The sequence below is a fragment of the Synchiropus splendidus genome, chromosome 16 (genome assembly GCF_027744825.2).
Source record: "Synchiropus splendidus isolate RoL2022-P1 chromosome 16, RoL_Sspl_1.0, whole genome shotgun sequence".
NCBI classification, from domain to species: Eukaryota; Metazoa; Chordata; class Actinopteri; order Syngnathiformes; family Callionymidae; genus Synchiropus; species Synchiropus splendidus.
In genome coordinates, this window is record NC_071349.1 from 6,122,163 (window position 1) to 6,185,785 (window position 63,623).

Consider the following 63,623-nt stretch of genomic DNA (forward strand, 5'->3'; position numbering starts at 1 on the left):
TGTGGGAAGATGCTATAAGCATCCACACTAACAACTGTCACTGGAATCCAGGTGACAGTTACATGATACCCATGGACTAAGGTATATGTATGGTGAGGTATGTGTTTCCCAGTACGTCATTCTGCTGGATTGCTGTTGGGAGTCTCACTCACCTGAAGTTCGCCTTGGCTGTCCTGAACGCTGGTAATCTGACTCGAGCTGAAGTTCTGCTAACTTTTTCTAGCCTTCAATGCACCATGTACTATAAACTGGAACTCAAATAATATATACCTCGGTTTACTTTGTTCTGCCTTTTTTTTTGTGTACCATGTGATCACAAAAGCGTAGAAGTTGAGTTAATATCTAAACTAAAGTCCATTTATATTAATGAGTATCAAAGCAAGTATCTGTTCTTGCAAAGTATGCGTCAGTAACTGATTTACCTACAGCCACCTCAAGCCGCCTTGAACCTTTCCAGGGAGCCAGTGGGTCACAGCTGTTGGTTGTGTGTCCTCCTGTCAGAGTGAATCTTCTTCATTCGCTCTCCACCCACTCACGGTTGCTGGTGTTTACAAACAGCTTTGTGTCTCTTATACATTCCTCTGGTGGTGACCTGCATCTTGAATTTTCAGGAGGTGAAAGCAATTTGCCTCCAGACTTCTAAACTCACAGTAACTTGTTAACATCATGGTTGGATGTGTCATATAAGATATGAATTGGCATCAGAGCTGCAACTATACTGTGGATTAAACACGCTGAATGTTGGAGCGATCTAAATAAATGAGTCTGCTTGAAACATATTCAGCAACTAATAGCGCTCACTAACCTTTCTAACAATCGGGAAATGGACAAGGTCTCTGCTGTTGGAGTCAAAGTCAATGATTCATCCAGCTGCTCTTAAAAAAAAGGAATGTTTTGCTCAGGTAACAGTCGAGGTCTGTTCAGCCACCGCGGGACTGGTTTCTCATGTAATGTGGCTCCTACACTGATCAATTTAGTTATTTATTTTAGGCCATACGATTTTTTTTAAATGTTCTTTTCATTAGGAGAAGGGAGGAAATGTGAGCTGTAACCCGGCTCACGTCTCTGCAGATTCAACTCTCTTTCTAGTCACAGTGGATAGCAGAGTCAAGCTCCTTGACACACATGCTTGTTTAACTCAGACGGCTGCTGGTCACCTGCAGCACTTTAGACTTGACTGGACATAAATGCTGCCATTTAAGAAGAGCATGGTCAGCGTCTCCTGCAGAGGAACACAGCAGCTGTGTTTTGACATGTGCAACCAACCGTGTGTTCAGTCTGACATTACACAAATAGATGGAATCACATCAAATAGAATAAAACTTTCAGCTTGTTTGATCACAGTTCTGCATTTGATTCAGCTGAAAAGTTGCTGTTAATAATAATAATAATAATAATAATAATAATAGGAAATACTGGTGTAATATTGAATACATAGTTGTATACATAGTTCTATCATGGTGACTCTCTTCTTATATTAAGCTTATGTTGACTAATTGTTATTATTTCTACATTGACATTTCTTACTTTATTTTCTTTTTTAAGACTGAAAATATATTATACTTGCTTGTGTGTATTTGCTTTTGTCTGAGAGATAATATTCATAAAACTCTGGTCGGCTTTTCTGTGGAGCATTAATTCCAACCTCAAGTGGTGTCAGATAACTTCACTTTTTTCTTCACTGAATTTCTTGTGGGCAAAAAAAAAAAGAATGAGACATTGAACAAGCCATCTTGCAAAGATAAAACAGTCTGCAGTGTTTTTGCTTTGTTGTTTTTTGCTAGGTTCTGACAACTCCAGATCTTGAGGTGTGTTCCTGCAATTGAAAGCGATCCGAAAACAATTACAAATACAAATAATACAAATAATTAAGTCACATTGCAGGGTGGTCATCTTGTCCCTTTCCTTGTCACTGAGTCCTCTGGTCAGGCATCCTGTTTGTACATTTATCAGACAGTTTTGTATACTTGTTTGTTAGCAGCAAGTTGGACATATACTGTATTGATAAAGAATTATGAAGATGAAGATTGCATAGTTAGTGGGAAGCCCAGTTGACTGGAGAAGCAAGTAGATTTTGGTAATTTAGTGAATTTTTTTTTTGTATTGGCATCCAGGATGAAGTAGTGTGCACCCTCTGCTCCAATGTTTTAACCTTATTATTGCCACTTTTTCCACTTCCAGTTGCCTGACTACAAAATATACACTCAGCATCTCCTGTATTATAAAGAATTATTTTTATTAATTAGAATTAATCTCCACTTCTGATGGTTCTTAAAGTATTATCCTTCGCAAATGGACCTATATTATTTGATACCTTATTTAAATGTTTTATATTTATTAAACGGTAATATTTAAGAATAATAATTTCATGTACTCAGTGTGTTTTTTAATCGAATTTGAATCACTGAGAAGTTTGTTCAGTTACTTAACCAATGCGGTAGGAAACACATTTGATAATATCATGTTTGTGTGTTAAGTATACGGATATTTACATATCAAAGTCACTCATCAGCAGTGGTTCTCAAAATCATATTGCTCATGATAAGACAAAGCCTAACTTTGACTAATCCACATATATATATGCCAGCCAGATGATTTACATTTTTATATTTTTTGTGTGCTTTTTTTTTTTTGACACATTGGTATTAAGTAAAATTAAACACGACATGAAAGGTGTTTCCATATTTCTGTGTTTATTTGTTAACTTAAATACAGACTGATACAAAAACCATATGAATATTTATAAATATACTTACCAAGTTCATAGTCCAAAAGTTGACAGTACAAATAACCCTAGTGATATATTTATGGAGCCAACCTCAGTTTACAGAGCTGAGTTCTTCTGTCTCGACGCTGCCCACAATAACAAGGGGGCAGCAATAGAATAGAACAGCAAGCCTACAATTACGCTTGTTCATTGTAAATAGATGTGTGATTTTGCTTGTTTTCCTCCGTCGTCTTCACTGGGCTGGGGATCTTCTCATTCTTCTCGGTGTGAAACCACAGATGTGCGCTGATGTGAACCATGATCCCGCAGAATGAGAAGAACTGGATACATTCACGGACACTCTCACTGGTGTTGGGAATAATGGGTTGGCATCTCTTTAAGTCAAATTGAAAGCTTCTATTTTAGTCACTGCCTTTTATTTTGGTGCACGCGGATTTGTTACACGCTTTTTGTTGCATCTGTCTTTTCTCTCACCATGGCCTCATTAAATGATCAGATAAAGACTTGTCCTTGGCCCTCTTTGCGTCCTGACCAGCATCCCTCCAACCCCATGCTGCTGCTTCTTTCTAACCCAACGAGGCCCCCTACAGGTACAAAGCCACTGATGCTTAGCTGAGCAGGTGCACAAAGATGGTGGCCTTTTTTTTGACGTCATTTGACCCATTTTTCTGTCACATTCATGTAGACTTCTTCTTTATTTTTCTTTAAACAACGTATCAAGGTTTGCTACTTTTACATGCTTAACATAAATAATCTGCTTTGGTCGTGATTCGCAGAAGTGTGTGAGAACAACCAATAATAACACCATAACACCAATAATAAAGATTTATCCTTTTCAGAAGTCTCTGCTTTGTTGTGAGGGACTCCAACTGAGTTAAGACGTCCCTCACTTGAGCTCTTTTGTTCACTTGCACTGCAGTGAATTAATCTGCTGCAGGTTTGTCACCCTATCCTATTGCGCCACGCTGTGGAAACACCCTGCCTCACTCCCGCAGCCCTCCTCTCCTGAAACTGTGATAATTACAAACTTCTCACCTCCAACTCTGCTTTGTTTTCGAGAGCAGTGCGATTATACTCTCAGGGGGAAATCATGCACTTGGATGGGAGTGTTGCTAATCCGAAGGGAAAGGCGGATTAAGTTTCTTTGCGTCAGACTGTTGGTATTTTAGTTTCTCCAAGATGCGACTTTTGCGCACTTCGTGGTGACTTTCAAGGCAAAACTAACACCACATTGAAAAATTGACACGCACAACACAATCATAACATGGTTATTACTGACGTATTACGTACGTATTACGTATATATCTTGCGTTTCACAGGTGACCTCTTGTAACTGGGATGGAAGGTTGTACCATATATATATATATATGGGCCGTGGTTCACCTTGCTTTAACCTCGTTTGAAAGAGAGCGGCACTAAATGTAACTTTTATTATTCGGTGTTTAAAACAGCCCCTCGCCGGAATCTAATACACGCCTCTATTCAATCCCATGGATGAGCTGGTGTCGTCTGTAATAATCCTGCCGAGTCCTGCGAGCATCAACCAAAGGGCTTTGCTGTCATCTTGTGGCCACTGCGCGCAACTCCTCCTCATCCTCCCCCTCTCCCTCCCTCGCTGCCTTCATCATTCATCACTCCCTAGTCATTTAATATCAGCAGCACTGTGGCGAATCTAATCTGGATCTGCTTTAAGGCAATAAAACCCAGATAGCTTCCTTTAAATGAAAAGCGCCGCTTATTATGGCTCTGAAATCCTCGTTTATTTTGCGATGGTGCGCGATAGAGGGAGAAGAAATGATTCATGTCGAGGTTCAAATGGGCAGGATGACTGAGATCCACTGTGTCCCCCAAGTGCACATTTCCTCCGGTATTGTATTCCCAGCTATATAATAGTGTTATCCACGCAGGTTGAACCGCCACGATGCTTTTTTTTAAAGTCTTTCGCAGAATCCAAATGCAATTTCCGATAAATCTGACCCCGCTGCGGAGCTGTTAGTGGGAGTGTTGTCGTTTTTCTGGTTCGTTAATGACCATGCAGCGCATATAAAACTTTATCATTGCAACCTTATACGTTTTGGTGAGTCATAGGTGCTTTGGTTTTGACCTCGTATTAGCTTCCAACTGTCGGACACAAATGGAAGATTCTCGTATGTGGTTTATATCAGGTGTTAGACGCTAAATAATATGGCAATATTAGCGCGCCATCGACTTCGCTATAGTTAGCCCGAATTAAATGCTATTAATAAACAGTAGAATTAATGCACCTGTAATTGGAAATAATGAAAAGCCATGTTTAATAGTGAAATAGAAATAGTGTTTATGGTAATATAAGTTAACGGAAGCGACAGAAAAAAATAATGTTGATCTATTTTTATGGATGAGAACACGAACTAAGTAGTTTTTATAACTTTTTTACGCGTGACCTATTTAACAAGGGCGCTATTAAATTCTAATTTTCGATAACTTTCCGCTCAGATTTAAACCCATTTATAGCATCCGGATTGAAAGCAAACAAGGAAGAGACTGAAATAGTTTTTGCGCAGTAATGGAAGACTTTTTTTTGGGACAGACAATAATCAGCCTTTGACTTTAGAGAAGTGGAAAAAGGGGTGAGGGGGGCACAGAGAAATGAGAAGGCTAGTGTTGGCACAGCTCTATCAAGAAAGAAGGACTCCCTGTTATCTGTGAATGGTGCTGCTTCTTCTGAACCAGAATAGATACAGCCCGAATTTTTAATTCGTTTTTCTTTCAGCGACAACAATGCGTTATTTGACGGCCTGATACAATTTAGGGTTTTGTTCGGGCTTCTTTTCTCCTTGTCGGAGAACCAGCTGCCCATATGGGAGACAACGTGTGCAGCAAAGATCACAATGGCACCGAGTGACAGGCGGCACAAAAAAACCCCACGGATGCATCTCCGTGACTCTGAGCAGCACCGAGCAACTCTCTATTTACACAGCCTGCATCCTCACACACACACACCGTTTCTGTATAGTTGCCATGCAGCCCGGCCTCGGTCCCCCTGCGTCAATGGCGCTGCAAAACACAGCTCCTTTGGAGCTACTCGATTTACGCCTTCGCTTTCATCTTCTATGAAACCATTAAATGGTAAGAATTAGGCAGATAAAAATACAAATATTTTAAAAGTAGCCTGCAAAACATAGTAGTGGCGTCATGATAAACACACACGCCACAGATGGTGTTAAAATAAAAAAGCAAACAATTACATTTAGCCCTTCCAATAGGTATAAACGGCCATGCTTCGTTCCTTGTTACTTTTCATCCTTGCACTATTTTTCCAATGTTTTTCTTGTGCCATCTGCCCGACGTTACATTTAAGGCTTTGTGAGACACTGACACATTAGCTCCAACTTAAACAGGTCTCTTTGTGTTTACGCCAAGCGCCGATTTAACCTTAGCTGCTCAAACACTGAGGTGATTAGACGTTATTCCAATGCGTAAATAAGTTTTTGACACGGCAGTTTCCCCACGACGCATGCGCGTTTGTCAACCACCAACTCGCGCGATCGCATTTTACGCTTGCATCTGATAAACTCGGTTCAGTTTGGATTATTTTGACACATTTTCCTATGTGAGGGTTCGACACAGAGGGACCTTTCACGACAGCCACCGGTGGGACACAAAACCATCTCTGTCCAAATGGGTCCACAAAAGCAGTAGTCCCCTCTGAGACTGGGCTCTGTAAATAATTAGCAAATCTGCCCAATTTAGCTGTTTGTTCAGTGATGATAGGGGCGACTCTGACATCTGTTTGTGTCCAAGAACAAACAGACAAAGATTTTCTCTTATCATATTTGGCCAAGGTATTGACTTGCAGGTTGATACTCCACCTTGCAGATTCAGTAAAACTGCGCTCGCATGTTTCCGTGTTGCTTCTGTATGTGTCGATTTTTATTAACAAACTGATCGATTTTCCCTGCTTTGTTTGCAGTTCAACAGATATATTTCCCCCCTCCACCACTTTACTACCAAGAGCGAGGGAGATGTTGACAAACCCGAGAGCTTTTGACTCAAAAGCTTCTTGTGTGGAGAAGCCCTCTCAGACTAAGTGAATGGGTTTTAGTCCCATTTCCACGAGTGACTTCGGGCTCTTTATTAGTGAGGTTTTCACACGCGGAGAAAATATTCCGCAGCTTAAATTTGCTTAAAAGGTATGAGACTCGAGGGCTCTCTTGTGTGAGCTCCATTGTGCGCTGCCTTGTGCGTTATTTTAAGTCAAATATTGGGCCATTATTAAACCAAACCATGATTATGGAAAAGCACTTGTGGCTGGGAGATCGGATTTACTTCTGGAAAATAAACCAAAATCATTCCGATAATCATCATAACACTGTTAAATAACTGCTCCATTCGACGGCTATTTACACGTCGCGCCGTTATTTCATTTTAAAAGTCAGGTTTACCAAATATTAAACCCAAGATCGGTTTCGGAATTACATTTTATTATTATTATTATTTAAAAAAAAAGCATCTTAAGAAAATTATTGACTGGTCCCTGTGCCGGTTTTTACAGTGGTGATTTGTGATCAACTCTTAAAAAAAAAAAGTACATATATCTAAAATAACACGCCGGATCATCCTGCCAACACTTTCACCGAATAAGAAAACAAAAAGCTGAAAAGTTGCCAGTGTTTATTCGTGGCCATAAATATTTTTTCCGGTCCATAAAAGAAGCATGAAATTAAAATCTCCTATAATTATAAAGTGGTTCGTATACGTGCTGATAACACGAGGGGACAAAAGAAAGCATCTCTACAACCAACACACAACAAACTTTACAAAAAATGTTCACAAGATTTACATTCTCAATAGATTCTATACGGGAGATGTTTTGGACCCCGACTTAAAATGCTGCCAAAAATGTCTTTCGTGTGTTTGTGTGTGTGTGTGTGAGTGTATGTTTGCCTTCTTCCTACTTCCGAGTCTGTCGTTTCTCTCACCAAGTCCACTGTTGCGTCAAGTGGTGCGCCGTGGGGAACTGTGGTGTGGCTGCGGCGCTGTACTGGGCGTTGTACTGCATGTGGTGCTGAAGGGACTGAGCACTGTACGCCGAGAAGGGGATCCCGGCCTGGAAAGTGGCCGCCAAGTCCTGAGCTTTAAGCGTGTGGCACGGCTTTCCATCCCGGACCAGAACCGGCACCGCCACTCGCCTGGGTGAAGGAAGATGCGTCACCTCCATACCTTTTTCTGCCCGGGCCCGCTTCATCTTATACCGGTGGTTCTGGAACCAGATCTTCACTTGGGTTGGGGTGAGTCGGATGAGACTGGCCAGGTGTTCCCTCTCAGGCGCGGACAGGTACCTCTGCTGCCGGAACCGACGCTCCAGCTCGTAGGTCTGCGCTTTGGAAAACAACACCCTCCTCTTGCGCTTCTTGCCGGAGTCGCTGCCGCCGCTGCTGGACGTCTCCTTGTCGTTGTCCGGCGACTCGTCGTCCGCGGACGGTTCCGGAGACTTGGCCGAATCCTGGGAGCTGGCGGAGAGTCCGTGTACTGCAGCAAGAAACGGGAGAAACACTGTCAAAATGTTATGTCAAGTTCAGGAAAGGGTTGATCACAAAAAGTTTCACACGATTAAAAACATGCTTATGTCGTCACATTGGTGAATCCACCTCATTCGTCCTGGTATAATTCTGCTCATCAACAAACACCTCATCTGGACGCACTCTTACAATAAACTCAAAAAATGCGGCCACGCTCAGTTGTGTCGAACACCTGAGTCTAGAATAAATGAAAATACATCATTTATAGGAACCAAATATGAATTTTTCGTCACATTTCCAACACACATCCTCTCTTTTCCTTTCATACAGGTACGCTTCTAATCCTCAGTCAAAACTCTATGTTTGATTTATTTTCATTTTTATCTGTCGTGTGTCCTCTTTCGACATTTAGGATAGTCACCAGGGTAAATGATTTAATCAAGGAGTGACTGTTATAACAGGCAGATTTCACAACTGTTAGATTTTCTGAATCTAAAACAAGAAGCGATCTAATGCAAAGACGTGAAGTGCGCTTTTATTCTACTGATAGGCTATAAATTGTATCACATTTACTGGCATTTTTGAAGCACCAAAACATATATGAATCAAAATAAAATGTTTTATATTTGCAGACAAACTAGAATACCAATATGCATTTTGGACACCTGAAGAGGGTTTTGTTCACCATTTTTATTTCCATAAAAAAAAATTGAATGGATCGTTATCATTCGCGGGGCTGTTCCCATGAACTCTTAGATGTTTTATACTATGCAACAATAACCATATAATAACATATCGTAGTCAATAACTATTTGTGTCTGTATATCAAATGTACACCTTCTCCATTCTGAATTTATTCGTCACCACAAAGTGAAATCTTATGTTCGATCGATGTTCCTGGACAATATTATAGTTAATCCTGATCGCCTTTTCAATGCGTCACCCTATCTGAGATTTGACTGGAGGTCTCCTATTAAGAACGACCCCTCGAATTCAAGATGGCAACAGCGGAGGGCTATTCAAGAAATAACGGTCTGATGAAACTCTAGTCATGATCGTGCGTCGATATATTCGTGAATCTAGCTCCTTTCTTTACGCGTTTGCACCGAAACGTGCGTCGTCGCGGTCGACGAGGCGTCCAAACGCGTCCCGTCTATCCCACACAAGATACCCGGCGATCATTCACCCACTTGCTGGACTCTAAGCAAGGCGTTAAGGGGCTCTACTTACATGAGTACTGGATACTGTCCGTGGTCGCGAGCCATCGCGTGTAAGGATTGTCACTAGTGTCATAAAAGGGGTTCTTTAAAGGCAGATTTTGAACGTTCTCCAGCGGACTTTTCACCAAAACTCCAGCGCCTTTCGTCGTGGAGGTGGTGTCCGATCCCTCCGTGTCCTCCTCCGCGCCGGTGATAGATCCCTCTTCGTCGTTGGTGTCAGGAAGGTCCAAAATGTCCTTTACAGAGAAGCCCGTCTTTGTGTTGGTCAACGACATGTTCGGGTGGGGGGGAAACACGCAGGGAAAAGTTGCGGCACCAGCTTTTCGGGCAATCCGCTGTTTGGAGAGAAGGAAATAGAGCAGAGGAGCAGGAATGAGAGGAGGAAGTCTAGGCTGGAGTGCGCTGGAGGCAGCCAGCGTGGATGACCATAGCAGGGTGGATTCAAGTCCAGAGAAAAGGGGGATGCCAAAAGTGGCTCAAGTGCTGTTATGCGTGGCTCATGGGTTCTGTGCGGCTGCAGGAGGGAAATAAGCCATTACCTTGTCTGGATCAGTCCATATAAGGTTGGTGCGCACACATGAACCTGCAGTGACAAAGCAGTCAAAAACCAGAAAGGTTGGCCACGTGTGGGCGGGTCTTAGGAGTCAAGTGGATGAAGACAGTGTTTGCAGATGTGAAATTGTGGGTTTTGGGGGAGATTCGAGCCTCTACCATTGGTGCTTCAGAGCATGATGAGTGGTATAACGTGTCAATTAATTACAAAGACGGGGAGGGCCTTTACAACGCCCTATTTACATACAAAGAACTTTCATAAAACGCTCGTATTCCGAGCTGCCGCTTTCACTTTTCACATGTTGTTTTGAGGTAATTTATGGAAACCTTTTGAGTCAATATTGTGGCCGCAGCTTAAAAGAGGAGAGGATTCAGAGCAGGAGATGATGGATTGTTTGCGAAAAAGCTGAGCCGGTACAAATTATTCAAATGTGATACTGATAATGGATCGATAAATAAACACACCCGCGAGCTCTCCGGTGTCATTCTCGACAATTAAATGGTGCACATCATCACCGTAGACTGAGAAACATTTAACCTCGTATTCTGTTCGTCAGAATGTATCATTCTATACACGTTACCATAAATACTAGAGCTGGTACTACAAATGCCCTGCTAGTACTACTGTCAATATTTGATCCGCTCTACACGACATGCCTCTACTTAAATCACTGTTAGTCGTAATACCGTTATTAAAATGGCGTAACAATACCACTACGACGAGTACTCCCAGATCACCACCTCGGATACTAGCACTGACATTAGCATTCCTTTCAAAAACTACTTCTTCACGTACAATCGTTTTGCTTGGTGGTACCACTCCACTAATACGCTATCAATACCAAATACATCGCCCACTATTAGTAAGAAAAACTATGAAAATATAGATTACTACCACACCTTAATGCTAAAATAGATTCCTTTTCATTCCAGTATATTTTTAAAATGAATATTTGAACGACCAGTAATATTCATGAAATATATTCAAGATTTGTATATTATACAAATGTATACATGAAATAACTCGATTTTTTGAGTTGTGCGACTGTTTTGTCCACCTGCACGGCGCGTACAAGATTGTTGGTGTTTTCTTCTCCTGATTATTCATGCGGCTTTAATTCCTGCGCCTGGTGCCACTTTCCTCTCGGCTGTTTGTTTTTGTGCGGATCCTTGACAAAGTTCTCGCTCCAGCGCAACTCTCTCGCTCCCACTCCTCTATGTGATGTGGGTGACAATGTTCGGAGGGTCCTCGGCGCATCCTGGGTGGTCGCACTGGGCCAAACACAAATACTAACCGATTGCTAAGCTGCAGACAATAGGGGAAATGTAGACAAATGTCCGGCTCCCGTTGGAAGCTTTTGTGCCACCGCAGTTTTTGCATTTATTTCAGGAGCCCTAAATAATGGATGATTGACGCCCCGCGCACAAAGCGCCCTAACTGTTGGGAATAAATCTGAGCTTGTTCCGAGTTGTCATGGCATTCAAGCGCTTTCAATGGACTATCTCTTCATTCAATTCATCCTGACACAATATTAAGCAAAAGTCCTTCATCTGCGCGCGCACGCACACATGCATGCACCCTTCTCCTTTTACTCCCAAGAAAAAAAAGAAAGAAAAACACTTTTGCAGAAGATAATTTTTTAGACCGGGCCTTTTTAATGCACCTGTAAAATACGTCTGTAATCTCGATCTACAGCGCATATTTATTGCTCAACATACGATATCTCGTGTACGAACACATTTAATTTCATTGACTTTGTTTTCGTTTATTATATACACATATATCCATATTCAGACATTATTTATTGAAATGCATTATTATACTATGACGTATATTTATGAATATAATGAATGCAGTTATTAGGGATATTGTATTTTATCACGATAGTTTATCACGAAATTTATGATGATAAAATTATTATTATTATGATTGTTATTATGGACAAGAAATGGACAAGAATGGGCAAGAAAAATGTTAATTTAAATGAACAATTGTGGCACAAGATATATTTCTATGAGGAAATAATTGGTTATAATAATTGCTGCACATTTACCTTTTATGTAGTGTATATTTTCGTTCTATTACTAATAATTAAGGTTTTATGACTCTACTATTTCATGAAATATTTTGCAACAAAAAAATGCAAATCCACAATGAGTGGGTCAATGAAAGTAAATGTCGCATTCTCACACTAAAATACGTGATAATTCCCCCCATATTCCCCTTTTTTAATTGGCAACGTAGCTGTGACGCGTGACCCCCAAGGGTGGCGCTATAGTTATGTTCTTCGCAGTCATCATTTTCATACGTGGACGTTTATTTTTTTAATAACGGAACTGGGCAAATACCCTTCGTAGTGATAAACAGAGCGATGAGTTTGATGATATCGATGGTTGTCAGCTGCTGACCTGCAGCTCGGATGTAAATATTCCCCCAGACCTGCAGACTTAATCGCCCATTCCCCACAAAAGCTCCATTCAGCTGCAGACCGGACTATGCGGATCTAGGCAGGAGGAGAGCGGGGTGACTGACCTGATCCACCCAAAAACTTAAATCCGACATGTGAGAAGGGAGGGGGGTACAACACGGGCAGACCACCGCGAACCCCAAATGTCAGGAGACCACACGGGTTTAGAGACGAAGGGGGTTCACGGTGCGTTTCACTGGATCAGCTCGGTTCTTCTCCTGCTAGACTCACAAGTGGACACTCCACTTCTGAGAGTGTTTACCTGTTTACTCTCACAGGTCGTTCAAACAGGCCGCTCGTCGCTCTTCCTTCACACACACCGGCGGAGAGTGATGCGAATTACGTGCGCACCATCATCACGACGACTCTCAAGATCGTTCTGCCCTTTGAAAATAAGCATTTTTGTTTTAGAGAACAACCGGAATGGCATATGTTTGTGATGCATTCAATGAAGACAACTTCATTCAAATAAGCACCTGTATGTAGGAAGCATAGGGAGAGCGTCACAGCAACCAACTTCAAATGAAAATAAATAAATCCAAATTATAACAGACTAGACTCACTGTAAAAACCGATATACTGGTATATTTACAAGTTTTGTAGCCAGTTGTTATGACTTATCTTTCCACAGTCCACCAGCATATATCAGAAAACATTATCAACAGGTTTTAGGCAACAGAACACGAGTCTGTTTCCAAATTGTGAGTCCACCATGTTATAGCCTGATAATATAACAACCATGCAGCCGTTATACACTTGTTATTACCTGAATTTTCACGGCAACAAATGTAATTACAAATGCTTTTCAGAAAGAAACGGCCCACAATAATAATGTGTTTGCCACGTGTTACTGCGTTGATGTTTTTTTTTTTTTGACTGTTATAGTATGAAAATCTGTTTATCTCGAGTCAACTGACATGTAATAAATGACTTGAGATCTTCACAGAATACACAAATAACTATGTTATTATCAGTGGGTTATGCGAAGATGGCTTCAGTCTTTATTTAGAAAATAGCTAATTTAATACACGCGCTTTGAAAATGTACTTATATAACGCAGTTTAAACATTTATATATTCAAATTTTGAAAGGTGACACAACATTATTCTATTATGTTATTATTATTATTCATAATGACATGCTATTTGGTGATGTATAAAATCTATGATGGAAACATTACACTGCCCAATGTTAAAGAGTGAACTATTATCCAACATATAACGTTACGTCTTGTTAATAAATATATGGACGCATTATTTCGCAAGTGATTAATATGCTTCCTATGAATAAATAAAGTCCTTTATTTGATGTCGCGACATCAATATTTTCAAGCAAATATAATGACAAAATGGAGTAAAATAGTATAAAAAATTAAATAAATATACAATGCTAGATTTTGTGACTAAAACTTTCTCCTTTAAGTTATTCCAAACCATTAATCTTCGATTTATGACATCATCTTTTATCTCCAAAGTGAGCGCTGCAATTACATTACCGCTAACACAATAAACACCAGAGCTGCCATTAAACCCTCATTCTTTTTCTGGCCCCAAATTCGCAATCACACGCTGCGACTTATCCAAAACAATTAATTTTTCGGATACAAAAAAAAAAAAAACCCGTCTGATTAATTCCCTCGCCGAAATTCATGCCCACGATTGTCCCTAAATAAGTGAAGAAAAGAGAGAGCCCGTCTTGATTAAATAAATCTTTGGATTAACTGGAGGAAAAATAGAAATGCCGGAGGAGCATCCATAATAATGTTGATCCTCTTTTTTTAATCGCTGCTTTTCAGCGTGTCCCTGCGCCTGGGGCGTGGACGCGCGCTTTGATAAAGGTGACCCGCGCCGCCTCGGGGGCTCCGTGATAAATGTCCGCGGTGACAAGACCTATTTCCTCCCGCTATGATTAAAAGACTATAAATAATATGCAGGTGTAGTCTGCGGGTTTATTTGTGGGGGATAATCCGTGGCCTCGGGGCTCCACGCTTCAGGGCTGGGGAGAGAATTTTGGATCAAATTTACGGTTCCTCCAGGACGCACCGCAAAAAAAAAAGAAGCCTGGTGAGAATTAAACACGGGCAGCCTGGAGCCCCGAGGATCTGCCCTCTTCTGTACAGCACCAGTCCATTTGTAACGCTGAATTTCACGCCACTTTTGTGCCTAAACAAATCACTTTTGTTATTAATCACTTCCGAGTGCGAGATTAAAACACCTCACGGATTATAATCCACACACCACCGGTACATTTGGTGACAAGCGTGTCCTCTCCCTCCTGCAGCAGAACAGCTGTTGACATCTGTAGACCTCTAGCGGTCTCTACCGGCTAAATTAAGAAACAACAGGGGGCGACCGCCTGCTCAATTAGGCGACACCACTCAGCTGCTTCCAAATATGTATTTGATGTAGGAGTTCAAAATGCACATTAAGTTTGTCATCACTGAACATCTGACAGTTCAATGAGTCAAATCTGAACCTTGAAAGAAGATATCATTCAATTATCAACCAAATCATAACCATTTAGGATCGATCTAAACGAATCATATTTAACACTTCACAGTCAAGTCAAGATAATATATTAATAACTTGATGTTTCACCTCATTATAGAAGTTTTCCCATGGCTTAATGCTGACATAAGCAAGTCCATCGATACAATTCTCAATAAATTTTTTCCACACAGAGCGAGGAAACTAAATATGAAAAACACTGGTGTAACTTTGTTATGGCATGCGCTTCCTAATCCTTTATTAACTTATTAGATAAGGAGCATGGTGACCTTGAAATTCGCTGCACCTAGCAGGGACGGGATCTTAAGTGGATGCCAATGACTGAAAGATTAGTGGTTATTACCACAGCATTTGTGAAGCCAACATTCCCTTGCTACATAATAAGACTCCTCAAGGCACTGCCGTCGCAAATTTTGGCTCACTATTAGCTATAAGTCGTCTGTCATGTAGCAGGTGAATATTAGTAATAATACAAGTAGATAGCTGTTAACACATAAAAAAAGTATTTTTTTTCTTGGTCATGAATGTCATTGACAAGTGTGCTTGTGTTGTCTCCTTCAGAAGCAAATGTGAGACAACTACATCCTTTTCCAAAATAGTGGTCCTCATACTCCAGGTACTCTGGGACTTGCGTAGGATAATACCAGCATACCTGGATGGAACCAGTGATCTGATTGTCAGAATAGAGAACCAAACTCCCCACCAATACATTTCAATAGAAATAACTGAACCACAGGCAGAAACAATGTGCCAACTCAGAGGAAACACTTATCCGAGTGGGTGTCAGGGCCTGAACAATTTTCAAAACGTCTAACTCCAGGTTACTCTATGTGGTTACGCTCAAGTGTTTCAATGAGTGAATTCATGCAGGAAAACTGTGCTAGCAAAACCACAAGCTCACCTTGTTTACTATTGGACAGTTAGTGTGGGTTGGAAGTAGAAAGGTTCCTCAGGACCGCTATTGTGCAACACAGTACAAGTGGTACGCACCCTAAATGACTTCAAAAATAGAGTTTCATTTTTCTCCTAGTACTAGTCATCCTGCTAATGTTAGAAGTTGCTGGTTCGATTCACATCATTGCAGACTGTGAAGTGCCCTTGAGCCACCCTGATGATTTCAGTACCGATTTCTGCGCTTCCTCAAATGGATGAAACCACAAGAACAGGAACTATAGTCATAAACTGCAACTTGTGCCCAAAAGCAAGGCAGCAAATGCCAAATGTGCACACATATTTAGTCAAACCTGAAATAAACTAATGGTGATTTTTATTTGCTCATGTCATATATTCATATTTTTCTGACAAGCCATTACACATTTCAAAGAGGTTGCAGGTTCTACTGTATTCCCGCGTACCTTTTTTATTGACAGAATAAGAAATCCATTAAGCCATGTTGCTTAACTGGAAGCAGAAGGGATGCTGGCTTAACTATATGCCGTGTGGTAGAGCAAGCTGTTTTTTAAGAGTTGCATTTCCTATTCCCCAAAAACCTATAGCTTTTTTCTACTATTAGGAAGTTATTTTGCAAAGATAGTTTGGGTCACTGTGTTCGCATGGTTTAATTCTCCTTGAGCAAGGAAGTTATGGAATGAAAGTCTCCCTCTGGATGGATGAAGGACAATGCAGTTAAAACTGGAGTAGAGAACAGAATCAGGTGGTGCCTGCTCACATTTTGAGGGCAGCAATTGAGTCTTCGAGCAAGGTGCCAAAGCTTCAACACCTGCACCAGTCTTGGGGTTTTGCTCTCCAACTGGGGGGAGTCCTTGGCTTGCAGATGGAAGAGGTAGCAGGTATGACACTATCTGGATGCAGGGGTGAATCATTGAGCAGGACAAAATGGTTAAGAATATTGTTGACATATTTTTGCTTCACCATGGGTTACACAGTTGTGCTTATTTTGGAACAGTAGAAGTTGAGGTTGCGCGGCCAAATCCCATGTCAAGTCATTCACACCCAGAAGTGGTCAGCAGAGGCCTTTACACAGAGTCTAGAATCAGATCAGGGTCGTTTAACATTCGAGGACTAAACTGCTCCGTGGTGCGGAAAGACAACAGAAGAAACACGGCTGTAAAGCATGAAATTGGAACAATCGAGGTGCCTCGCCGCTCTTACCTGGACTGGTGGGGGTCTGCCGCTTGTGCTGGTGTGACACCTAATGAAACATCTCAGGAGTGCGCACAGATAAGCCTGATGTGCTTTATATACCCAGAAACCAAGTGCTCCTCTTGTCAGATTGTCCAGGAGCGTTTGCATAGCTGGTGAAGTGGTCGCGCTCCTGCTGACACGCACACGCGCTGTTTGTTTTCCACCAGCAATGACGTGAAACAAAATATTGACCATATGTTCGTTGGCAATAAATCGGCCCCGAGCGCAAACAGGGACGGTACGCCTATTTTTTTTCAGTGATTTGGGACGTTTTAGGGACACGCAGTTATTGTCGGGGATGTGTGAGGAGGAGTAGAGGATATTATTGCTGCGCTGTGGTTGATCTTTACTCGGCTGCCGCGCACAAAGAAGGCGCTAATAAATCGCTCTGTAACCAAGAAGCGGCGCGGAGCAAAGAGCAGATGTGGCATGTTGCTGCGTTTACATTAGATCCTCCGATGCAGTGATTGATAACCCCGGTCACTTTATCTACAATGAATCGGGGGCCGAGACTTCCCCCTTGACACACACACACGCACACGTTATACGCACACGCACGCACGCGGATACGCAGAGACAATGGAGCATCTTTGGCTGGATAGTATCTAAACACAATACTATCAAGTTAAAATAACTTGGAAGGATAACGGCATAAAAACAAATATGATAAATGATGTATTATTTAATTTAGCACCATTGGAACAGAAATATAGTATTAGCCTTTATCAACCCAGAATTAGAGTAAACAGTTTCGATTATTTCAACGGAACTTTCCCTCGTTCTTGTTTGCTTCATACCTTCAGCTTCAGTAATACATTGATAACTTTATCTTAGCTTAACTTTAAATAACTAATACAACCTGCAGCCCTACAACTACAAGTATTTCATGGCAGCGACTAATTTTTTTAAACTGTTTTGTCTTCATCAGTAGCACAAGAAACTACAGTATGACTATTATTAGTTGTATTAGCAGTAGCAGAGTAATTTGTCATCGCATTTCCAACAGCATTTTTACGAGGCATAAAAATGCACAAGCAGTGGTGCAGTATATTATTGTAGTTTTAATGAATATAGAATAGTGAAATCAGCAATGGTTGTGATTTCTGTGGGAACCACAGCTGTAAGCGCTGAGGTATTAAGTTCAGCTGTGGAAGTAGGTATTGTCAATATAGCAGGGTAGACGCAGATGTTGGAGTTGTACAATAGAGGTTGTAAATACCAGTAGTCTTAGAAATGACCAAAACTATCATTTTAAGTAATTACAGTTATTGTTTTGACAGTAGCTGTTTATATCGCAAATGTACTCTGATCCAAAGCAAAGATGCTGCAGTTTCTGTTGTACCAGAGTGGGAGTATTAGATGTAGTCGCAGTAGTATTTGTATAAACAGTGACTGAAGCATAGTTGTGGTCGTACAAGTGGGGTCAGTGGACTGCAGTAAGCAAAAAGTAAGCAAGTTATTATTGTAGTAGTAGCAGGAGTAAGTTTGGAAACAGCAGGAGAAATGGATGTTTTTTAAAGTATGAGTTGTTGTTCCCATTTGCAAGTATTTCTGATGGTTAGCATATTAAAATGTAGCGCCTGAAAACTCTCTGAAAAACTGCGGAACATAAATGCGCCTCGTCTCTGTGTCACAAGATAAATCCGCGTCAATGTATGTCTTGTTCATATCCATGTCTTTGTCACTTCTGTGACCTTGAAAGAATGGCGTCTGAACATATCCACCTAAATACATCAGTGCACCTTCATTAGAAGTAAAGGATTGCGGCTAATTAAAAAGCAATTAGCGTTCATCTTATATGTTTGGCTGAATAAAAAGCACGATTTCAAGTTGTTGGTGATTTACGACGGAGATAATGGTGAGGCTGGGTAAACAGGAAGCTTCATTACTCACTTGATACGATGCCACGAAGGTGTCTCCAGTCTCCTCACCTGTTGAATATCAACTCAGACGAGGGCGGGAGCACGCCGACACCAGCGCTGCTATTACCACGGGAGTTTGACTGGGATCAAGACAATGCTTTTATTGTGGCTGGCGTGGAATCCGTGTGCGGTAATAACCGTGTTGCCTGGTAGAGCAGGAGCCAGCGTCAATCAATAGTGAATACATGGGGCCACTTTGCAGATGAAAGACGGAGATTATCCTCCGGCTCAAGAGTATCACTAAGACGCTGGGAATACAAATAAATAAATTGGCCTCAAACCTTGTTTGAAATTCTAGGATAAAGTAGTTAGTTGGAATGTATTCATGAGCCGATGAGAGAAAGCTTTCCACTTAGCCAGCGGGTGAATACGCTTGTTCTGCTGGAGGAGTGCTCAGGGTGCTAAACACAAGACCTCCTGAAAAAGGATGGGTAAGATAGGCCTCGCCGGTCAAGCTATTATCAATCCCCCGGCCTGAAGCCTGATGAGAAAGATACTTGAAACCTTGTTAATGGAGGTGTCGGGACACTGATGGCACGGCATTCTGAAATCAATCAGTTCAAGTTTTAATGTATCGACCACTCAAAGAGAGCGAGAGCTGCTCGACACGCTGTTGCCAGCCAGTCTGAGTTGATTTTCACCGGAGATATCCTCCTAAAAAGTTTCATTAAAGCTGAGGGCTCACTTGTGTAGCCAGTGACGCCGACGTTGAAAGGCTTTTTTGCTCACCGATACATGCACTCGAGGGGTTTCGCATGGGTTCGTTGAGCCATCACCGACCACTGAATGATGTTTTCAAGAGAAGGCGTCCTGGTGATATTGCCGTGTCTTCAAAGACTGCCAGAACATTGGGACCCTGAGGAGCTCTCCAGCAGAGGTTGATTGTTCTTCACATTTTTTGCCCCGATGTGATGGAAATGGAGGAGTCTAGATGAGGAGCGGTGAAGTGGTGTCACGGTGTTGGGTTTAACAAAAGTTATTTAAGCATTTACAGCTGTTTTATCTGAGTCACGTGATCTCAAATGTTTAAATGCGTGAAGGAAACAAAATTCTTCATATTTACGGTCATTCTAAAACAACCAAGAGAGCAACAACGGATGTAAATACATACACCATCTATTACTGCCACAATGCAGTTCAGACTAATACACCAGTGTCTTTGAAAATACTGAATGAGAAATACTTACAGATGTCTGAATAAGATCTGAAATATGATCAACAATCATTGGTTAGCTCACACTGCAACAATGCACCATATGTAATATACACAAGCGTCTTAAACAGTTTAAAAGTACATATAAAGACATCAAAATATTACTGAAAGCTGTTGAAATTCTCGATGGAGACAAATGAGCAAATGCATGAATGTGCCATTTTATTGTGCGATGTAAAAACAAAGTTGCTGTAGTACAACTTTGCTGTAGTGAATGGATGTTAATTCAGTTTTTAGCTGCTGTTCTACGTAAAGAAGGTGCTCTCCAATCATACCTTATAATATAATATATTAAACATACTACAACAATACAGATGAAATGAATATTATACTTGATACAATTTTTTTCATGCAGAATTATAGAGTATATATAGGCATGTGTAAAAATAAACAAAAATAAGTAATAACAATTATATACCAATAAAGTTTTGATAGATTTATCAGAACTATTGGAACATTTGTGGTTTGAGTATTACTGCATCAATATATATCTCTAACTACAGAAACAATATTTCACTATCTTTCATAAAAAAATTATATTCCATTCATATTTCACAACTTTTTTCATGAAAAATTGGCAAATAAAATGTCACATGTACTTATTAAATATGAACCAGAATTAAGATGAATTAAATAATATTTTTTATTTCAAATGGTGCGGTGGTCAGCAACGTGTGTGTGTGAGACTCAAATTGCTACGTCAATTTAGTACACGGTTCTGAAATTCCATAATATGTACCAGATGTTACGTAAGATAGAAGAAGAAAGGCAACTGGACTACTTCCTTGGTCTTTGTGGACTACCTGGTTGTGTTATCGAATACGGGAGAAGTATTTTCCTAATGCTAACAAACATTCAATGTCCACTTGGCAGTTTGCTGTACAAATGTTTAGCGATACCCAGTACCAAGTGTATTGTCAATTTCATTTTGTTGGCAGTGTTGATGCACTGTCTGATGTCATCTTCTCGTTCTCACTGCAGTTCCTACAGACACACCATGATGGGGCTGCTAAGAAATGTGACCGGTGTCAAACATCATCCCTTGGAGTCGTTGTACAATGTCTTAAGAAGACAAGCTAAAAAGGCTGCTTGGTTGTATGTACCTTTTTAATATTAATAAACAGGTAGACTCAACTGTGTTATGCATGGACTCACTAATGGCTACATTGAAGAAACTTTTTTTTACTTTACATCATTTTTTTGACAAATGGAATAGAAGATGAAGATCCTGCTAGATGCTAGATTGTTGAGTGTGAATGTGACGATGAAGCATTGCCATGTTTGCTGCTACGTCATGTCTTGTGTTGACATGTGAATCATCCATTTCATTCAAGTTCATTCACACTAAAATTAAAAATGTTTATTTTACTTCCCATCAATCCATTCTTTAGTTCAATGTCAACATTAGTTTTCAGTTTCCCAACTGCTCTAATGAAAGGAAGTACCAGAACAATGACAATTGCTACTTATTTTATAAGAAGCAGTGTATGTTAAAGTAGCACTGTGTAGTTAAAGAATATTTGTTTTTGGTGGTTGATCGGTGTCGTAAAATGGTTCTCCCTCATTCCATGTTTATGTGTTCATAAGGAAGGGCTGTGGCGAAACAGTAACAAATGACAGGTAGCAATATACACCATCAACCATGTACTAGCAAAGTGAATTCTAGAAAATTTTTCATCAGATATCTCCATCATTTCAGCCAGTAAAGACAGCCTGGAACCAACAATAGGCTGAAGAAGCAAAAGATAGATCCAGAAACACAAGATAACTTGAACAATGAACAAGAACAAATTTTAGAACACTGAGGGGTTTTCAACCATCAGCATACATACAGTTTTATTTCATTTCCAGTTGACAGTGGAGAAACTCGTCTTCTTCAAGAACTTCCAGAGCGACTGCCATGGACTATGATGATGATGTTTGGTATGCTGGTTGATGCTTGTCGCATCTCTCTGTTGCTCTGTGCAGGACCAAGGTGTCTGCAGAGGGACAGTTATGAAACAAGATGTTCCACTTGTGCAAACCAGGCAATGCACCAATTGAATTCTATACTGTCTTTTCTGTCTGATGAATGCCAGTGGAAGTAACAGTACATCTACACGACACTTTGATAAGCGCAATACGTGGCTAACAGCCATTGACACATTACAAAATACCTCACATACATTTGATAACACATCAAGGACCCGGAGAGGACACAATGGATGGCTCGCAACTCCAGTAGAAGCATGGCCATTCTGTCTGGGCTCTTGTCGGGTTTCTGTTGTTGTGCCTCATGCTGCTGTAAAGGAACCCGGTGGTCACCTGGGTCTGGCGGAAAATGATTTGTCTCAATGTCCATTATAGCAAGGGACTCATTGGTTTCTGCCTTATCAATATGTAACATATCGTTGAAAATTATATTAGTACACGTCCAAATGTTGCCTAGTGCTGCTTTCACTGGTCTAAGCATTGTAACTTTTTACATCTTCGCAGGTCAATTACACAAGTCAAGCATTTACATGGTTCGGTTTAACATTAAACAAGGCCATCATCAGGTGATATGAATCACCCTGAAGGAACTTTGCGCATTATTTCAGCCAGCCTATTGTGGGCTTCAGCCTTGAGCACACGCAGATGTTTGTGAAGTCTCGGAATGTTTTTGCGGCATGTTGGAGCGCAACAGATTGATGGAGAATTGATCCAATCAAACCTTTCTGCACACTCGGATGCCATCAGAAAAGGCATCTATCACCACCACTTATCTAAAGGCAAGGACATAAGAATATCGATGTATTCTCCTCACTTGAAAGCTGTACATCGCAGCAAGCTAATTCAAAGGCGACAAGGAGGCTTTTTCATTCAAAAGCCGAGAGCGTTGTACGGTCGCATCCCTCTGTGATTATCAAGAAGGTCAACCGGCAGGGTTGCACCCAACACCACGGACAATGGATATTGTCCAAGGTGAAAGCAGAGGAGCGGTATCGAATCACAAGTCTGACCACCGCGGCAACAAAGCGCCCTCTCTGCCTTGGAGAGGCCTTTCAAACAGGTGGAGAAGCGACTCGAGGCAAATAAAAACCTGAAGAAATTGGAAAGTCTGTGAGAGTCAATCAACGGGGCCGGCAATGTCACGCACACAAATTGATTCCCGAGTGAATTCATGGAAGAGGAACTAAATCAAAAATGTCAAGAGTAGTGTTGTCTTTCAAAACATCAATCGTTTAAAAACAAAACAATGAAACTCAGCACAAGTCAAGGACGTGTCTCTAAAATAGTCGGGCGTGCCCTCGTCATCTCCACGGCTGCTGAAAAGCTCGTATTGACTGTAACCTTCAACGGCAGATCTCTGGTAAAACAAGCACAACTCCAACATCTGAATAGCACCACAAGGACCAGAAAAAAAATGAATTATAAGAGGGGTGTCTCAAGGTCATCGCTTCCCTCGGAAATGTATCTTTTTGTAAAAGAAATCTCACTAATAACTGTGGTGTTGAATAAAAACTCTTTTAAATGACATAAACAAATGGATGTTGATGTATAAGACCCTGCCTTAGACTCCATGCAGACATGTAGGAGACACAGAGACGGCGAACATGGGAATGCATTTAAGGTCAACAAGCCGGCGAGAATATTTAAAAAAAAAAAAGACTATTAAGTGTTTTCACTCTAATATTTCTGAAGTTTGTGTGCCAGCAACAAAACAGTTGCTAACATCGCAGTAACAACATGACTCACCTATGTTCCAAGTCAGTCACAAACATCACGCTTTCCTTTGAAGAACGTTCAAAGCTTTCTTTTCCATTCCCATTCTGCCTTTTTAATCAATAAGTCAGCAAATGTTGCTTTTCAACTCCAGTATAGTTGGACTGAGCTACAAGTTTCTGAAGGCACGTAACTTCTGCTACAATTTGTACACATTGATAGCAGTGGCAATAGCATTGAGCATTAGCATCGATGGTTGTTAAACAATGCTACTATTGGCAGTGCTACAACTACTAGCACTAGAGGGATACTGGTACTACTGACATACTTGAATAGATCTTACAAGATAACCAGCATTGTGCATCACCATCTGTAACCTCTTGAGCTGCATGAATGTAGCTGTAGCACCATTACTGTATATGTATATTACTAGCAGCGTGATAAATCATTTTAGTAGCTAGCTATAGCTAAGTGGTTGTATTAGTTGCAGAACAATTACTTGAGTAGAATTTGTGTTAGTGTTTTGAATAAAGTATTATGACCATTAATTTACCTCTACACAGAGTATTTTTGTAGCATAACTGGTAGCCATACAGTATAAACAGTATTAGTATTAGCAATCGGCCAGTGTGGCAGAATGTTCAGTTCTAACCTGGATGCTAACATTTGTGAAAGATTAGTCTAAACCACCAACCACTTACAAAAGGTAATAGCAGTAGCAACACTACATGTGTCATGAATGAAAAGCTAAAGAAAGAGTTTGATATTTAGTCATGAGTTTAGTTAAATTGTTGCCAATAAAAAAGATTAAAAAGATCACAAGAGTAGTATTAGCATCACTTGAGGATAGTGTCAACAAACTTTTTAAAGTTTGATTTTGGTAGCTGTCACCAAGAGAATGTTGTGAATTACATTGATTTTTAAACCAATGCAGAAGAGCGATTGTCCGTTTCCTTTGTGAGCTGCCCATTCCTGCTGTCTTTGTCCCAAGAGACGTGAGGCATCGGAGAATTTCTGGGAGATTCATTATTTTGGAATGCTCAACTCTGACTTCTATTTCTGCTTGATTTTACAAAAAATACATATTGTCTCAAATATAAACCACAAAAAATGTTCCATAAAACAATTGTAAATGTACTTAAGCGAAGAACCATGAAATATGAACAAAATTGAAGCAAATTCCTGCAACAGTGACTGACGTTAGCTGAATTTATTTGTTGCTACTTTTTGAGTTACAAGTTGGATACTCAGTTGAATTTTATTTACATTACAAGGTGAAATGGCATTATTTTATGTTACTGTGTATGTTTTAGTGCAGGCTGAGTCAGATAATAATGCCAACATTTGGGAACGCTCGTGTGAGCATCTGTTTTTTGGAGGGGTGTCCTGTTTTTGGCCCCCAACAAACGTCCCATTTTGGGTGCGGCAACTGTCCCATCCTGGTATCTAACCTGCACAGTGAACAATGGAGAGAAACAGAAGGGCTTCAGGGCACGAAACACTCACCTTGAACCTGGAGGCTCCTTACAGACACAAGGATTACCCATCTGCACATTTGTGAAGCCTTTTGATGAACAACACATCTCAAAATAAAAGACGAAAAGGGAAAAAAACACAATCCGGTTATTTCAATGGCTGTCCGCAGATGGGTTGCCGGCATATTTAGATAATAAACGTGTTGATATTTCTTTACACGGGCCCACAGTGGCAATTAACATGTTTTGTGATGAGGTGAAAACTTTTTTTGAGGTGGCAAGGATGGGTGCAGATGCATTAGAGGAGGTGAGGAAAATGGGCTGCTCTTCTAAATGGACGCTTTTACAAGCGACTGACGATGAATAAAACCTCAAGGTCGAAACAATGATAAAGAACTCATCTTTAATTGGCAATCTTTAAATTTGCCAAGCTCGCCTCCATTGACTGGGTGGCAAGTCGCTCTTGAACTACTATTAAGAACGGCAAAAGACAGAAAAGCACAACTCTGATTCTCCCCATCCTGGATATGATGTAGCTCTAAAATCAAAGTAAACGTGTTCAAATATTTGAATGTATATTCACTCTGAGTGGAATAGGAACCTGAAATCACACACTTATTCGGCCCTTTTTGAAAATGTTTCTGTCATCGGTTGTTGGAGAGACGCTCTTCAAGTGACATTTTGAGCTCCATGAATGAGGGCTTTTGCCTCAAGATGTATCTCTTTTTGTCGCCCCCTATTGGCAGAAGTCATAACAAACATACCAAACCCAGCTGACGAAAAGCGTGCAACAACACATCCACCCTCTTTCAGGTAATTATGTCTTTTATCTAGGAGACACATACAGCTACTTTAACGTCGGACATCCAGCCGTCCTAATGGGCCATTATTCAAATAAATGGGAGAAACACGATGAGGTTGGTGACCTTCTCGGTGTGGCAGGGCCCTCCATCCAGGCACACCTGCTGAGACAAGGTAACGTTTATCACTGACACCTTCACGGGACAGAAACAAAATGGCAGGCGGGGTCATCGGTGAGGAGCATGGTGGACCCGTCACATTGCAAATGTCCATTTGGTCGGGCCCGACTCTTGTGGTTGCCAGGCTACTGGCTAATATATAGCGACTGAGTGTGCGACAGGAAAACAGAAGTAAGATGTTGACTTTCAGATAAGCACCTCTTCAAATTAAACAGCGCCATCACATGGCATTCAAAATAACGTTTCCAAAGGTCAACTTTAAACGCTCCCCATTTGGCAAAATATGCCTCCGTTCTTCAACTCCCTTCATTTGCATAGCAGTTAGGTTTTTCATTTAATTATTTATCTTTTAATTGCAGCGAATGAAGGGGATAATATCGCTGTACGATAGCTTCAGGTCCGCGTGGAACACTCGGATGTCTCCTTATTAAAGTACACAAAAAGATAATTATGCCTCGATCTGTCTAAACATTGCCGCACTACAGAGTCGTCGGTGAATTGGACACAGAAGAGGGAGCTCTTATGATTAATGTGCTTGATCACACACTCAGGAGTGGTAAAGACATGTCAACCGCTTCTCTTGCGCACGATCCTCACTTGTCAAGGGTCAATAACATTGTTTTGATGGCATCACGCAGACGGACCTTGCTGGCATACCACGTGTCAGCGCTTTCATTTACACCACTCGGAGAATCTCTGAGAGTCATGTGTGCCTGTTCCGAACACTCGTGTTCTTTTGTGAAAGTTTGCGACCAACTAGACATACGTTAACACATTAACAAACAAACACGCAAAGAACTGACTTACGTACGACGCACACAGCAAATATGTTCATTCGAGCGTGCATAAATCCTATGGTTGTCAAAATGAATGCATATCCTTGACGTGCATTTAATACTCACGTGTTTGTATGGCTTCTCTGCACACACGTTTTGAATGACCCTTCGTCCTTCCGGTAGCAGACATTTCCCGATGCAGGAAGCAGTAATGCGCGAGCGAAGATGAAAGGGAGTGGTCTTTTGAATGGCCAGTTTAGTTATAAGGTCATGCCAGATGATTCTTTCGAAAAGGCTCAAGTTGTTTGCAGTTACTGTTGATGTGAACTCTGTTACCACAGTAGTACGCAGAGTCTCATGTGGAGTTTTTGCACGGTGATGAAGTCAGTTTTGTCCAACTCTGGACCCTGATATATACAGCACTGATGCTCCTGTTGTACGAAACCTGCCTGGCGTTTCCATCACCACCTCAGCTATAAAGATTTCTTTTTCAGTTTTTTCAGTTTTTTTTTTAATACATGTATACAAGTAACATCCGACTTACGACCGGGATTGGTTGTTGGTCGTAAGTCGGATTAGACATAAGTCGAATACTATTCAAAATAGCCGACACGACGGTTATAGGTACTACTGTCATGGTAGATCGCTGTGTGAGAGTGATTTGCGTGCTGTCGTACGCGTTGCTGGGCTGCTACATGCTGCCGTGTCACACACACAAAAAAAAAGCATCTGCTGGTACGAGTGGACGAGCAGGTCGCAGGTCGGATGTTACTTGTATTTGATGCCGTGACTTTAAATTGAATGAAACAACACAGCAAGCCTGTTTGAAATTCAGGTTGCAGGTACCCTGATGCACACTTGCAAACTAAAATCACTCGCAGCCAAAGACACACCTCCTCGTCAATCCACACATGAGCATCCACCATTGGTAATGTTGAGAATGTTTGCATGAGGAAAGCATCAATGGCCTTTTTTGTGTTACACTGAGAACCGATACAAAGAAATTATCACGAGTTAACTCTGTAGTGCAACTGATCACGACTAAGAATTTTAATCTATTGACCGCCCTGTTGAATACAAATGCATAGCTACACATGTGCATCATGGCTATGAAAACATTAGTACACACATACATATGCACATGCACACATACACACACATAGAGATAGATGGACGTGTAGTCAACATGTACAGCAAGTCTTCCTTGCTACATACAGAAGGACGGAGCAGAACACCTCTGTGTCCACATGCTCTCACTCAGGTCCACCTACATACATGGATTGTTGTGTCTGTTTCCCACCAACTCTCCCATCACCTGTGGGAGCTGAAAGGACTTGCTGATGTCATCGGAGAGATGGTATTGATTGACCAGGGGCAGAAAGGCCAATGCAATTAAGAGAAGCAAAACACACAGCGTTAAAGACTGTGTAAATAGAGGGGCTCTGCTGCAGGGCCATACAAAGGCCAGTCCGCCACCTATTCACAAGCCCCTTGTTCACCGCTGGCCTGAGGTCTTCTTCAAGGACTGAGGGTCTCGGTGGGAGGCCTGGACCACAGACGTGTTAAAGTGTCAGCAAATCAACAAATGGAACAATTAAGAGGAATGGAAGCACACTTTCTGTGTCTCGACACCTGATTTGGCGTTCAACCCCCCAGATAGATGGAATCTGGCAAGGTGCTGTTTTGGGGCCTGGTTTTTGCATGTTGCTTCTGCCAAACACAAAGGGTCTTTTCTTATTGCTGATTTTTGGATCCCAGTTTTTGCTATGCCCAGTTGCTGATGAACAGTGTTTTTGTTGTGTAACAGTCACCACACAGCTTTGTGAAATACGCTCCCCAAAGGCAGGGACCCGAGTCGCACCTGCATCTTTGTTGAGTGGGTTGTGCACACGTTGTTATTTATCCTCAACAAATTTGCGAAGTTGAAGTTTATTTACTGAGATATTTGTATCTCTTAAGTTAATCTCAATTTCCTTTGAAACTTTATCACATCTTTTTCTTTCAGTATTTCCCATCAAGGCCGAAACACATCCTGCACCTTCTCCATTCTTCCTCTCAGGTCACACCTATCCTCTTCATGCCATCATTTACCCATGAACCTCTTTGGTTGTCTTCCTCTTCATCCACCTCCAACATTCTACAACCCAGTACTTTCTACCTCTCTATGTGTCCAAACCTCCTGAACTCAGTCTTGAAACCTCGGCACCTGTCCTGCTGACGTCGTCCTTTTTAGTCACTCCAGATGACATCCTCAGATGTTCATCTCTGCTCTCTAAGCCACACATCATGTCAGAGACAATTTCTATCCTGTATAGTGTAGTTTACTGCTCACTAGTCACTACCCCCCAGGCATCTCGTCCACCCTGTCTGCACTCTCTTCTTTACCTCACTTGGTTTCTGTCCATTAGTTACAGAAGAACACCAGACAGTCTGTCACATTTGTTGACACCTACAACTTAGCTTTACGCAGATTTTGGAGCATTCACTTGTACATGTATTCACTTGAACAAAATTCTATCCATCCAGTTGCGTACACGCATCCGTGGTCAAGTAGAACAGGAGCAGCAGAAGTAAGAGGACTAAACATCCAATTCTCCTGATCCTCAAGGGAGATATTGAGGTGTACCAAGGTGAAAGGACCTCCTCAATTGAGGAGCAGTAGTTCTACTTTGAGACTGGCGAAATTTCACCTGATCTCATTGGGGACAAACAATAAGTAGAGGTAAAAGTAGAACGGCAGATCAATGGATAAACACTGAGCTTTGTCTGTTGGCTCAGCTCTTTCTTCACCAAGACGAAGAGTCTTCACACACAGCTCCCTCTGACCACCTCATGCTTCATCCTCAAGACAAGACCCCAATATAAGTGAACTCCTCCGCCTGTTGGTAATTGCATGAAACTTATTGAATGCCTGTTTGATACCTAGTGGAGAAGATCCTCCCCAAACAAGGTTCTTTACTTTGTTGTCATGTTGAAAACCTACAGGGTTAAGAGAGAGTGATGAAAAATGAGGATGCCTTAAGCCACATCATGACGTCTTATTCCTATTGCCATCATTCATTTCCTTTGTGGACTCATGAATCCTATTTTACATTTATCCCCCTCTTAGAAACTTAAGGATCACTGCTTTGTGCACATAAACAGTGTCATTCCGAACTGAGAATTGGACCCAACAACAACACTTTCTTCCACTCAACAGCTCCTCCAGATGATCACCTGATTCACGAGGACGGAGCTCTTTGACCTCCCACTGGCTTCCTAGCAACGTCCCGCTCTTGTTTATCTCTCCTCACACTCTTGCAGCCTTTCAGCTCCAAGCCTCCTCCCCCAGTGAGCCGGCTTTCAAACAACACATTTGTTTCCTTTTCATCCACAAAATGACTTTGTTGGCGTTAAATGAAAATAACACGCCGGCTATTTAACCTTCCGTCTGAAACGACCGCGTGAGTTTCACAACTACGCCACATTAGGTTCAATCAAAACACTGAAATGATGTGCAGAGATTACATTACTGTGTTTAGGGCTGGAAATGAAAGTGTGGTGATTGCTTTCTGGTTCTCCTTACAATTTTACAGCCCAAACTTTCACCGAAACGGCAAACCATAAACATGTGCCTTTTTTTTCTTATGAATAAAATTTTAGGATGATTCGTATTCATAATTGCAAATTCTTTTGTTCTATCCTTTCTGCTCAGAGTTGTCCTCTACTATTGATCTCTTCATTGATCCTCTTATTTTTCTCCCTACAGCAATCATTTACACTGCTTTATTTCAGTGTTATTTTGTGAACATTTGTTGTACGCCTATTTATATTGAAATGAAAAGCATACACACACACACACACACACACACACACACACATATATATATATATATATATATATATATAGATAGATAGATAGAGAGAGAGAGAGAGAGAGAGACTGCAGTTGTCACATATTTAAAAAAGTTTTCACGACATACATATAATACGGTGATGCCGGTGATTTCCATACTTTACTTTTTATTATATTAATATCTGAACTTTCTTCTAATTAAAGTAAACCATTTTTCATATGCTGTTTTCATTTCACACCTTATTTGTGTTTTACCAAGTATTTATGTATGTATATAAAGTACATTTCAACATCATTCTTTTCCCAATATGTCCTTGTTTTTCATAGTTGAAATTCATCATCATCGCAATGTTTCCTTATTCCACAAAATGATTTTCTAACTCTAACTAGTCTTCTGTTTATTCCCGAACTCGGTTGACTTGGCGGGAACTTGTCCTAGTTTATTGGGGTGAAATGCAGACAAGACCCCAGACAGGAAACCCACACAACATACACACCTGAGCAAGACTCAACTCCAACTCTGAAACTAACCCACTGTACTAGAATGTATTGTCATTAGTTTGGAAATGGTTCCTGAAATGGGATGCTGGGGAGCGAAGGATTATTATTCTGAATGTTAAGGTGACCACAGTCCGGCTCTACCGTTCTCCTGATGTCTGGGAAACAACAGGCTCTTGCTTCCTCGTATATCTCCCAGGTGTCAGTGTGAACATGTCTGTGGGATAATTTACCTCCAATTTCTCCTTCATCAAATGAATCCTTTCTCTGTCCATCTCTCGCCTCATTAACATTTCTCATTAGCGCAACACTTTTATCATTCAAATTTGTGGAGAGATGCTGATATTCACAGACGGAGAGGCAATCCTGCCGCTCCGCACACTTGCTCCCTGGACAACTCAAGTGTTGTGTACATCTCTCACACAGCACCTGAGGATGGAGGCGACTATTGTCACGCCTTAGTTCCAGGTAATTTATAAAGAGGGGATCCTTTTGTGCCGCGAGAGATACTCTGTTTGTAGTGCACTCGCACAAACATGACCTTCTTGTCGACAGCAATATACAAACAAAGCTGTTAACCCCCTTTCTCCGGAGGCGCTGGTGACTTTGGAGTGTCTCTCTATCTATACAGGGATTGTGTCGGATATTGTAAAGGCTGAATCACAACCCAACTGATCCAACACCAGTGCATTTAGTCCAGTCCTTGACCATGAGTTGACAGGGTTCTTCACTGTCGACAGCTTTTGTGTACCCTCGCCTGGCAGCGACGTATATCTCCACGTCTCCCTTGCATTCTGTGACTGCTGCATTAGCTGTCGATACTGAGTGGCTTCTTTCTATACACTATTTAAGATGAATTCATTGAATAAAATGTTTTCACTCAGTCTAGAGTCACTTGACGTAAGTAAGCTGACCCTAAGGATAGAACTAATCTAATTTCACTTTTCAATCTTTTCAATGTTAATGTTGCCTTTTCATCTCTGCTCTGGTAGGGACAGGCAGCGAGCAAGAAGACTGTACATCACACTTCTATAATCCATATTAAGTTTGCTTTACACTATCACACAAATAAGCAGATGTCACTCTGATTCTGTTAGTTTTGATGCAGAGGCTCCTGTGCTAAATTATGCTTTTCAGGCCATATGCGATATAACATATTTGTCTTGATGCTAGACGGCTGTTTTGCAAACTGGCTCCTCACACTGTGTTTACCGAGATGGCATCGCTGTGCCAATAGCTACAGACAGCAAGACGTAAAGGATGCCATGCTTCGGGACTTTTCACTTCTCCTCCGACTTTCTTAATATGAGCTGTTACTCACACAATACAGTTAAGCGCCTCACATTCAAATGATACATCATGTTGAATGATACAAAACTATATGCTTTTATTGGCTCATTACAAATTAAATTCAAAACTAAAGAAGGGCGTACCCAAACACCATGGTAGAAAACAGCTGTTGTTGCGGAAGGACTGTTTTGTTCCTGGTTTTACAAACCAAACTGAACTTAAACTACAGCTAACTCTGCATAGAGCTAGACAGTATTGTTTTGCAAAAAAAACTATCAGTGTATTTCAGTCATGATATTGGATGTTGGTTTTATTGGTGAACTTTCACTTTCTTCGTTGCTTTACATCTCCTGTCAGTGGTCACCCCCGTAGGTCCTCCACCTTTTGCTGATCATCTGCCTGTCACACCGATCCTCTTCATGTTCTCATTTGTCTCTGCCTCCTCTCACATTTCTTGTTACCGCTATCTAAGTCATGAGTCCAACAAGCATCAACACCGTGGTTACAGTATGAACAACTGGAAACCTTTTGAAATCTGTGTCAAATATCCAATACCAGACTAAAATACACTGACAATTGGTTTAGACTGGAATAATGTCAAAAATGAATCTGGGCTTTCAAGGCATGTCCATCGTTGGATGTTATTCGTACCTCACGTTTAGGAAATAAGCCTCGATCTGGTCACACCAACTCTGAAATTATCTGATTTATCCACTACTGCTTGACCTTGGTGGCCATTTCCATGTGTTGTTCTGGTGCTGGCGCAGTCCAAATCTGTACCATAGTCCAAATTTATATCTTTTATCCCACGGCACCCTTGGTTAGCTAAATGTAATTCTGTTTTTCAAACAAACAATTGTGCAGACAATTGTTTTTATGATTTATGATCAGTACTGCTGTCACTCACACTTAGTTTGGTGCTTTCTTTCATAGTGTGTGAACGCACCAGGATTGTTTAGCCCATCTCTACAGAAGGGTGTTAGGAGTTTTCGCCATAACCCCATAGTCCAGGTTGGTTTGGCTTGGGAGAAGGTTGGCTTGGACCAGGAATTTAAATCTTACATATATGACACTGACTCAGCATCACTGCCCGAGGTGTTTTCTTTTCCTGTCTGTAACATGATCCTAATAAATGAAAATGAACTGGTAAATCTAAATAACCTTCAGAAGCCAGAAGAACACACACATTTCCTCAGAATTGGTCCATAACATTTTGAGTGATGTTTCACTCCGAGGTAGAAACAGGCCAGCGGCAAGATGGAGGTGAAAATGGTTGAGGAAGGAAAATCTCCTACCCTACTTTCAGTGGTTCTGACGCTTTGAGCAGCTGCGAGGTTCTAGTTTGTTTAGGCTTCTAGCATTGCCATTGTCGAGCGGTCAAGTCACAGCCGATCATAATAGCACACTCTCATAGCTGATCCTCAACTTTAGGTCATCTGCCCTTGAGCTCTTCAGCTCCACTATAGAATGCACTAGTATTTCTTCTGGAGAACAGATGACTATATATCTCCAAAACACATCCTCTAAACTCACTAAATCAACATGTTGCAGCAGACGTGTGATAGAAAGCTCAGGCCTGTGGAGACACGGGGGTAATATCCCCCAGACGTCTTCCAACAATAAATATATTTTTAATTTGTGCTCCTTTTATTAACCAGCAAAATCACTTCAAAATGAATAGCACATTATTAAGTCTTCTAGTGGCTCTTACTGTTCTTTATCATGAGTTTGTATCGCAGCCCAATTCATCTCCAGCCATTCTTCACACTAAATATGTTTTATATGAGCCTTCATTTATCACGGCCTGTCAGCTCTTAACTGTATCATTATTCAGTCTAGAGTTATAAATTGGAATCATTAAACGCTTTTTCACATAATCTGATGCAATAACTGCTCCCCCTTTATTGGCTGGCGAAAGGAAAACAGTAAATACAATTGTCTGTCAAGATGTGAGGAGATAGCCGGCGACTGTCGTGGGCTGAAATGAAATTAGGCCCGCCGAGGAGACAGGATCAATGTCAGCAGATTTGTTCGACTTTCAACGTGGAGGGGACGGGGTTGAGCGGATGAAGGATGGAGCGCAAAAGAAAGATGACACCGCTGAACCCGATGAGGGATGTGGGCCTGGCTGTCGATATTTTTTTCATACAGTGTCACATCCATCAGAGGTGTCTTTTCAACCGCGGCTCTGCAGAGACATTTATTAGACGTCTGAACTGTGTGGCCTCTGCCTCTTTGTTGCCTCAGTAAAAATGTGTGGTGGTCAGCGCCGACAATGCTTGGCCTTTTATCCTTCATGTCTTCTGCAGCTTTGCACCTCGGCGTCAACTATATAAAGAACTGTTGAGGTCAAAGGTCTCAAAATGTAAAGGTGTGTTCAATTACAGAGAAATATTCGCTATCAATGTGTCAAATATGCATAGGTAATTCACATTCCATTTCATGAACAACTGATGAGGCTCATAAATAATAGTTTTAAATACCTGGATAAAGGCTGCCCCCTTGTGGTAGCTTCGCACCTCGCGTGTTCTAACGCTCCCGAATGTTGAACTACATATATGGATGAAATTAAACGTTTTTTTGGGAGAGAATTTGAATCAGTCTATGCACTTCATCTTTCATAGTGATTTAATATTTATGGATATCAGAACTGACAAAGATTCGGTGGTTCCAAGTGAGGCGCGCATGGGAGCTTTTTAATGGTCTGTGCTGACATCTAGTGGAGAACATACAAGTCAGCCTGAACCACTGGAGACGACCGCAGTAAAAATATTTCTGTTGATGAATTTTCGTCCTGTATTGGTCTTAAAATTATTAATATACGGCAAATACATGTGTTGTCTGTTGTTGTTGTCAATAACAAGTTATGGAAAACGTTCTTTTCCCTGCATGACACACCAAGTCACCAGCTACTATTTTGTTACTCATTTTATTTGTGTAAATTGACGGTGAAAAATGTGAATAGATGCAGTGAACGTCCGAAAAATGATACCACACACACACACACACACACACATATATATATATATATATATATATATATATATATATATATATATATATATATATATATATATATATATATATATATATATATATATATATATATATATATATATATATATATATATATATATATATATATATATATATATGTTGCCATGATACAGTGATATGTTTTTGTGCAATGACAATAAAGAAAGTCTAAGTATAATGTTTAACGCAGAGTCAAATTCTGGAAATGGCTAAACATAGTTGATGTGTCAGTAAACCTCTATCACCATTTCCCCATCGGGGTGGTCCCAACAACTTTAGTCACAATACTACTCTCTTATTTCGGACGTTTGAGCTCAATGTTTGACCTATCACAACTCTTAACTCTAACACACTAAATCATTATTAATATCTACATTAAATTGACTTGCCTCGCATTTTCAGAAAACTTTTCTGTACATTTATAATTTTCAAATATTCTGTTTCTTAAATATTGAATCTCAAATTGTAGCCCCTGGAAATGAAGTCACATACCACACCATGGTATTCACTGTTTAGTAGCCTCTTTAGTTAAATACCCCCATTTAGTTTTCAGAAACCTTAGTGTGTTTTTACCTCAACAATGAAGTTCCAAATATTACCTGCTGGTGGCAGGTTTGCACCCGGTGGCTCGAGTGAATTTCTTCATTTATTGCTGACATCAACGTCATGACTTTGTCTGTGAGAGGAAACATTGATACGACTTTTCACTTCTTCTTGTATGTAGCTGTACAGACAGAGCATTTAGCTGTGACCCATATTTCCACCCACATGTTGAAGGTGTTTGTGTGTTAAACTCAAAGCAGAGGAGGGTCACCTGGAGGTCCCTGATGCACCGACAGACACACTCTGCTCAGTGAAGTGGATGATTTAGGCTAAATAAAAATAGTTCCCTGAGCACCACAGTGTTGGTCCCCCTTAAAGAAAAAAATAAATAAATAAAATGAAAGTACTGTGGAGCAATCTGGAGTTAAATAAAAATCCTACACTAACACTGCGACTTTGATGCCCTTGCTTTCCATCAGCGTATGGTTCTCTGCTGAATCTGCACCATTTCACGCTAGATTATTTATTATTATTAAGATTACACATGTATCATTCGGACATTTGGACTAAATATAAAAATATGAACATACTTGTCACTCTTTAATAAAGAAAGGCTGTTATGAGGCGCTGTTATCAAGTGTTGCGCAACTGAAATTTCAGACGAAGGAAGAGTAAAAATAGTTTGTGGATGACGTGAAGAACAAACTTTCATGATCCCAATCACCCGTGACTTCTACCTAGTTAGACAGGCCGATTTTGCAGACTTGTCATCACCTTGCACTGGCTTGTTGATGCTATCACTCTCAGCATTCTCGCCAAGAACTTGATCTGACCCACGGAGCTATGAAGTGAAGAGAAAAGAGGCGGGGTATTCCGAATTACTGAACACTTTTCACACCTGGAAAGTCGACTTTTTCCTTCTGCTTGGTTCTTTAGTCCAGTAGCATTAAATGCGACACCTTTTTTGTCGGCTGCCATGAGTCCATCTGTGCGGAGAAAACTATTAAAAGTAGCCCATCAAACCTGTCCTCCAGGACTTGCTGGTACTTGTCTTAGCTCAAGTTCAGAATGAGAGACAAAGGGCACGGAGTGATTCATCTGAAGAGAGGGAGACAGTGACAAATCCATTTTTAGCCTTTGCTCAAACATTTTAGCGGCAGAATGCTAATACCGTCTCGCCCGGCTGAGTCAAACAGCCTCTGAAGGATGAGTATCTCTCTTGCTAGCGCAGGTCACGGCTGAAGAAGTAAGTACCTCTGACACCAGGAAGTAAGCCTGACTTAAGGCTCTGAGTACAGTCAGACGGAGGTTTGAGAAAGTCTGGGTCACAAATTCAATTTGTTTTATTTATGGAGTGAAACAAGCACTCTCCACTGGCTTTCATATTTAGCTTCTGTCTACCTGCACAGCATGCCTACACGCCATCCTCTTTTCTGGCTCCTTCGCTTCTGTCATATTAGCTTAAAATATCACATTTTCAAATGTTTTACCGACTAATGTTTATATAAGCGAGTCACATACAGTATAATACCTCCTTAGCTGCTTGCTTGCCTTAGCTCTAGGCACCTTCCTCCTTTCTTCTGTCTGTCACTTACTTGCAAACATTTTAACCTGTAACCTCCAGTATAACACGACATGAATGTTGCAACGTTGGCCAACTCCTGAACACAAGCTGAACACTTTCTATACTAGTCACCTTTTTCAACCTTGGAGAAACTGAGTCAGCACACCTGCCTACCTATCTGTCTATATACAGTGCATATCCAGCTCTAGAATGATCAATTTGAAGTCATGTTTTCACTCACAAGAACAGAACATGAAACACGTAGCCCAGTTCAGCGCATAAAGATGTTTGAAGAACGGCTTCCTTAGTTCGTCTTCAGCATCCTTGACATTAGACAGCATGATGGAGCACACGTGGGCTTTTGATGAGCCTATAATTGTTGAATTCATCGTCCTGACATTGAACAGCCTAGCTAAACATCAGAATAACAGAAGGAACGCCTGTGTCCCTGGGCTCCTCCACCATCTTTATCCCAGCTGAGAAATATTTGGCATCAAACAGCGCATCATCAGGTGGCAACACTGAGCATCCGTGGACGACAGCACACAAAAACTAAGATGTTATTTCATCTTAAAATAGAATCTATTTACTTCTTACTTTAAGAGAAATACCACTACTGTATACCATGTACTATACATGAAGCAACATTGGAAGTCACCAAGGAGCCTTTATCTTGACAAACCAATATAGCTTGTCAAGATGTCTGATCCACTTCAAACAATTTCTCTAATTCTTAGGGGTCCGCTTTGCATCCAGTCTTTCAGAGAGAGTCCAGATACCTTACTGCGGAAGCTCATGAACACTGTTCGTGTCTGTGATCCCGGCTCCAAGCTTGTGATCAGAGGTGCGAGCAGAAATGCAGATGTACGTGGGACTCAGCTTTTCCTTCACCACAGCCCATGAGACCCATCAGTGAAGCCCGGGCTCTGTTTCACCCTTTCTTGACTGAGAGCTGTTGTCAGCCAACCTTAAGAACTGACACCTGGCTATGATCACTTCCAATGACTGCAAGTCTGAGCTTGATGGAGTCATCGCCAAATCACCAAAGGAAGTGATGAGCTCTGAAGGTGCCCAAACGTCCTCAACCTAAACTCTCTCCATGGTAGTTATGAACAGAACCGGTGACAGACCTGGTAGGAAAATGGATTACAAATTAAACATAGGCACATCGGGACCATACAGTCAGTGTTATCATACCTCAAGCTTCTTTTGCACCCCCAACAGGAGGAACATGGGCAAATGCTTCCCACAAATACACATGAGAACACATTTTGGTTCAACAAAACTTTTACAAACAGCAAAATGATCTTGATAATTTTTCAATAGCCATTTTGGAGGTAGATAATATTAACACAATATTATTAATATAATATTATTAAGGTAATATTAAGATGATATTTGCATTATCTTCTTGTGAAAAGACAACTGATGGTGGAGATTCTAGTAGTTTGGAAAGTAAAGGTTGCGTGAACCATTTTTGCGGCGACATTTTGAAATACTTTACCACTTGCGGCACATATACAGTATGCAAAAACAATTCCTTTCACATTAAGTCAAGTATACATTTGAAAACACTGCTGGCCATGAGCAAATGCAGTGCAATGATTCAGACGGTAGCGTGATGAGGGAGTTGAAGGGAACTTTTTCTTAGTCTGCAAGTCCAGGCTTGGTTTTCTGGCCGGTGTGTCCCGACTCAATGCAAACATGTCAGACATTTCAGCACCAGTATGAGGGAGGATGGTAACTTACATTATCTACAACTGGCTGGCTTTGTTGTATCAGTTTCAGGAGTTGTGTTTTGTGAGGGAGCACACACTAACTTGTCCAGCTGATCTCTGCACTTCATGGTCAGCTATCCCACCAGGATGTTGCCCTGTGTAGTGGAGCACACTGCAAAAAAGGGTGCATCTAAAAACATAATAAATATCTGCTTGAAGCAAGTGAAATTGACAAGATTTCTTAAATTATGTGTGGCGTATGTAGAAATGAAATCTATGTGGCAGGGGGCAAAAAAATGTAGCTTATTAACTTTACATTAATAAAAATGTAATTTCTTACAGGCAAAAATTAGATTTGATATACTAAATTTAAGCAAAAAATACAAAGTAATATCTGGTTTTAAGATGATTTTGCTTAGTTTGTAACTTTTGACATAAAAAAATTGGTGAAATGAATTGTCGTTTGATGAACTGAATGTCTTCATCTCAACATGCTTGGAAAAAGAGCAATAATTAACAATTGAATTAAGATCTTTGTTACTAAATCTTAAAACAATTATCTATTTTAGACAAAAATGACAAGGCTCATTTCAGATTTAGTGAAGTCGAACACCAGAAATAAGAAGTTCATGGTTAAAACAAGATGAATTATCCATCACTTCTAAATCTAAGATTAAAAAACTCTTGTTAAGAACACATAATTGGCAGCGAACAAACAGTGCAGCTCTGTGTTCATTTTGTCAGTATTTCTGTGCATTTCCACAAAGCTTACAAATAAGGGTCAAATGTCGCAGTACCACCGAAAACCATGGGGGGCAGTGTTGCTGTAACTACCCAGTACATAGCTCTAATGAGACACAAAGAAGACATGACAGTGGAGTTGCTATATATTTAATGCCGTCACGACCACCGCCTCTTTCAATCCTGCCACCATTTTCCTCTTTTGCGCAAGAGAGAAAGCATCTTCCTCAGTAGCGATGGTTGGAATTTGTCGTTGTCGTAAACTTTTGACAATCGTGGATTGTCTCAATGGTGGATATACAGTGTTAGTGTTAGTTTTTGTCCCGACCGTCACATATGGTCATGACCCAAACAATGAGATCCCAGATACAAGCAACTGAAAGGAGCTTTCTGTCTCCCTTAGAGATAGGGTGAGGAGTTCTGTCACTCGAGAGAGACTCGGAGTAGAGCCGCTGCTTCTTCGCATTGAGAGGAGTCAGTTTAGGTGGTTCGTGCATCTCATGAGGATGCCTCCTGGACGGGGAGGGGTTTCAGCTGGGTGGAGGTCAAGGGGTCGACCCAGGACCGGGTGGATGGATTATACAGGATCTCTACGCTGGCCTGGGAGCATCTCGGGATCCCACTGTTGGAGCTGGGGGATGTTACCTGGGAGAAGGGCAGTTGGAGTGGCCTTCTGAAGCTGCTGCCCCTGAAACGGATAAGTGGCTGAAGATGGATGGATGGAAGAAGCAATGTTCTTATTTCTTATTCCTCCTATTTCTGGAGGATGCACAGTCTGAAAAGGTAAAGAGACGAAGAGTGCTCTCAGCACAATGCACCACTCAATAAAACGGAGTGCAACCCTGACTCAGTTTAAAGGTTAAACAGGGAAACACACCCGCAAGTTCCACTTGATTCGCTCAAACAAGCCTGCCTTATAGTGACACTGGACCGGGCTTAAGCAGCTTTCAACAGATCCCCACCGTGACAGACCGCCACTCGCAGGAATACGTGAGAATTTGCACAGATCCCTTTTGACAAGTCTCCTTCGCTGGTTTATGCTGCAGACTCCCAAAACAAACCATTTGCTTGCCCTTTGGGTTTCCTGGCATCCATGCAGGGCTAGAGATATAAAGGAATGCATTTATGGGCATTTTGTTGTGCTTCATTAGGATCAGAGTACCAGATCTCAGCCCTAAAAATGGTGCTGAGAGGAAAAGCCCACGTAGCACATGTGGTTCTCTCCCGCTTCAATTGGTTGACGCGTTTATTATTGTAAATATTAGCCTTGGTAAAGAAAGTGTTTCTAACTACTTCCTTCAGCAAACTGAAACAGAAAAATATGTCAGAAGGTGGACCAAGAGTGTAGAGACAAAGGTCAGGCACATCCAGTACCTTTTGAGACGTGACAGGCTTAGGCATCATCAAAGTGGTTTCTGGTAAGGTAAATAGAGTCTTGCTTTCATAAGGCACCTTCTAGATAAGGTGATGGGTTCAGTAATAATAGATCCTCGTCAAACTGGTTTGTAAAGTCCGTGCCTTGTAGCACATCATGGGGAAGCACCTCCTTGAACTAACAGGGAAGGTGACCCAGCGGGACCGTTAATTACCTGAATTAAGATTGTCTGTTGACAACTTAAAATCAGACTTAGCCAAAGTGCGGCTTATTGATCCAGCCCCAGTAATGTCAGTGTCAAACCCAGCATGTAGACAAGTTCCATATTTATTATCATTGTTCAATGTTATGATACATTTACTCACTCTCCTGAGTGTATTTCCTTTTGTTGTTGAATTCTAGTTTCCATTCTTTTTACCTGAGATTATTCAAGTCTTTTCCCAAATATTTATTTGTCAATATCATTTTTTTTTAGACATTGTTATGCTATATATACCAAGTGACATCAAAAGCAGGGTAACTATGAGAGTTTACAATTGTCACCCCATCATAGCCTCGAGCTTTGCTTTTAAATGTCAGGCGATTCAATTAAACCGCTGACTGCATCAACATGGAATGTGGAAGGCTGACGTCTGACCATCGTCGCTTTAGGAGTGGGAATGTGTTACATTCATATTCATATTACAACATATTTCGATGAAATTTTAGGTTTAAGTTGCTGGTGTCCTCTAGCGATCTTTGTTGTCCTGTTGAAACATCATATTCCTCAGTCAAATGGTAGAGGTGTGCGCTCTTTGAGTGTTTTTTTAATTTGTTAATTTTGTGATTTTATTATTTACTTATTTACTAGCAAGGCACTGTCAGCCAATCTACCCACGCTGTCATGTATTTCATCTGTTCATGCTTAAAATAGTGTCTCACTCCTGCTGTAATTTAACCTGCCAGCAAATCTGACATCCATTCTGAAAGCAACACAATGGACGGTCAAGTATGTCCACAATGTTCTACTTGTTATGTAATGGATATTGTCTTTTATTGGCGTGCCAAGCAAAATGACAAAGTAGAGTGGTATGCTGTGGATGTTGCGGGAGGAGAGCCAGTTTTTCTCAAATTATAAACAATAGCAAACAGCTTCCAGTAGCACACGGCCCAGTTCATCGAAGAATAAGGCACAAGAAAACACACTTTAAGGAGGTTAGTTTCCACTTTAGATTCATGATCAGCCCAACCACTCATATAGTGACTCTTCAGGTGACTTTTGCATCGTATGCTGACGCCAAAGTCAGCCTTCGCACATGTGAAGGTAGACACCTGCTACTATGCCGAGGAACAGGTGCTTCATTTATTGTATAACGCTCAGGGCTGATTCCCACGTGGATGTAGAACCTAAATTTCACTCAAAGATTGTGGCTATTTGATGCTTTGGAAGTGACAAAGTGCTGATCATACGTGTATATGTGGTACAGTTTGTTTGCCACAGAAAAAAATCTTTCTCTGCACTTTCATAGAGGTCAATAAAAGTCTTCCTACTGGCCATTCGTGGTTACTGCAGTCGTGACATGAGTGTAACAGTCAGTGTCCAGCTAACGGTAAGTGTTTAGCTTTCCTAAGTGAAGTGCAGTGTCCCGAACTGAACCACACCACTCAGAGTGGAAACCATGTTGGTGTTATGACAAAGTTTCCCTGGAAGCAACAGACAAATTGCAACATGAATGGAAAGCATGTCACCACACCATTTAATAGAACAAAGCTGATCCTGCGCCACACAATAGATAGAATTAACAAAGCATCTGACTCAACCCAAATGTCAACACAAACAGTGTTGTGTCATATCCAGTATCACTCTATAATTCCCCCTCAAGCTACACTGTCACATCGGCTGATATGGAGTTAAGACCACGGTGGAAGACACAAGGTTTTCATAAGACCATTAATCTGGAAAATAGCAGCTGTCAAAGAAAATACTGTACCCCGACTCTGACATAAAGAAGATCCTTCTGAGGCTTTGATTTCTGGTTTGGCGGAAAACAATATTGCGCGCTGTATGATCCTCGGCCTTGAATGCCCTTTTCCAGGCTTGTTCCTAATTGATCTGACGTCCTCCTGCCAAGACGTGGAGACTTGCTGCAAACAAACTGCGCTCCATGACTGGACGCCGAGTTCAAAGATTGTATTTTTTATTTTTTTAATCTAGGTAAGAAAACACCGAGAAGCAAGGTTTCATCTGCTAGACAATTAAAAATTCCACGCTGGACGCCAAAAGTTAATTGTAAACACATCTGCAACATTGTGCCTTGCAAATGCACGCTCGCATGTCAGTTTCCACATGTGACCTGGCGATTTTTTAATTCGCTGGGCCTTTCTCCAAATGGTGCAAGTTTGAATCAGCGGCAGCCGCCGACGCTGTCTCCAAAAGTAATTAAGGTTCTTTGTAATTCACAACAGACGCAGCACAGCAAAGCTCGCCGCCAAACCACCAGCAGCCATTGAGAAGGAAGGGAACAATGGAATGAATGAATGCCACAACACAGTCACAGAATTACACGCTGATAGTTTTCAGTGTAAGATCTCATGCACTTCCACACAGTCTGCTTTATTCAATAAATATTTCCCTTTTTGAATTTGCATTCATATTGTCAGTAACTGCCCTAAAAACCTTGTTTTAAAAAGTTTGTTTTCACCAATACACTGGCAAGCTTAGGCTTAAGTTCCTCACACTCTGCATTGTAGTCATTGTATAGTAAAATGAGCGAATCACATTTTCATTATTAAAATGCCAGTTGGACTCGTGGAAAAGTTTGGATGCAAAGGCCAGGAGAGGAGAGACAGTGTTGGAGGTAGAAGCAGACAACCAATGAGGTTCTTCTATGCGAAGAATGAAGATCATGAGGACATATTTGTATAATAATATATATAATAAATAATACTTTGTAATACAATGGCACCAGTCGAGCAATTCTCAAGACGATGCAAGAGCAAAGAACCAGAGAAACATCAAATAAAATGTGTCAGCATTGCTCCATCAAAAGTCCATTGGAACCAGCCCTCTCATGATTCAAGTACTCTTATGAAACTCATCAAGTTTACATCAATTGTGAGACAATCTTATGTTTTAAAGACTAATAGTAAAGACTAAAGTAAATTCATGAAAAGGTCCAGAAAAATGTGTTCTAAAACTCACAAAGGGAAATGCAAGGTTTTGTTTTAATCCTGATATTTGGTGTTTAAAGTCAGTGATGGAGGATATATTTAAAACCCGATTTATGTGAAATAATGTATATGTGACTTAATGCATCATTTACAGTATTATGATAACACCACTGTATGACCTGTTTGACATTCAGCACAATAGAATTGTACTGGATTTATTTATGATTTATTATTGTGTCACCCTGCAGATCCAACCTGCAGGGTGACACTGCATTGATGTGGCATTGTTAGTGTCTGCTTTCTATTAGTCTGCACTATTTAAGTGGCATCTTGGTGCAGGTCTTTGTATGGACTGAATACTATGAGAGTTTTGGTCCGGACAGTCAGCATCAGGAAACAATCTGGGGGTGCGGACTGGCAAGCCAGCTGTTTATTAGTGGTGGTTTCGCACTGTGCACTCCAGACAAAGCGCGTTCAACTCAGAAGTCCGAGATGTGAACACAGGCCAGTCGGGTTTTGGCCAATGGATTCAAGTGATACAGATGGTGACAGTAGCGGTTCTAGCCAAATTTTACTGCAGGGAAGGGGGGGCTGAGGTTCACACACTGAAAACAACAACAAAACGATACTTAGCACAATAAAACTTTAATTTTACGAACATTTACTGTGAACCACAGAACAAAGTAGCATCCAAAACTATGCAATTGAATGTTTGCAAACTAAGTCAGGTTTTGGTAGGTCTTTGTAAAATGTTCATAAATTGAAGTACAAAGAGAGACATTCTTTTAAATAACTAACTAACCGCAATAATTTACTCCGGCTTACATTTCATGTGAATTATCTCTGCTTGACAATATTATCTCTTTAGTTTGGACAGACAATAGACACATTTGCAAAAAAAACCAAAACAAATGTCACCAAAAACTTTTTTTAATGAAATTGAATGAAAAAGTCATCATTTCAGGAGTCCAACACAATAATTTAAATGAATAAAAACATCAGAGGAAAGACATTTTATTCCAAAGAAAAGCTCCAAAAAGACATTTTTTCCACTCAGGATTTTTGCTACTATACAGTAGGCACTTAGTCTCTTCATCATCAGTGCAAGTGTCACCTCATCTTTCAAAGAGGCACGTGTAATGTTCACTCACTCAAAATGTAGCCGTGGATGGTTTGAGCTTAGTTGCATCTGTGTTGGGTATTGCGACTCCAGTGCGCACATGTCAAGTCTGTATCCAGAGCAGCGTTTAAGTGCATCTCCCACTAATTCCGTTTACAACACTGAGACATAAAATAACACATAACTTATCATTTTAATTTCCAGTGAGCTCACAGGGCCACAGGTGGAGACAGAGATATTTCAGCAGGGGTGGGGCTGGTCCCCTTGCAGAACTGCACCTGGATGGTGAATGAAGGAAAGAAAAAAGAAAAAGTAAGAGAATAGTGTAGATACACCGGCACTGGAACCAATAGTTGTGTATAACATCTGCAGTACTCCATCACAGGAATTTTTTTTGTAGCAAAATCTTGAGTCTCGACAGAAAGCAGAGATCCTGGAAAACAAATATTTATTCAACACCAATAATGTAATTCTTATCTATGTTACATTAGAACCGTTAACGGAAAGCAGAAACCAAATAGTTACAAACACTGGCTGCACCTACTAGATAAATAATTCTGTTTCCACCACCGTGACTGTGTTGGTGCCTCCCTGTATGTTGAACCTGTCTGGGGACATGAAGATTACCGCAGCTCTCTGTGGTCTGTTGTTGGACGTTCAATGTTCCTGAAAGCTCAACATCTCATCTCCTTTATGTCTCTTTTGTCTGTTGCGGCACCTGGTTTGGCCCATGACGCTGATTTTGTTAGGTCACCCAGCAGAAACACACATGGACACTAGTCCTGAGATACTTATAAACACCCCTATAAACACCCAAATGTAAAGGGCTCCCATTGTGCCACTACTGATCGCACCTTTACAAACTTTCTCAAGTTTGCTGTCATCATATTCTTCCAAAGCAGACCTGCACATTGCAGGACAGTCCTCCTCCATTCTTCAGCCAGTGCGCTCAATCCTGGCAGTGTCCGCCCCTGCTCTATCCACGGGTGAAAATGACTGCTCACAGGAGGGTTCCTTAACCTGGCAGACCTTCATGTTTTCTGTACAATAGATTCTCCAATGTCCATACAAACTGCACAGTTACCAATCAGGCAGAGGAGGTCCACCTTGCCCAAAACCTTTTGTGGCTCCTTCCTGGTGCTCCAGGTGGAGATGGTAATGGACATGACCGACTCAGAAATTCATTTGTCCTTCCAACCCAGCATTTAAAGCCCAAGCCACTCTCCCAATGACTGTGGATACAGTACATGCAGAGAGTAGCCCGATAGCAATAGCTCAATTAAGCCGCCGAGTCCGATTGTGCCATGTTCTCTTCGTTTAGATGCAGTACGGAGACAATCACCTCCATGACTAAAGGTGGCGGCGTGAGCACTTCAGTCCTTCTGGTTCCTATGACCGTTGAGGAAGAGCAATCGAAGTTGACAGGTAGCGAGGATCTATTTCAGTCAGTTATATTGAACTCTGTAGACAGGGATCATGCTGACTGATGACTACTTTTACTTCAGAGGTCCAGAATCAGAATGAGCGCCACCGTTACGGAACTGTCGTCATAGTCAACACTCTTCCTTTGACAGGTTTCTGAAAATTAAATATTCTTGAGATGGTGCATCTGTGTCATGAGAATGATAGATGTGGAGTATGTAAAGTACAGAGTACGGAGTGAGCTTCGACTCACTTACCATGCTAACATGGTGGTTATCTTGTCTCTTTAAACCAACAAATAATATCTTTTCACTTTCTTGTGGCAACTAATGATAAAAATGACCTGGGTGAAAGAAGTTGGACACAGATCTGCACATCTGCAGATCATCGCTGTCTTTGTCAGGTTACAAAACACCGCTGATATCAGGTTTGTTATGTGTTCGCCGCAGACATCAGCTAAGACCCAGGAACGCAGGTACTGCATCAGGTTACACACACGACTTAACAATTGCATAGAAGGTTATGTGTTATGTGATTAGTCCAGGAGTTAGTTTACGTCCGCTGCGTAGCTGAAGCTCGCGCAGCCAGACATCACCAGACGTCTGGTCATAGTCCAGCTACTCAGCTACAGGCTAGCTTAGTTGAGCTATTGACCGCATTATCCAGGTTGTGTAGTCCAACTAAGAGAAATTCCAATTTCTCTCCAGTAGTCAAACTAAGCTGTTTACATGCATTTTAAAGGTCCGAACTTAGCCGCACTTCAGTTTTCTGAGCCGTCACATAGGCGTAGTCAGCAACATCAAGTGGCCTTTCACACCACATACTCCGTCTCAGGTCAAGGTCTGTTTGGCTCAAAAATCTGAGTTGTGAACACAAATGAATTGGGCTTTGGCCCCAGACTTCAGTCTGTCTGAAGAGGTGGTTTTCCTCCCAAACTCTTGCAATTAAGATGAAAGGCAGTATAATGCCGCAGTTTTCAGCCACAGCTACTGCTGCAGAAGGCCTGTATGTATCGGCCCCATTTGGCCAGAGTGAGTACTGAAACAAAAAGGTGACAACAGAGCGTGAAACGGACTTGGGCAGGCCAAAGTCCATAGTGTGAAAGCCCTCAAGACCTACATCTAGGATCTGCAAACTCCACACCAGTCCGAGAGGAGGGAAGAGCAGAGTGCTTCCAATGTTGAAATTTGCTTGGATGGTCAAATAAGAAGATACTCAAGTTGTCTTTGAGAGTGACTCAAAAGGACAAAATTAGCAATTGATGGACAGCTTGTGGAGATATTTGAAAACAAACCTAGGGTCAGATGGTTTGGACTTGTGGAGAGGCAAGGCAGCGTTGGGCGAAGAATATCAGACATGGAAAAAGAGGAAGACAACCAATGAGGTTCATGGTTTAGGCTTAGGTGAGGTGAATGAAAAAATGAAGATATGTGAAGGTGGAAGGTGGCTGTGAAGCGCAGATCTTCTATTCCACAGTTGCTGATTGGCTTTGAGTGACTCCTCTACTGTTGTATTCAGGACGACTCAAGTTTGAAACATGCTCATCTCATATATATATACCTTTCCTGTCTCCACACTGGACCGTGGTACAGTGTCACAGGGGAGGTGCTCGCTCTCGACACCTCTGAGGCTGGAGCACACTCCAGGGTTTGATGTCCTGTTGTGGGCTGGAGCTGGGACAGGGATGAGGCGAGTCTTGGATAGAGTGTGACTTGGTTTATGACTTTGTCACAGCCAAACTGCACAGAAGCGCACATTCAGTGCTGGACACGCACCGGGCACCTCTTCACTTCTGGAGAGACGTCACTCACTCGGCAACCCCTCCCACATGCAGCGGCCACACACATAGAGGAACAGCGCACCTGCAGCAGACACTCTACATTCACTCCTACAAAAGACTATTTTAAGGCTTGGAACGCATTATTTCTTTTTCCATTCATTGTAATGGGAAAAATCGATTCAGATTAATTACAACATTATTACAATTAATTAATTACAACAAAAAAATCATTTACTTTAACAGTTTGCTCTCCAGACAACAGGGAACCTTTGTAAGTGCAGGAGTTCCTGGTCCACTGATCACACTGATGCACAAGACACGTCGCAGCTAGGATGATAACAACAACAACAAACTAAAATAGAAATTCTTATCAAATATTTTCAAGACCTTAAAAGAGCTTTAGTTTAAATAAGGTGATATAAAAACCTGAATGTAGCCACCATCATGATTTATCGTGCTATTGTCAAACTGATGCAAAATAAACAATATTTTGTTACTATTTTTTTTATCGAATCCCACCCCTAATAAAAGTGGTGTGGTTCGATACGGTGTATATCTAAAAGAAAACTGGCACTCCTGAGCCGTGGAATGAAGACAGCGCTTTCATTCTGTCCCAGAACTTTGATCTTGCGTGAACCTTTAAAACCTTGTCAGTACTGTACAAGTGAGCAGTTTCTTATTAATGACTATCATGTGAAGTCTGTCTGCATTTTTCCGTAACAGGTCCCGGGATCACATGGGATTTTAAAAATGTAGTGCTTTCCAAACATGTTGCCGCATTAAATCAAAACCAGATTTGTCCCCTACGAAAACCACTCTTGTAAGAATCCCAAGGACATGCGGTGGACGCACACCAAAACTGAGACTGTTGAAATGTAGTTTTTATGAAAGTCTCTACGTGTTGACGGTTAAATCCAGCTTTTTTTCCCCTCTTGTTTTCTTGAGTAAAACTCGATGGATCCTGGGGCATCTACTGTAGCTGTAACAATTAGCTGTACGCTGGGAATACAAAGACACATGAGACGTGTTTAGTGAGGGTCACAAGCAATTACCCGGCCTGGTAAAAGCTGGCATGTCTCACATGGCACCGCTGCGCGCCCTCATTAGGCGGGTTCTGCAGCCCAGAATGGCTCTTGTGGCTATAAAAGAACTGAGCTCACCGGCTTCCAAGACTCGTTTGAGCAGAACTCCAGTTGCACAAAGAAAGCATACATCAGCACCTCCAGCTCTGATAGCATCAGGAGGCGGGTGATGGACGGGAATTGGTGTTTATCGCAACAGCTCGGATTCGATTGGCTATCAACAGGATGTCCCCACTTCCACGGAAAGCTAAATCATGAAGGCGCGTTTGTTTTGGGTGAAGGGGGCATTTATTTCAGACGGTTTCTGAAGGACCCAAAACTCGCCCAAACTCTTCTCATTCCTCCATTCCAAAAACAAACTTTCTCACAGCTACCACGACAGCGTTTTGGTAAAAAGCTACATCGCATGTTGAACCTAGATGTACTTAATGTAGATGTATGTTGAACGTAGATGTACTTTTTATAGTTTATTATTTATTTAACTCTCCAAAATGAAACACTTGTGTGAGTGATATTGCCACATTAGTGCCATTTATGCAAAATTCTTGAAGCAAAACTAACACTTAACACTAACACTAATAATCTCTTATTAGCATTATTAGCATTATTGTATTTTCTTTGTGAAATTAGCTTTACTTGTTCAATAAATATCATTTTAGCTGCTTCACTTGCACTACATTGCCTAACTGGGTCAGTAGCAACATCATTGTAGCTCTCTATGTTTGCAGTACCTCAAGTGTTTACGAGTCGGATTCATTTGCATTCTAGCCACTTGTTTTACTCCAGTGATTTAATATTGTATTTATTTCTAGGCCATATTTAAGGCCTAACTGATCTGTAGCAGTTTCTGCTAAGCAGTTATAAGTGTGTATGTCAGTGTGTGTGCGCGGGCAGATGGGTGCATGTGTGAGACATCTTATAACATTTCTTCTTTAAATGTTTGAGGCTTCTTTCGTGTGTACTATTTTTAAGAATTGTGGCATCATTTTTTTTTATTCTATTACACCTGGTATACTGTGACTGGTATACCTTTGTATTTTTTTATTCTATTACACGATGACTACTGTACAATGACTTCTTATAAGAGGACAGTTTTTTTCCTTTGCTGTCAATGTTCATCGCGCACACGCGCACACAGGTACACACATGAGAGAAAGCAAGCTTAAGGAAGTGAATCCTTTGAGGACACTTAAAACCAACATCAATATTGACTGAGGTGAGGCAGGAGGAGGTGGGGGGTGATTCAGGTGGGTCTTCCTTCTTCAGGGGGTGTCAGGTGATACTGTGGATGAGCTCACTTGTCACTTGTGAAAAGATGTAGGAGGAAATAAGTCACTTACTTTGAGGAAAGTAATGGTGCAGACAAGGCTAAAAAGTTCCCTGAGAAACCTTCAGCATTGCTTAGACACAATCGGATAATTGTAATTATACGGTTTTTTTTTATTATATAATTTTTTTTTTTTTAAACGAATCTCTGAGAGCATTAAAAATCAATGACAAGCTAGTTACATGTCGTGATGATTCAAGTTTTCTCCTTGATCTTGGTAATTGATAGGACATGCATTCAAAACCAGATTTATAGCCTTGTGTAAAAGACTTAAGATTCATGAAAAGGTCGTAAATGTAGTTGTTTATGTTCATACAGTCCTTCTTTAAAGCCACAAAGACGGAGAGCCCTTCACCTTTTAAAACGTGTAGTCACACGTGACGAACCTCCGCTGAAAACTGAAATGCCGTTTTCAATGTAAACAAGACCGATGCATTGTGTTCGTGGGCTACCAGTTATGAATATTTGTGTACTGCCTTTATTCATTTATCATATTCCGGTCCTTTACAATTAACCGCTGAATATTTCAAGACACTATATTTACAGCTGCAGAAATGCACACACTTGAAATATTTCATTATAAATATACTAATTGTTCTGATATTTTATTATAGATTCTAAATAGAGGTTTTTACTGGATTAGGATACCTAGTTATTATGATGTTCTACTTGCGTCCGATGTTTTTACACAATTTTTTGAAGACTAATATGACTTTGACATTGATATTTTACCACAAATAGCAAAATCGCAAAAAATATATTTACCGTAAGTACGAATTTATTATTATTATTTATTATATTCTGCCCTGGATGCCGTTAATCTTAGTACACAAACGTCTTCATTTTGATTTGAATCGGTTTAATAATCTGAACTGGAGGACAAACATATTTGCACGCAATATTATTACCGTCAATGTCATTAAAGGACAACAAAATACTACTCTTGTTTGGTAAGATTCACTGTTTATTTTACAATCACCTGTGCGGCCTCAATTCGGATTAGTAGTAGTACATGTAGTAGAGCTGCAATCGCAATGTAAATAAAGCGTTAAAATGTCATTATTCGTTGTTATTGCTCCACTTGTTGTTTGCCAGCATGATCACCAGCAGTTAAAACAACCCTTTTCTTGTCCTGTATTGGAACAGAAATACTACGAAATGAGTGCAATATATGTCCTCTTTTAAATGTAACAATGATCCTTTCTAGCCATTAAAAAGCAAGCAGATCCGCTGCTGGTGAACATGTTAAATGCAACATCTAGAATCAATGAGGAGTTTAGTTCGAATGTTGGTATTTTAGGTGTAGTTCACGGTCTGGCCGGGAGAGGGGCTCAATGAGTCGAGGCGCGGGTGAAATAGATGGTTTGATGACCGTCACCAGCTTATAAATCCTCACAGCGAAGTCCATTTGAGTCCGACTCACCTATCGACATATTCGGCACTGACCACACTTGATGTCTTCCATGTGTGTGTCGGGATACAGTGCTGGTGAGGGGCGGGGGAGGGGGGATAAGGACACTGCACCTTGTTACCATCGGGTCGACTGTTAACTTTTATGAGTGACATTTTGCGAGCGTATAAACGATGGCTTCCAAACGTGCACAGGAAACTTGGAGAACACGCTGTGATCATCTCTGGAATCCTGCCGATGGTCTGGGGGTCGAACACCTACAGACGTATCGATTACATGTTCTCATGAGAGATGAGAGGAGTTGAAGGAGGAGGAGCAGCAGCTCTCTCGGATCACACTTACAGCAGGTTGTGAAAAATATACATTAAATATGATATCAATTTGAATGGCCCTGCTTCCAAACAGTATTATTTTGAATTTAATTTAGATACTTTCAGCACAAATAAGAGTAAATTACACATCTATAGCTTTATGATATTATTATTATTATTATTGTTATTATTATTATTATTATTATATCTTTTCTCATCGAACTTTGTTATATTTTTGTATTCAGAAAAACATTGATAGCGGTCTTTAATGCACTTATAAAAAGCACATTTTATTGAGAAATTTTTAATACGTTCTTTCATTTATTCTTTTGATCTTGTAATTACATTGTATCAAAAATGACACACAAGACACATTGCACATTTTCGGCCGGCAAATAACGCTTGTTGTTTTACAGTTGCAACATGGCTTATTGTTATCAAGTCTTTATTTTACAGACGTCATGTGGCAGTATTTAAAGCTTCATTTCGAATCGATGTCTCAACCTGCACTGATGAAGAACGCATTGGTGACGCAGTGCAAGTCTCAAAGTCTCGCTAATACTCCCTCAGCTTCAGTACTCCACTCGATGTCCAGATGCTAGTGAGCCGTCTTCTCTGCCACTTCCCCGTTGAACCAGAGTGGGAGTCTTCCTCTGGTACCGGGCGGGTCCGTATTGGCCGACTGCGTCTCGAGCTCGGGACGACCAATGAACGCGGAGCAGCGACTCGGCGTATATGAGCCAAGATTGACGTGGAGGGCGCGTCAAATTAATTCCAGCTAAGTCCGAACTCCGCAGGATCCGTCCAATTGACCTTATTTTATTCGGCCGAACGTCGCTTTACTGTGAGTCCCGAGTCCTGCGTCCACCAGAGACCTTGACCAGACCGCTGCTTGCTCGGACTCCGTCTTCAACTCCTTTGGATTTGCTGTTCGGCCGCCTGACGGGACGTTTAAATCTGTATTTTGAGTCATTTCTCGGACCAATGGGTAAGATGGACCAACTATAGGAGCTCGTGCACGCGCGATAGTGAATCCACTGCAGCTTTAAAGTGTCTGACCTCGTCGTTTCGAGAGCTTCACCAACGCAGTTCTGAACGCGACTTCTTCGCTTGTTTTATTTTAAATGCAACCATTTCACAGAAAAAAAAAAACGATGAAGCAAACGTATTCCACTATATTCATCGCTATGTATTATCTGGAGGTGCGGAGTTGTCTCTAAATATAACGCCCGTTAATCATTTTCTTGCTTTTAAGGACGTGTTTTTTTATTTGTCTTCGGCTTAAACGCACCTCACACTGACAAGGAGAGAATTATGAATGAATTAATGTAACATATCGAATCAATCTAGCGCTCTGGTTTCAAATCAGTGTCGAACAGTGAGTTCACTAAAATGGTTCTTTTTTCAAATGAGTTTTGAATAGATTTTCCGTAGAGACTTTTTCCTCGTTTATGGGCAAAAGAAAAAAGAAAGACTGATAAAACCAAATGCTTTGGAGAAAAACCTACATTGGATAGTAGCAGTCACAAACGTACACGCATATTTGAAAAGTTAAGTGACGTTCTGGTATAGTTTTATTCACCTACTATAGTAAAAATAACTTATTATGAGTATTATGTTGCGCACTAGTTGGCATGTGCTGCTGATTATTTATATACTATTTACTGAACTTCACCAGGTGATTTAAACAATTTGGCCTTTAGCCTGACCTAGAACATTTGGTTTTGAGAACACAATCGTTGAACTGTTGACTTAACAAGCAGCACTCTTTTTATTGAAGCAATGGCAATTTTTTTCGGTCTAAAAAGGTTTCTTTTTGAAACATGTGGGTCATGAACGTCGTCCCCCACAATGCAAGTTAAACATTACAAGTAATAATTCCATTTCTTGAAGTTAGATAGATAGTTTCACACTTTATTCTAAATCTCTTACGATTATCTTGCTGTAATGATGAGGCAGACTTTTAAAGCAATTCCACATATTAATGATGTTTTCTAGCGTTATCTTGGAACAAACGAGATCATTGGGGTCAGATTAAAAAAAATGTTGAACCAGTAAACTGTGAGTTGTTTCGTTTCGTTAAAACGTTTAATCCAACTCTTTCATTCCTTTATTTTGTCTTTTAACTTGTTCCTATTGTGCTCAGAATTTAGAATCAGTGTGTATTAAACGTGATGCTGAAGTCCTGGACTCAAAACAAAGCTTGCCCTCTGAACCTGCAGCGAGTATTAAAAGGCCACTTTTTTCAACGCAATTCAGAATGAAGTCCGTCAACGTCCTCAACATTTAAGGAACACTTTAACAAGGATCCAGTGAGACCCGACATTCGTCAAGTTTACCTGTCAAACGCGCATTTTCCCACGCGATGCGTTTCCATACGATAATTTTATATTGCAACAGAAGAACATGGCCGCAACCTGAGGCCTTCACTGATATTGTAGTCACACGTCTCATAAACGTCATGATATTCCCGGGTGTTTATTACGCCGTTATGACCGACTGGTTCATAACAAGCGGTTGAAGAAGCTTCCACTCTAAATTCGACTCAGTGACCTGGACTCGACAGAGGCGACACTTTTTTTTTAATTTAGAACTCAATTGAGTTTGTTCACGTCGACATCGGGTCAGAAATCAGACTTAAACTGTGTTGCAAGCAATTGAATTAACGCATGTGTTTTTAAATCGTAGAGGACGCTGGTGTGTTTCTGGATATATTGAAGCCACGGGGAGCAGCACAATTGATTTGGTTGCGTACGACCTGTCAGTCTTTTAGTATTTATTTCCCACTGTACTAGTGCGTGTTTCATGTTGAGGCCTCAGTAAATAACTTAAACGTGAAATTTATTTCGATTTAACGCTTTAACCTTAATTTGATCTCAAAAAGAAATCCACTAAAGATTACACCTCCAAAAAATGAACGTATATTTTTGATACGGCGTCACGTGATATGATATAAATAATATTGGTCTAAAATAAAATAACCTACCTGATCTACCTATATTATTTTTATATATTATTTTATTTAATTCTGTTTTATTTTGTTGCGATCTGCAGCAATGATGAATATTGCTAGTTTAAAAAAAATACTATATCACTGGACATTTCAATATTGAATATTGTTGTTATGCGTCACGAGATGGGGTGTTGTGACTGTTGCAAACACTAATACGCGACGATTGAGTTGCGAACTCAACCGCGATTCAATGGCGCTAAAATGAAGGTAACATCAAGTGTTTTTTTTTTTTTCCACTCTAAAAATAGAATGAATATGAGAAAGCATCTTGCTCGCTTTTTCTTATAATGATACCCGGCTAGAGTATTTCCATTTATTCGTTTTATATGTTGTGGTGAAGCATAGCCCGAATATTCTCAGCGGTGTTCTGGTTGCGACTTCGTCCTGAAGAGGACACTTCCCCAATGTAGTTTTGAATGAAATTATTTGAGAAATGACATGGACGTAATCTTATTTTATTTTATTATATTATATTTTCGATGACCACGTGTGTGTGTTTTGGATTCAGAGCAAACCTATGGGGAGGTGAACCAGCTCGGCGGAGTCTTCGTCAACGGCAGACCTTTGCCCAACGCCATCAGACTCAGGATCGTGGAACTGGCCCAGCTCGGGATTCGCCCCTGCGACATCAGTCGGCAGCTGCGAGTCTCTCACGGCTGTGTCAGCAAGATCCTGGCCCGATACAACGAGACCGGGTCCATCTTGCCGGGGGCCATCGGGGGAAGCAAGCCGCGCGTCACGACCCCCAACGTGGTGAAGAACATCAGGGAATACAAGCAGAACGACCCCGGCATCTTTGCGTGGGAGATCCGGGACCGACTACTGGCGGACGGAGTGTGTGACAAGTACAACGTCCCTTCCGTCAGCTCCATCAGCAGGATTTTACGGAACAAGATTGGGAATCTGTCCCAGCCGAGCCAGTATGAGAGCAGCAAGCAAGCCTCGGCACAATCCGGACTGCCATACAATCACATCTACCCCTACTCCTACTCCAACACCATGTCGCCCACCGGCACCAAAATGGGGAGCCCACCTGGAGTACCGGGGGGTCACATGAGCATATCCCGCGCTTGGCCTTCCGCGCACACCGTCAGCAACATCCTCGGGATCCGGGCCTTCATGGACCCTGCAGGTGAGGACAAACAGAGATTTTTTTTGTTTTGTTTTTGGCAGCAGAGTTTATGAAAGTTCTGCAGGCCCGTGAGTCAATGGGCCCGTTCATGAGTGAGCAAACACCTGGATCACCTGCAGCACACTTCGCACACTCGTTAGTTTGTCCAGCGAGTCCTTCATCTGGTGCTCCGTCACCCGCCAGGTCCAATTATTGCACCTTATCACGCTTCATTATGGAACCAGGCAGCCAGTATGTGTCCTCCTCGAGTCCAAACAGAGCTTTTCAAATGCGCTTTCAAATGAGTTTTTGTCTCAATATTTGACACGCGTTAGTTATCGAACGTGATAATAAGTACAGTCCGAATTTGTTTATCTCTATATGCTCTCCACTTAAGTGTTGAAATCAAACATATCTAGCAACTATGTATGGGATTTAAAGACAATAAAAAATATAATGTTTTTATGCTGCTGATGTCGTTGAATTCACTTACCTTGTATTATTAAATGTACTTCATATGAAAACATTATAAATAACATATTTTTGAAACTAGTTTTACTGAACTAGAAATGCACCCAGAGAGCGCAAACCTCTGCCAAGCAGCTTAGTCCACACCAAGTCAGTCTCTCAAGGACAAAGTATCCTTAACAAAATAACAATAATAATGATAATCCTGGATCCAAATGCCTGTCCTCCTGAGTTAAAGATCCAGATCATTCCCAAAACGGAATCATTGCATATTCCTTGATATGCTGTCGAAAACAATAACCTCCTTGACAGCGGCAACTAGTTAATCATGAACAAGCTTGTCCTTAACTTCAACTGCTTTTGATGATTGAATATTTGCCCCATCATTTTCTACCTTCATGCTTGCAACTTTTAATAATGCAGCCTGTGTTGACTTCACATGAAAACGTCCACAAATTTGGGACGTTAAAACACTGACCTATAATATAGCATATACTGGTTTTAATAACCTCAAATAATAAACGGTTTTGCATGCTGACAAAGCTGTTTATTTGGATAGTGAGTTACATAACTAAGTTTTTATGTTACCAATCAAATGCAACAGCTTATCTCTCCCTGAGATGGAACGTTCTGTTAATGTGCCATTCCATTCAAGAATAAATGCATTATGCAATTACTAAAAGTTGTCATCAATTTCTCACAGATATGTCAAAACAAATATGAGGATATATATAGATGATGGTTTAGAATTTTAATTGCTACTTGACCTTTTCAAATCATTCAGTAGGGTTTTATTAATTCTATTTTATTCATTACCAGCTAAACAGACTGGTCACGTTATACGACAAATTTACGACTCTTCTAAATTCATACGGTTGCTGAATTTTTATTATTATTATTTTTTATCTTTTTGAAAGTTTGTCACCTATGATGAAGATGTAAATGTGATGTATTGGCAAACCGGGACTTTTTAAAAGCACTTGACATAGTGAAACGATCATCTAACATGCATGAAGTCAACTGTAGGCAGATAATTTCATGTTTTAAGCCCTCAGTGCTGCAGCCTCACAGCATGAGGGTCATAGGTTTTAATGCAGTGACTGTGCGTCCTTGTATGTTATCTTCCTGGCACTCAGTTTTCGTCCTGCAGTCTAAAAGCATACAATGATGACTCTAGTTCTTCGCAGTTTGAGTGAGTGAGTGGTTGGTTGTCGGGTTGTGAGTGTCTTGTGATAATGTGCCGACCTGTTCACTCCTGCCTCTCACCTCAAGTTGGTGGGATAGACCCCAGCCACCTGTCATCCTAGTAATGTATGAGTTGAAGACAATGAATGAATATATATCAATATTTGAGAGTGCAATGAAGAATCTTACATGTCCTCAAAAGGGATGATGGTGCTAAACTTGCTGGGCCCTTAAAATAAAGCTTGTAATCCAAACACTCAGTAAACTACAACTAAATCTGCTTTGACTGTCATAATAACAACAGATGAAAAATGAAAAATACACTGGAATTGAGAGGGAAATGTCAGCTATCTGCTCAAAACAGAAACCTCTAGTGTATTACAATGTAACAACTGCAAATCGATTTTTATCATATACATTTTTTTTCCTGAATTTATGGTTATCGCGCGTGGTTTTTGTTTTGTATTGACAAGAGCTCATTTATTTATTTATTTATTTTTCTTTGTGCTGACTTCAAATTAAATTAACTGAGTTATAACATTATAGTGAGCTGTGTATTTCAAGAGCAATGCAATATTATTTTGTATAGAGTTCAAAAAATAACACGTGGACCTATTCTCACTGTTCAAGGCATAGTTATAACACTTCACTTCAGGAATTGTGAAAAGTATGTATCATATTTACGCAATATCCTGAATTTTAAAACGTCAGGGAATATTTATTTTAAGGTGAGTACAAAAATAAAAGATGTAGGTTTAGGTTTCATTAATTATGTTGCGATTAAATTGTATGTTCATTCACAAAAACAAAAACAAAAAAACTTATTTTCAGTGCCTAAGAAATATTTCACGTATTCACACAATTCCATAATAATAATGACAACAATAAAGAAAGCGGCATTTGAAATCCTTTATACTGGCTACAGACCTCTTGCTGAGTCGCTGAAACAGCGATGTTTTTCCCACACTGAGACCTCTTCTTTATGACCCAGCCATCGCAGGTTCGGAGGGTTACGGGCCAAAAATGGAGGACTGGGGCAGCGTCAACAGAGCTGCCTTTCCCGCTGCTCACTCAGTCAACGGCATCGACAAATCTGCCATCGAGGCCGACATCAAATACGCACAGGTAACGCGGATATTGCCAGGAGGTTTTTTTTTTTTCTGTTTCGTTGCTGACGTGACCGTGTGCTCGTTCTCCCGCAGCCCTCCTCCACACTGTCCGGTTACGTCTCAGCGTGCGCGTACTCGCCCACCAACCAGTACGGCGTGTACAGTGGCGCAGCGGGGGGCTACGTCACTCCGGGTCACCCACACTGGCAGCCGCAGAGCCCGGGACTGACTCACGCAGCCAGCGGGATGAGCATCCACGCGGGAGACATCCACGCGCCTATGTCCTTCAAGCACCAGGCTCGAGAAGGTATGACGACGATGATGATGATGATGACGGTGGTCATGATGCAGATGATGATGATGGCGATGGTGATGATGGTGGTGATGATGATGATGATGATGAAGGTAATAGTTGCACCTCGGGTGAGGATAAAACAAGTAGGTTTGAGGAGGAGGTGAAGATGATGATGGTGAAGATGATGATGGTGAAGATGCTGACGATGAAGGTAGAACAGTTTGTGTAGGTGATGAAGATGGGAACTGTAAAAGAAAGTGAATGATTATGAATGTTGAAGCCAAAATCTCCAACTTGATCAACCACAACGTCTTTCATGGTCTCAGGAGAAAGAAAACCGAGCAGTCCACTGATCAAGCAGCAGCAGCACGAGGACCTCAGCAGCGTCCATGGACTCAGTCTCCCTACCTCGTCCACATAACCCGGACTATTGCTTCATTAGAAACTTTTTCACAAACTCCTCTCCAACCGTAAGTTTGAACGGCGTCTCAGCCACCTCCCCTCCACCCTCCTCCCCCACGCTCCCCCCCCCCCGCCCCAGCATCTCCCAGAGGAGGACGTGGAATAACCAGCTTCTGTATGGACATATGAATGTACGCTTGCATGGATGTAACTCAGTGTCTCCCTCTAAGAAACCACCAATGTTTTGTTTTTTTCTCGACGACCAACGACTCAACCATGTGAACAGATCAGTTGTCTAACTGTTAAATATTTGCCAAAGCTTTAATAACAGTATATATTTTTATAATTCCACTGTAAATACACCCCAAATAAAGGCTTTATTAAATGCCTAATACTGTCATCTCTTTTTAATGTATGCACTAATTCACCAGCAGAGAATCAGCTCAATTAATAGAATTGATAATTATTTTTAAAACTAAACTTGAAGTGAATAATTGCTGATTAACAATTTTTTCACAACAATACATGTTGATACATATCTATGTATATATGAAACTGTCATTCTGCCATTTTAAACATTCATTAAAAGTAAAGCTGAAAATTTACTAAATGTTATATTCAATATCATGGTTCAACATGTATAGATTAAATGAATATGAGGTATTTCTGGCCTTATGTTTTTCTTTTTTTCCATTTATTAAGTGCATAATTGCAATAATAACATAATATTTATTGTATTTAAACCATCTCTTGTAAGCTATATTAAGAATGTCAGTGAAGTCCACATATGAAAATTCAAAATTCACAGCTCAAATATGAAACATGACTGTCAGCAAACTTTGTGAATTTTATTTACAGAATATAAACACAAAACCACAGTCACTGAGGATGACAATAATAATTATAATAATACAATTGGTTGAAAAAAGCTTGAATGTATATAATCCTGATACATTAGATATTCCTAAATGGATCCACCTCACATTGAACTAGAAAGAGTGGGGTTTGGTATAATACTGTAGGTTTACGGTGTCACAGAACTGAGCGACCACTGACAGTGTAATGCGTGCAGATACGGCGCAGGGGGTGTGTCCAGTACATTTGAATACCTGCATCAACTACAACTTTCTGTTGATGATTTACTATAGCACGGTAACATTGTGTATGCCTGTCAGTCGCATGCCAGGTTTTCCAGGGTGTCCCTCCCCTCTTTAACCAGTTAGCTAAGTAGGGCACCAGCTCACTATCACCCAATTAATGCAATGAGCCAACGATAATACAAGAATTACACTTGAATTTAAATACCTACCACCTGAGGCCACACTGTTTTATTGCATTTATTTATGCTTAAATTCATGATTTAGCTGCTTAAAAACACCCCTGCAGTACAGCTCAAGGTTGGATTATTGAATTTCCAAAGTGACCGAATACATACTGTGACCATTGTGGGTGCTGATGAACCAAAAGCAAAGCCTCAAATATGACATACATTTTCCTACTATAGCATTAAAAACAAGAAGAAAACAGGTCAATTACACCATGTTTGAGGCTTAAATATATATGGATTATTTTTATACAAAGATTCTCAACATAAACCAGGAACACACTCTTTTACAAAGTATTTGTTCTTCACTTCATTTTGTTTTATTTTGACAAATGAGAGTAATACACAGTGTTTTTAGGAGCAATATTTAACTTAACATTTCAGTATAACTATTGCTAGCTAAATCATAAAATGGGAACCTTAAAATAACTAAGGATTTATTTGTGGAATTCAATTAGCAATGGGTGATAAGAGAAAAGTATTATTTGTTTTATAGTTTTGATCTGACATCACGAGGGCCACATGAATTCAGGAAAAGGCCAGTACGTGGCCCCTGGCCCGCACGTTCGCCCTATCTGATATGGTTTCATCCTTTGGAAAACAAAAAAAAATACATTTATTTATTGAATTGTAAGCCATGGTCTTGATATATATATATATATATATATATATATATATATATATATATAAGAAGACTTGCTCTTTACACTCCAGTCCTGGGGCGTGTCTGCTGAACATATCTTGGTAACAACGTAACAATAATCTCATTGTATCGTTTCTTTGAAAAAAAACCAAAACGTTTATTAGAAGCACTTCTAAATATAAATCTTAACGCATGTCTTTATGACTTTTTAATTGTTTTGAAAGCACTAGTGTTACTGGTCACATTTGCAGCACATTTCAAAATGTGTGACGGCAGATGTTGGGGTGTTGAATGTTTATATCAGTTGCTGCAACACAAATATTGTGAGTCATTACCTGGAGATATAAGAGGTGCTCAAGCGTCGCCTCAGCCAGCACTGCCTGATGCTATCTGAGGTGTCGGTTGGACTTGATACCTTCATGCCACCATGGAAATACGGACTGCAGCCTCTGGGGTTTTGTTCATTAAATAATAACTGACTTTTACTGTTGTGTTGAAAATAATCTGTCGGTTTCTAGAAGCTTGTCGTTGAAGAACACTTGGACGTGGCTATCACGAAGTGCCCTTCTTGTTCTCGCTGCTTTGGCATGGTGGCGTGTACATGTGCACCTCCACAGCTCATGTTTTCCCGGATACCACTCAGTGTTGAGAAAAACACTCCTTCATGGTGGCGAGGTCACTTCCTGTGGGAGCCAGCAT

The 63,623-nt window shown here is 40.8% G+C and overlaps 2 protein-coding genes across 5 annotated transcripts; one reads left to right on the forward strand and one right to left on the reverse strand.

The window, feature by feature from the left end:
- Positions 1-7,265: 7,265 nt before the first annotated feature.
- nkx2.2a (NK2 homeobox 2a) lies at positions 7,266-17,131 on the reverse strand. Of its 4 annotated transcripts, none has more exons than XM_053845482.1 (3): positions 9,460-9,977; positions 7,963-8,263; positions 7,266-7,899 (listed from the first exon to the last, which is right to left on the reverse strand). In XM_053845482.1, the coding sequence occupies exons 1-3, from the start codon at positions 9,722-9,724 to the stop codon at positions 7,686-7,688; spliced, it is 780 nt and encodes a 259-aa protein (XP_053701457.1). In that variant the 5' UTR covers positions 9,725-9,977; the 3' UTR covers positions 7,266-7,685. The 4 variants fall into 4 exon arrangements, with proteins under 4 accessions (XP_053701457.1, XP_053701454.1, XP_053701453.1 ...); XM_053845479.1 differs by adding an exon at positions 17,089-17,131 and having other exon boundaries at positions 7,269-8,263; positions 9,460-9,784; XM_053845478.1 differs by adding an exon at positions 9,989-10,037 and having other exon boundaries at positions 7,269-8,263; positions 9,460-9,784.
- Positions 17,132-54,146: 37,015 nt separating this feature from the next.
- pax1a (paired box 1a) lies at positions 54,147-61,808 on the forward strand. The gene is made up of 5 exons (XM_053846055.1): positions 54,147-54,362; positions 56,896-57,519; positions 60,143-60,276; positions 60,354-60,567; positions 60,882-61,808. Exons 1-5 carry the CDS (start codon positions 54,359-54,361, stop codon positions 60,974-60,976), a joined length of 1,071 nt encoding a protein of 356 aa, XP_053702030.1. The 5' UTR covers positions 54,147-54,358; the 3' UTR covers positions 60,977-61,808.
- Positions 61,809-63,623: the final 1,815 nt, after the last annotated feature.

Bases quoted from the DNA above. Each gene is read 5' to 3' on its own strand.
- nkx2.2a (XM_053845479.1), bottom strand. From the start codon at position 9,724: ATGTCGTTGACCAACACAAAGACGGGCTTCTCTGTAAAGGACATTTTG. The intron at 8,264-9,459 runs GTAAGTAGAGCC...ACATTTTGACAG, and splicing joins GGACAGTATCCAGTACTCAT to TGTTTCTCCCGTTTCTTGCT.
- pax1a (XM_053846055.1), top strand. The intron at 57,520-60,142 runs GTGAGGACAAAC...TTTATGACCCAG, and splicing joins GGCCTTCATGGACCCTGCAG to CCATCGCAGGTTCGGAGGGT. The intron at 60,568-60,881 runs GTATGACGACGA...TCATGGTCTCAG, and splicing joins CAAGCACCAGGCTCGAGAAG to GAGAAAGAAAACCGAGCAGT.